Below are 72,089 nucleotides of genomic sequence, written 5' to 3'. Positions count from 1 at the left end.
TTTCAAGAGTTCCATTGCTCTCGGGGTGGTAGGCGGTAGTTTGAATTTTATTTATTTTCAATAGTTTGCACGTATTTTTGAATATCTCGCTCGTGAAATTCGTGCCTTGATCCGTTAATACGTAATCTGGCGTTCCGTATTCCAGTACAATTTTCGTGACAAATTCTTTGCTCATGGTATTTGCTTCCTGGTTCGGGATAGGTATCGCCTTACTGAATTTCGTAAGATGATCCTGAAAAGTGAGTAGGTACCGATTGTCATTTTTTGTTATTGTCAGTGGTCCTACAATGTCGAGCGCACATTTCTCGAAGGATCGGCTTGGCGTATCTGTGACGATAAGAGGTGCCTTTATTCTTTGAGAGAGTTTATTCTTTTGGCATAACTCGCATTTTCTTACGTACCGCTTTACATCGGCCGTTAATCCAGGCCAATTATGTTTGAGTCGTATTCTTTTTATCGTTCTTTCGATTCCTTGATGTCCTCCTGTAGGTGCATCATGATATTCATACAGAATTTGTTTTTTCTGTTCTTCTGTATATGCTGGTTCGCATTTGTTATTCTCTTCTTTATCATCTTCATTGGATGTATATGCGTGTTCGCCGTCTTCGTTTAGCGCGAGGACTTTATCAGTTGCTTCTGTAACGTGAGCATCCCGCTTCACGTTACGACTCAGCGCGTCGGCGTTCGCGTTCGCTCGACCAGCCTTATGAATGATTTCATAATCGTACTCTTCCAGTTTCAATCTCCATCGAATCAGTCTTGATCCGGGGTCGTTTACATTAAACAACCATATAAGGGGTTTATGATCGGTTACGATCTTAAACTTGGTCCCATATACATATGGTCGGAAATGTTTTACAGTCCACATTATTGCGAGTAATTCTTTCTCGGTGGTACTGTAATTCTGCTCTGCGCGATTTAGTATTCTGCTTGCGTAAGCAATGGGACGATCGTTGCCTATCGGTCCCTGTGACAATACCGCTCCGATTGCATAATCGGATGCGTCCGTGGTCACATTAAATTCTTTTGTGAAATCTGAATATTGGAGCACTGGTGCCGTCGTTAATTTTTCTTTTAGCGTATTGAAGGCTATTTGTTGTTCGGCGGTCCACGCGAATTTTTCTGTTTTCTTGGTTAGTTTGGTTAACGGTTTTGCGATTTTGGAAAATTCTTTAATGAATTTTCTATAATATCCGGCGAGGCCTATAAAGGACTGAACATCCTTAACCTTTTGTGGTTCCGGAAAATCTCTTATTGCTTGCAGCTTTGCTGGATCTGGTGATATTCCCTCTTCGGAAATCACATGTCCTAAATAATTGACTTCTTTGCGTAAAAATTCGCATTTGTCTGGCTGCAGCTTTAAATTCGCTTCTCGTAAGCGTTGCAGTACTTCCGTTAACCGTTTGTTATGATCTTCTAGACTCGAGCCGTATATCACTATGTCATCGAGATATACTAAGCATCTGAGTCCTTGTATTCCTATGAGTACTGAATTCATCAGTCTCTGGAACGTGGCTGGCGCGTTTTTTAATCCGAACGGCATTCGATTGTATTCGTAATGTCCGTACGGTGTTGAGAACGCTGTCTTTGGTTTATCGTGCTCAGCCATTGGTATCTGATGATACCCTGACGCTAAGTCTAACGTTGAAAAATATTTGGCGTTCCCCAATTGATCTAGTATTTCCTCTATGTTGGGTAGGGGAAATGAATCGCCAATGGTTAAATCGTTGAGCTTTCTGAAGTCGATTACAATTCGAAGCTTCGGTTTTCCGGCTGAGTCAGCTTTTTTGGGTACCACTAATAGTGGCGCGTTCCACTGACTCGTGCTAGCTCTGATAATGCCATTGTGTAGCATTTGTTTTATCTGCGTATTCACCTCTTCCTTATGCTTCGCAGGGAGGCGATACGGTCGTACGTTGACCGGCGATGTGTCGGCTTGTGTACGTATCTCATGTTTCACTGCTGTGGTGCATGTCAGTGATTCTCCACTTAGGTGGAATATGTCTTGATATTCTTCGCATATCCGTGTGAGAGCCTGTCTTTCTTCTGAGTTGAGGTGCCGGGTGCGTAGTGTTTGTCAGATTCGTTCGCTCCGCGGTTTATCTGTACATTCCGCTTCGTTGATAACAGCGTATATTTGATAATCGTTTTCATCGTGATCTTCTATGGTCACGTGCGGAGTACGTATTTCTATCGGCTTGTCGGTTGTATTTATTACGCTAATTGCGCATGCAAAATTTTTTGGTTCCACCAGACATCGGCCGATATATACCCCGGGTTTAGTTTCTTTTGCTTGGATCACTCCGGGTTGATTTCGGTTAGTGATGGCTCGGACGATAGTCTCACTGCGCGGCTGTAGAGTAATTTTGCCGCAGGGTCTTAGTTTAAATGTGACGCCGGCTATTTTTAATTGCTGTTGGTCGTAATTACAGACTACGCGGTGTTTTTTCATGAAGTCGAGTCCAAGTATTCCATCATACTCCATGGGAAAATCATCCTTGACAACGTACATAGTATGTTTTAATACTTGCTCGCCTAGTTTAATGTGGGCCTGCATGCTTCCAATTGTGTGCATTTTGTGACCAGTTATCCCTGCTAGGGTGATTTTTCCGGGGGAAATTTTTGTTTTCCCTTTTAAAGTTTTGACTTTTATGAGTGAGAGGGTCGCGCCCGAATCAAAAAGCATGTCAATCTCCCGTGATCGCGTTTCCTGTATCGGGAGCGTGATTTGGTCGAGGCCGCTGCTCGGCTGGGCGGCTCGGGTTACTTGCGCAACTTGATACGAGCGCGCGCACTTATCTTGCTTTCCAGCTGATCTTCTTTCTTCTTTGCTACTGGATTCGGAATCGGAGTTCTTTTTCTTTCGCGATTCAATTGTTTTTCGCGTATTATGATTTTTCATATTATTGTGTCGTGGTCCTTGGAGGCCATTTGACGTTTTATTGATAGTTTTGCCGTTTAGGTGCCAGCATTCATTCCGAGTGTGGCCGCGTTTCTTGCAGTGTTTGCAAAATTTGTCGACTGCATTGACGCGTGATTTCTCCGGTTGCGGTAACGCAAAGCGATTTGCATACCGGCTGCTTTGGCAATCTTTGCCATGGTGCCCCATTTTTCCACATTTGCGGCATTGTAATTTATTTTTGTAATTGTCTCCGCCAAGCGTGTTATATTTCGGCTTGGGTCGGTTAGCGGCCGTTTCTTTTATTCGCTCTTCCGCGCTAGCAGCGGCTATTGCTTCTTGCAGTGTCGCGTATCCGCGCGATCGGACTACGGCTTTTGTGTCGTCGTTAAGTCCGATTTGGTAATTTTCGAGTGCCTGTTGCTGCAAAATATCTAATATCGCGCGTTTGTTTTCAGTCGTGTAGTGTTGTCGACCCTCTATCATGGACTCGTACAGGTCCATTGTTAATTTATCCGCGCGGAGTCCGTATGTTCGCGCATTTTCTCCAGTTCTTTGTTTTAGCGTATTAAACTCGATTTGTAAATGCGTGGTGCTCTTTTTACTACCGTAACACGCTTCTAGCTCCTGTTTTAATTGCTCAAAATCTCGGACTTTTCGCGTTTGGAAATCCAGCATAGCACGACCTTTTAATTTGGTGCATAATATCGCACCTAATAGCGTCACTTCGTCGGCCGGGTCAATGTTTTCTACCGCGTAAGTCATTGCGCTTAAAAATTCTTGCAGTTTACTTGCATTCCCATCGAATTCTGGGATCATGCAACGCGCTTCCTTTAACGGTAGTGTCCCGCGGCCTCTTCGATGTCGAACGTCATCGTCGTGGTCTATAATGGTCGTATCTCTTCGGTTCGGTCGCGATGGGCGATAATCGTAGATGTGCTGCGTGTGCAGTTGTGTTTCTCGCACGGCGTCTATATCCGTTTGTAACTGACGGATTTCTTGAATTACGGCGCGTAGCGTGTCCCGGACTTCGTCGTCCCTTTCTCGCGCTACGTTGGGCTGTGCTGCCCTGGCGGCCGGTTTTTCGCGAAGTGTTTGATGTATTTCCTGAAGTTCTCTCTCCGCGTCAACCATAAATTGTTGCGCTTCCGTTTGTTGAGCGCCCGATGGCTGTGCTTGGTCATTGGCACTCATTGCGTATCGTTCGAGAATTTCGTCCGGGTTAAATATATCCGAATCGTACGAGGTTAGTGAGAATTCACCTCGTGAGGATACGCGACTCGGGGTCCGGCTAATGTATGGTCTCGTTCGTCTGATCTCGCGGTCTTGTCGTGTCGCGTATTCGAATAAGCTTAAATCGAGACTCGTGAAGGAAAATTCTCGCTCGCGTATCACGTACTCGGGTAGCTCGTTATTGCCTTCGGGGGAATATTCTAAGGCCCTACGAACGTTATCTCGTTCTTCGCGAAGGGCTTGGGCCGCTCGCCAGGCAGGATCTAATTCTAAATAATGTATTGACCGCGCCGCAGCTTTGCTGAATAGCCACGATTCGTTGCGTATAGGCGAGTTTCTATCGTCGGACATTCGCCTATGCTAATTACTTGCTAAGGTTGCTTTTCGATAACTAGGTTACCGGGGGCTTGCGTATTTCGGGGTTTTTTCGGACGCGCTTACTTATAATCTATTTCGCATTACAAGATTTGTCGGACTTACATTAACGCAGTATATCGTTGCATGTTGTCGTCCGTTGTTTCGCCGCTTGGCTGGTGAATCACGATGCGGTAGGTCGGTGTCTTCTCCGGTTACGCCGCTATCGTTGTTGCGCTGTCCGATGGCGGAGCTCTGGCTCGATGGCTGTCTTCCCTGCTGGATCTCGGGTCCGCAGATCAGCTGATCGGCTCGGCTGCGTGGTGCAGGATCCTTGGCGAGTTTAGTTCGCTCTGATCGGCTTCCGCTCTTTTTCTTTCTTAGCTGTTTTCTTCTCGACTCTGCGTCCGTTAGGGAGTACTTTCCTTGTAGGTTCTTCGACAGTGCATCCCACCGCTGCCACCAGATTTGTTGTGGCCCTTCTTAGATAAAGGGTCACAGGTAATAGGGATCGCCTGTCGATACTCCTCGGGTCGGGTCTTGGAGAAATTGTAGTCAGTTTTAACAATATATATATATATATATATTCTGTCTTGGTTACACTTGATAACACGTATATAATAACCCGTAATAAGTATGAGAGCGCCAGCGACATACGTTCGTCGCTGTATACGGTGTAGCAAAGCCCACTCGTTGTCTGTCCACCGGCGTATTTATACACCGGTTTTGGGCATATGACCGCGGAAGGTACTTTCGCGGTCACTGGCCTTTAGACAGTGTATGTGCTTAGCCAGCAATTGCTGGCTATGCGGATTCTACCCCAAAATCAGATGATTTTGGGTGTTGAGTCTTAGGCAACCGGGTGTATTTCCCGGTGCGACGCCCGGTATGTAGGCCGGGCGATGTCCGCGCGCGAGGTGTCATCTGACACCTACTATCGCTTGCGACAGGCCGTATGTGAGTGTGATGAACTCACAACAAAATATTATTACATAATATAATTTATTTACATGTGTATATGACTTACTTTTTTTACATGACTTATTCTTATTTTTAATTCTTAATTTTTCTTAACTATTTTAATTTTGTTCTCTATCTCTCTTTTCTCTCTCCTTATCTACTATTTCTTTCTGTTATCTATTCTTCTTTTATTTTAGTTTAACTTCAAATACAGTGTTTCTTCCTCTTTCTTTTATATAACTAAGAATAAAACATGACACAAAGTATTGACTTATGTCAAAATAATTATTTTTTCATTTAAAAAAGATTACAATTTTATATAATATACTACCTAATATTTCTCTTATTTTTTCCTTCTCTCTCTCTCTCTCTCTCTCTCTCTCTCTCTGTCTGTGTGTGTCTCTCTCTCTCTCTCTCTCTTCCCATTCTTTCTCTTTTATTTATTCTATCAATTCTCTTCTTGTGTTTCTTTTTTCTTTTTCTTTTTTGTTATCTCTAGTCAAATTTATCCTGAAAATATTCTTCATTTTCTCTATTAAAAAACATAAATTATATTGTATAATATTTAGGGGACAGCATTACTTGAGAGAGAGAGAGAGAGAGAGAGAGAGAGAGAGAGAGAGAGAGAGAGAGAGAGAGGGGGGGGGGGAGGGGGGGAGTGTAATACAACTGAAACCTCCCAGTGAACACATTTCATAGCGACAATATAACATGGAAGTTACATGTAATTTAATATTGTTATTCTTGTGATATGTAGGTGCTATATGACATGGAAATAACCTGTTACGTAATATTTGTTATACGCAAATGATATAGCTGTTACACATCGTTTTGGCGTTACAGTTATTTAACAAAAATTGTATAATCGTAACACGTTCGTATCAATGTTATTACGGAACGATGCGTCGTAGTTGACTCAGAAATCAGACAACATTATAACATCTTGAATGACAGATCTCTCTCTCTCCACGTGAGTATCACGACAGACGTGTTAATTAGGTGCTCCGCTTTCCACGCTTTTTTCTGCTGTTTTTTGCCCCTCGGAGCCCTCTTTTCTTGCAGATATCTTGTCAGGGGCCTTTTTGCTTGACTCAGCGTCACTCATCGTGAGTACCCCTTCTGTTTCCATCGTGATTTTTCCGTTTTTTCCTGCGATTTTGGATTCACGGATCGTGGACGGGATCTCTGTATCTGCTTGCCGGCCGTTAGTCTTCCCCCACTGCTCTCGCGCCTGCGCTGCCTGTACCTGGCGTGTGTACACCAACCTGCCTGACAATTCGGAGCCTGACGCGGCCGTGTCTTTATTTACATCATTGTAAGTTGGCCAAATCACATTTACCGTTGCGGTGCGCGATGACGTTTGCTTGTGGCATTTGCAAGCGATTTATTGCAGCCACCGCTGCTTGGAGATGCGAGCGCTTCCCGCAGCATCTTTTTCATCTCGAATGCTGTACTGCCCGTGATGCTTCGGGCGGCGACGGCGCCTCGACTCGTGCGGAGCTTTGGTGCCCAATCTGCAGGTCAAACAAGCTCGTGGGGCCTGCGCCGCCCGGCGACGCGACGACGGCCGGGGCGGGCGCCCGCGACGTCTCTCCTGCGGTCTCTGCCGCATCGGGGGACCTCCATTCGACACTCCTCGCTAAACTCATCAGTGTTGAATCTAAGATTTCCAACATCGAATCTACGCTGGCGGGTCTCTCCTCCATTGGAGCGCAGCTGTCGTCGCTGGAGCGGAGCATTCAGGGCTTTGCTTCTTCTCTCTCCGACCTCTCGGCTTGGACTGACGCTCTGGACATCAGAACTGATGACCTCTCGGCTACTGCGCTCAGGATCGAAGATCAGCAGTCCGCCCTTGCTGGGCGAGTGTGTGCGCTGGAGGCCGGTCGGGCCTCGCGGGGGGTGGGCGTCTTCGGGATTGCCGGCGGTGCTGACCTCGAGGCGCGGATTGAGGCTCTCGAGCGCGCCGAACTCAGTGCCGAGCTCATCCTTTTCGGCGTCCTGGAGCGCCCGGCAGAGGACCCTCGCGCCGTCGCTATCAGTATTGCGGCGGCCTTGGGGGTCGCCGTCTCCCCGGATGACGTCTTATCATGCAGACGCATTCCGGCGCGTGGGGATCGTCCTCCCCCTCTAATCGTCCAACTCTCTTCGCCTGTGATCCGGAACCGTTGGCTGGCTGGAAAGAGAGCCCGCGGAGTTCTCGAGGGTTCTGATGTCACTGCGTCGCTGGCTGGCTCCAGGATAGATGTGAATGAGAGGCTGCCTGCTGTGACCGGACGTGCTCTCGGTGAGGCGAGGCGTGCGGCTGCGGAGGGTCGACTTCATCGCGTTTGGGTTCGCAACGGTCACATATTTGTTAAGCGCAATTCCTCCGCATCTCCCATTAGGTTGCGCCACGGCGGCCACCTCGCTGAACTTATCGCGGACACCCCTCGGCCGCTCTCGATCGGGCCCGCTGTTTCTGCCGCTGAGCCCCCGCGTTCCTCGGTCCCTCGTCGATCCGTGAGTGCGGCGGGGCCTTCAACCGCCCCGAGCTGTGGCTCTGTTTCTGGCGCGATCACGGCGCGCCCTGCGGCCTCGTCGGGTGGACGAGCCGCCGGTCCCGGGGCGGTCCCCAGGTAGCCGTCCCGGCCGAGGGATTGATTCTCGGTCTCTCGTCGTGGTTCCTTTCGCCTCTGTCACGTAAACTGCCAGTCTCTCCTCCCCCACTTTGCTGAATTTGATGATTTCTTTTCCCGAAACTCTTTCGATATTATAGCCATGTCCGAAACATGGCTCAAACCGCACATCCCCGATTCTTTCGTCTCTCTCCACGGCTACAACCTAATTAGACATGATAGAGAGGGGAAGGGGGGGGAGGGATTGGCTGTTATGTGCGTGCTGAATTAAAAGTAAAAACTAAGGTTCTCGCCGCGTCTCCGAATCCATATTGCGCCCAGCCCGAATATCTCCTCTTAAGTTTATCTTTAGCGAGCGGGGGGTCTCTCTTGCTGGCACTCGTCTACCGCCCTTCTAAGGTGGGGCACCTCGACACTTTTTGGACTGATTTCGAGAGGCTACATCCTTCCTTTCCTTTCGCAGTCATCATTGGTGACTTTAATGTGGATCTTAACCGCCGCTCCTTCGAATCCGATATCTTCCTTGATCTCTGTACCTCCTCGCACCTTTATATTGTTCCCTTCTCTCCTACGCATCATACCTCATCCTCACATACACTGATCGATCATTGCCTCATCAGTGACCGTGCCCTTCTCTCGTCGCACTCTCAAGAACCGCTTCCGTTCCTTTCCGCTCACGACCTCATTGAGGTCACACTCGATCTCCACATTCATCGCATGCCTCTTCGCATTATCTCTGCGAGAGATTACTCACGCTTCAGCGTAGATGCCTTTTGCGACGTACTTGATTCACTCGATTGGTCTCTTGCTTATCGCGCCCCCTCCGTGGATGTGGGGGTCGAGTGTCTCACTGTGCACCTTACTGCCGCGCGTGATCTCCTAGCCCCCCTACGCTCCTTCCTTGCACGGAGACCTCCTGCTCCCTGGTTAAACTCTGCGATTCGTTCTCTTATGCGAAAAAGGGACGCCGCCAGAAGACTACACTCCAGGCACCCTTCACCGGCACACCGGGCTACCTTCGTTGCCTTACGCAACGAGGTCAGCCTTCGCATAGCCTCTGCCAGGAGCGACTGTCTGATGCGGCGTCTCAATGCCGCGGTAGGCCCATCGCGTCTCTGGGCGGAGCTTCGAGCGCTGGGTCTCGCAAGGCCCAAATCCTCTCCGGCGTTCTTGAACTTCTCCCCTGATTCCCTTAATACTTACTTTGCTTCCTCCTCTCACCACCCTCCTCCTCTTACCTCTCCTCCTAGTTCACCCTCCTTCCCTGCACCTTCTCTCTCCACCCCCCCTTCCTTTCCTGTCTTCGACTCCTCGGCTTTTTTCTTCTCACACATAACGCCTATCACTCTTCGCACCGCTCTCTTAACCCATTACTTCCCAAGCGGACATTTTATAGTCGATTGGTTTTCGGCTCAGAAAAGTGATGAGATCACATGAAAACTTAAAACAAAATATACTCTTCTACGTAAAAAGAGTTGCTCTTTCAGATTCCGGGGTCAAAATTTCAAAATTTTTTATTGGAAATTAAATATGGCGGCTTAAAGTTGATATAAATTTTTTCATCGACTATTGACTTTTTATAGTAGAAAATTTCGAAAAATTTTGTCCATGACTGTTGTAAACGATTGAAGTGACGGAGTTTGCCTCTTTAAAGTATAAACTATGATTATTAATTGATTTTTTTAAGTAGTTCAAGTAGTTCAAGATGGTGAATGCAGTATGGCGTCCAAATACATGGAAATCATATTTTATTACGATATATGTGTGTGAATAGTCATTTCTTACATTTTCGAGGTCGCTGAGTACGAATCTTTAGTCAATTACTCATTTTTCAAAATGGCGGATACAATATGCCATAAAAATCATACTTTATTAAAAACTATGCCTCCGAGTACTTATTTTATGTATTTGTGAGATCGCTGAGTTCGCAACAAAATCTAATTTTCGTGTATTCTGACGCCATATTGTATCCGCCATTTTGAAAAATGACTAATTGACCAAAGATTCGTACTCAGCGACCTCGAAAATGTGAGAAATGACTATTCAAACACATATATCGCAATAAAATATGATTTCCATGTATTTGGACGCCATACTGCATCCACCACCTTGAACTACTTGAACTACTTAAAAAAATCAATTAATAATCATAGTTTATATTTTAAAGAGGCAAACTCCGTCATTTCAATCGTTTACAACAGTCATGGACAAAATTTTTCGAAGTTTTCTACTATAAAAAATCAATAGTCGATGAAAAAATTTATATCAACTTTAAGCCGCCATATTTAATTTTCAATAAAAAATTTTGAAATTTTGACCCCGGAATCTGAAAGAGCAACTCTTTTTACGTAGAAGAGCATATTTTGTTTTAAGTTTTCATGTGATCTCATCACTTTTCTGAGCCAAAAACCAATCGACTATAAAATGTCCGCTTGGGAAGTAATGGGTTAAGGTGCTCCTCGAACGCTGCTGGTCCCGACGACATTAATCGCCAACTTGTCCTTGACAGCCTCCCCTTCACTTTTCCTATTATCCTAGATCTATTCAATCTCTCACTTAACTCCTCCACCTTTCCCTCTCCTTGGAAAAAATCGCACATTATTCCTCTCCCGAAGGTCAAGACTCCATCGTCCCCTGCTGATTTTCGTCCTATCTCCCTTCTTTGTTACCTGTCCAAAATCCTCGAGCGAATCGTATTCGACCAACTCTTTTCCTACCTCTTCTCCCATAATCTCCTCGACCCCATGCAGACAGGTTTTCGCAGTGGTAACAGCACGCAAACGGCACTCATCAGACTGACGGACGACATTAGGTCTGCTATCGACCGCAGATCGGTTACCCTGCTCATATTATTTGACTTCTCTAAAGCCTTCGATTCCGTCCGGCACGACCTCCTCTTGCAAAAGCTGCCCTCGTTCCACCTCTCATATGCAGTCTGGCGCTGGCTCAGGTCGTATCTTTCAGGCAGATACCAGTGCGTGCGCGGGCCGGATGGTCTCTCCTCACGGACCCCTCGTCTCCTCCGGAGTCCCTTAGGGCTCCGTCCTTGGCCCCCTTCTCTTCGCCATTTTTATTGACGACCTGCGGCACTCCATCTCCCATTGTCACCACATCCTTTATGCGGACGACCTGCAGCTCTATCTCCACTTTCCCCCGCGCGACCTTGAGATAGCTCTGGGACGGATTAGGGAGGATATCGCCGCCATTGAGGGGTGGTCTCAGCGTAGTGGACTGTATGCTCAATGCTGGGAAGACGAAGGCGCTCTTGTTGGGCAGCGCCCGTTTCGTGAATACCATACGCTCTAATAGCATTTTGCAGCTGTCATTGAATGGATCTCCCATAGAGTTCGTCGATAGTGCGACTAATCTTGGCATTCGTCTTTCCAGCACTCTTAACTGGTCGGAGCAAATCAGGGCCACCTCCAGCCGAGTTAACGGCGCCCTTTGGAGGCTAAAATATTACCGCAAAAGCCTCTCTCCGACCTTGCGTACTTACTTGGTGTCCTCTCTGATCTTCCCTCTTTTCGACTACTGTGCCTGCGTTTTTACTGACCTCACCGGTCAGCAGCGGCTCAGGCTGAAGCGCCTGATAAACGCCTGCGTGCGATTTATCTTCGGCCTCCGCTGGGACGAGCATGTCTCCGATAGTTATCGCGCTCTGGGGTGGCTGTCTGCGGACGATCGAAGAAGTTACCTAATGGGCTGCTTGCTTTTTTCCATCTTGCGATCGGGATGCCCTGATTACTTGGCGAATATGTTCTCGCCCCGAATCTCCTCTCGCGCTGCCTCACGGGCTTCGCCTCTTGATCTGGCTCTTCCTAACTGCCGCACAGCTACCTTCCAACAATCCTTCCAGTGCGTCGCCTCCTCCTTCTGGAACGCCCTTCCAATCTCCCTCAGGACATCTGAAACTTTAGCATCCTTCCGGGGGAAACTATTCGATCGTCTGCTGCGTGTGGACGCGCCGTGAAGCACAGTGTTGCGAATCGCATCGAGTACACGAATATTAAGTTTTATTCTTACCACCATCATTACTCGCATTATTTTTACTCTTTATTTTTACTACTCTTCATATGTTGCTTCACTTTTGTAATTATGCGCTATGCGTTATTTTGTTTGTTTGTTTATTTTCATATTTTTATTTTATTTGTACGTCGGTTTATGTTGTTTGTTTATATTGTTTTTTGTCATTACTTTACATTACTTTACTTTATACACCCACTTTCTGTACCCAATACTGTCTTTTACTACATTGTAATTCTACTGTACATACTAGTTCTTAGAGGGCTCGCCCTAGAACTATAATAAACGCTCAGTCAGTCAGTCAGTCAGTCTCTCTCTCTCTCTCTCTCTCTCTCTCCATTGCTGTAATTTTATGCACTTTTATGTCCTTGCGTATAGTCAGATGCGTCTACATCATGTCGATATGACAGAAATCCTAACCACGCAACTATCAACTTTAGTGCTTAATAACTTTTTTCCTAGTTGAGACCGACAATTTTTCCTTGCAGATTCGTGTTCTACGCACCGAAATACACAAATTTACAAAGTCATATGGAAATCGGAGGTAGGGGCGTTATACAACATATTTACCGATTTCAGAGACGACGCCTACCGTTCCCCCACTACCGCTCGCGACTTAGACGGCCGGGCCGCCGATCGCGCGCAATCGCCCGAGGCCTCGCGCTTGAGGCGCTAGCGCGCAATCGGCGGCTTGGTCGTCAAGATTGTGAGCGGTAGTGGGGGAACGGTAGGCGTCGCCTCTGAAATCTGCTCGAAAAGGGCAACTATCTCCGAGCACTGTTTTAGACTTTAGCCACTCAAAGCCTTTATTTCTTGTTTCCATTTACAAACACCCTCACGCTGTCTCACTCACACACACACTTACTCAGTCACTCGCGCTCGCTCGTTAAAACTACGTCACGTCGCTTGAATCGCTTGCGACGCTTCTCTCGGATTCGTGCACGTCGATCAAAATTTGTTTCGATACAAACTGTGGCCGTAACGCCCTCGGTCGCACGGTCGCCGCGTTCGCGGTCGCATAACATGATTTCGCGGATTTCTCCGTTCACGCCGTTGGCACGCTCGCTTAGACGCTCGTCGACGCGTATCACGATCTCGGAGCACGACGGATTTCTCGCGTCTCGAAAACTCGTGTCTTTTTAGCGAAAAGCAAATAACACGATTTAATAATCGCGGAGACCCCGGTCTTACACGTCCTACTCGTTGGAACGTTCGGAAGAGACTCCCGAGTCTTCTTCTTCTTCTTAAATTTCCCAGGTGGTTTTCCGACCCCAATAAGGGTCACAGTACTACGTTTTATTTAGGTCAATGACCTTTAACAGACTCTTGGGGAGTAGTTGAGTCTGTTATTTTCATAAAATATAATTTGATCCTTGATTTTGTTTTCTATGCACTTTTCTGAGATACCGATTGTAGTTTACGGTAAATTACCCTTAATCTTGGTGTAGTTCCGTTTATAAAACTCGACTTGTTGGATATGGATCTAAGTCTATATGTTTAATTTACAATCTGAAATAAATTTAATTATAATCTTAGCAACATTCCTGTTTATATTGTTTATAATGTAACTCAAAGAGAAAGGGGCCTGTAGGCCCGCAGCAAAAAGCAGGTCCATGAACTCAGATCTAACTAAATCATGCAAAGGACATGACCAGAAAACATGATTTAAGTCCTGAATATCCAAGCCGCACTTACAAGCAGGGGAGGTTGAGATTCCAATTTTAAAAAGAAAATTTTGTGTATAAGCATATCCGGTAATAATCTTATTAAGAGTCGTACCATCTTTCCTTTAAATTTACATCTTTTCTTTTTCAAAAAGTGAATATCAATGTTAGAAAGGGAAGACATGTAGTTAAGTCCCGTTCCCACATTGATCCTTAATAAAAATTCTTCGTTTATTTTTTTGTAAGACTCCGCGAGTGAAGATAGAACCTGTTTATAATTCAACTTGTTATTGGGAGCATTTGTCAAAAGTGCAGCCTCCTTAGCTGCAGTGTCAACCGTTTCATTGCCCTGGACATCCTTGTGTGCAGGGCACCACGTAAATCTTATAATCTTATTCAATGTGGAGGCCTGTAGAAGTTTAACCCTGATGTCTCTTACAAGGTTGCATAAGGGAAAAGGACGGAAATCACTAGTTTCCAGTGCATGCAGACAGCTAAGTGAGTCAGTGCATATATTTACATTATTGTACTTACTATGTAATACAAAGTTAATGGCCTTAATAATTGCAGTAGCCTCGGCCGCAAAAGAGCTAGTAAGATCTCTAAGTTTAAATTTTAAAGTTAGGCCCAAAGATGGAATCCAAAGCGCACAACCGACTTTGGGGGTGTTATTAATGGGGTTAGATTGAGAACCATCTGTGTAGATCCTTAATTCCTCTGGGGAACTAGAATTCAGACTTGATAGTCCTAGAAATGCCTGATTGGGATTTCCTGTCACTGCCAGTTTACCAGAATCTGTACCAATATTTGGTTTTACTTCATTTAAATTTAATGGATAAGAATTAGCAGGGTGGAAATTCCAAATATACAAAGAGTCCAAGAATCTATATACAATGTTAAATCTTCCAATAATAAACGGAATGTTCCTAGGTGCAATATTATATATTTGTATTAACCGATTCAAGTACTTTAATTTATTAATAATCTTAGATTTATTTAATTGAATGGACTTACAAATAAATTTGTCACATGTTTGCGTAATTCTTCTTTTAATGGAGGGCTGCCCGGAGAATTTCCAAGCCACTCTATTAGGGGTAAAGCGTGGAATCCCCATGGTTACTTTATAGGCAAGACCCAACATTCTTTCTATATATGAAAAATATGTACCTGCAGAGTTGACATACCAGAAGGAGCCCCATTCTAATTGTGTTCTAATAGAAGCATTCACAAAATTAATACATTGTACAGGATTTATTCCCCAGGAGGATCCCGCTATCCATTTAAGTATATTAATAAATTTAGTTGATTTATTTTTAATCGAAGTTAAATGTGACCTTCTAAGGTCAGCATCCAATGTAAGGCCTAGGTACTTCACCTGCCGTCTAATCTGAATTGGATTATTATTAAAGTAAACTATTTCCGGGAGAGATAATAATTTTTTCCTGTGAAAAATGATAAATTGAGTTTTGGGGATTGAAACTTTAATTAAACAAAATAGGGCTCAACACTGAGCCCTAAGGAAGACCTTTAAAAAGGGAGCGTTGACACAAAAATTGTCCAGATTCATAAAAGTTAACCATTCTAGGACTTAAAAAGTTTATAAAAAATTTTTTGTAACCATCTGGAATTCTCAACTTATTAATGCAATCAAATAAAGTTTGAGGGATAATGTTGTCATATGCCCCCTCTATGTCTAAAAAGAGAGCACCCAGCAATTCTCTTTTTATATAGGATTTATATATATTTATATTCAATAGGGATAGACAATCTTCACCTGATCTGCCCTTTCTAAAACCACACTGGGAAGGGAGAAGCAAGATTTCGAGTTCAATAAATCTATCAAATCTCTTAATAATCAGTTTTTCCAGAATTTTAAATGTGGATGAGGCCAGAGAAATTGGTCTGTAACCTTTGTTACCAGGTTTAGGTATTAGTGTAACATCATAAATCTTCCAAGATGTTGGGAATGAACCATCAACCATCATGGAATTAAAGGAAAGAAGCAAAACCTTCAACGCTGCTAATGGTAATCTCTTGAGTAACAAGTTATCTATAAGATCAGGACCAGCAGCAGATCCCGCTTTCGAAGCCTCGATTGCATCACAGAGTTCATACATTTGGAAGAGGTCATCGAACAAGGACACCGCATTAAGATGTTGAATGGCAGAAAAGGGGTAGTCACACCAAGGGGGGGCGACTTTGTCGATAGTTAAATCAATTTGTTGGACTCCCGAGTTTTCCACAAAGGAAATCCCACCTCGGTCAGTCTTTCCCCCGTTCTCGGTATCGCGCATGCTTACCACGCCCTCCGGTGAGAAGTAAGGATACCGTAATTACGGAAGTCCCGGAGCCATCCGAACCCTGGCCGTACTTTTGACCCTTCTCGGTGGAGTTCACGGTCTCGCGATATATTCAGATTTACGGGCTGACTCCGGTATTCCGTGGATGGTTCACAAATGTCGATTGCGCGTATTTTCGCACTCACGCTTAATAACGGCGGATCGATCGCGCGTTTGGAACGACGTTCCTGTCGGTTCCAACGCAAGCGTCGCGCGCGTTCCTGTAGACAGGAGAGGACTATGCGGGTCCATTTACAATAAAAATATCCCGCAATAAGACTGATAAAGCGTACCTATCTATGTTTATTTGTCTTACTACAAAGACGGTGCATTTCGAGTTTTCACCAGATTTAAATACAACATCATTTATCAATGCATTAAAAAGATTTATTGTTCGAAGAGGCAAATGTAAAATCTTGTATTCAGACAACGGTACCACCTTTATAGGAGCAAATAATCAGCTGAAGGAACTCAAAGACTGTTTATTAAGAGAGGCGATTCGGAGTCAAATTCAAGAATATTTTTCAGAACAGTTCATCGATTGGAAATTCATTCCGCCGTATTTCCCGCATATGGGAGGAATATGGGAAGCAGGTGTAAAATCTGCCAAGACTCATATGTGTAAAATTATTGGCACAATGCCGATGAGTCTCGAAAAACTATACACGGTATTAATTTCACTAGAAGCCTACCTCAACTCGAGACCGCTCACCCCATTGTTCAGTGACCCAGCTGATTTGCAGCCGTTAACGCCCGGCCATTTCCTAATAGGAGAGGCAATGATTGCAGTACCAGAACAGGTGTTGGACGTCTTCACTAATCGATTGACGCGTTATCAACTATTAAGTCAGCTGAAACAGCACTTCTGGAAACGATAATCGACGGAATACGTCTCTCAACTACAACAGAGGGGCAAATGGAAACGATTTATTAACGAAGACATAAGTCCAGGAAGCATGGTCATTTAAAAAAATGAGAACACACCTCCTAGGACATGGCCATTAGGACGGCTGGTTAAAGTATATCCTGGAACGGACGGAATTACACGAGTAGTCACAATCAAAACTAGTCGCGGATTATGTAAATGCTCAATAACTAAAGTATGTATTTTGCCGATAGAAACACCGGAATAATCTAAATAAGATATCGTTGTTTGTTACTTAAAACTTTATTATATTATATTTTGTTACGTTAGTTTATAAGAAAAACAATTACAGGTCACCTGAATAATTCATAAATCAATATGTTTTGTTACGTTACAATATATAAAGTTTTAGTTGAAAGATAGGTATCTTTCAAGGGAAGTAGAATGTTGCGTCCACTCTAAGTATATGTTTAATCATAGGAACGTACAGCGCCGCAGCGGATTTACCGCCATCTAGAGAAGGAGCCGGCTGGCCCAGTAGTAGTAGTAAGAATATGGCGAAGATAAGAGCTCTGCGTACCTGAGTGATGTACTCAAGATAAAAGTAATAATAGTTGATATCAAACGTGTTCACTACCTTTCGTACGTCAATACCTTGAACAAGGCTTTCTCTCATCTCACGCCTGAGCGGAATCCACCAAAACCGGCACAAAACACCCACCCTCCATTGTCCCCTCTTCTCTCCTCTAACTCTTTTATTTCTACCTCCCTTCCTAATTCTATTCTCATAATAAACCTTATGCAGTCCCTTCTTAATTCCCTACTCTCCCCTTCCACTCCTCTCCACACTGCGCTCCTTACCCTTTTCTTCCTGTTGGCCTCCTCTCTTTCCTTGATCCGCTTGCTGGTTCTCTCCGCTCGCTCTGCCTCCTCTTCTTCCATCCTCCTTTTTCCTGTCGGTCTTTCTTTTTCTGTTCTCCTCGGCTCCTGTCTCTTCCATCTGCTTGCTAATTCTTCCCTTCCCGATCCGCTGTCCTCTCTCTGCTCTCCGCCATCTTTTCTCCTTGTCTCTTTCTCATTCCAAACCATAGAAAATCGCAAATGTAAATATCGCTATTCTATTGCATTGTATTTTCGGCTTTAGATTTAAGATTATATTTTTAACTCTGAGTAAGGGTTATATTGTAAGTTAATATTTCTCGGTACAATTATACTGCATGTGGTATTAGAGCATGGTTCTACATTTTCTGCAATACTAGCAAAATTGACTTCGCAAATTGAGTGGCGAACAGAAGCTGAGTGAATCATTGTGGAGCTGTATTTTATTCAAAGTATATGGTAGTTCAATAAGTGTAACGGCAGTAAACTTTTATATCATGCAGAACTGCATACGTTTATTGTACATATTGTCTAGACTCAATTTGCGAGTCAAGCACAGCTTCTCATTTTTTGCGCTTTATTCTGTTTGTCTAACTTATCTGTAAAATTCCGTCTATATTGTGGTTTGAAAATTGTGCTTATTTTTGTCGACTATATTAAGCTAAGCATGTATCTCACTTTGCCCTAAAGCTAAGCTAGGGCTTAATAAACACATCAGCATCAGCATTCCGCTTCTCTATCCCACACAGAACATAATATGTATTACATATCTAATAGATATCCTTGACAGATATTAAGAATATCCATGAATATATAGGAAATATCCATTAGACACACTATAAATATCCAGATGTCTGCAATATGCAATCTAATAAATATCCATAGGATATGTAGATCAATATCCAGTCGACATCTATAGAATATCCAATGGATATCTACATAAATATCCACTAGATACTGCTATGGATGTCAATTGGATATTGATCTATATATCCCATGGATATTTACTAGATCTTATATTGCGGACATTTGGATATTTATAGCATGTCTAATGGATATTTTCTATATATTCATGGATATCTCTAATATCTGTCAAGGATATCCATTAGATATGTAATACATATTACGTTGTGTGTGGGAGGATGTCATAAAAATCATCAAAAGTGGGTGAAGGCCCGTCAAGCATGCTCTGAGAGGTCCTGTAGTTACCACAGAAACACCCTCGTCGCTGGGGAAGTCTAATTTTAGACTTGTTTTTTGCACTGCGAGTGATCCTTATATAGCGTGGTTGTTGCATCTTACTTCCGAGTTGCACGCCGCTTTATCGGCGACGCCGCGCACTACTCGGCTGGAGAGTGCGCGGCGACCAAATATCTAATGGATATCTTTAGTAGGTGTTTAGTGGACGTGGATATGTGGACAACACGTAAATATCTAACGGATATCCTTGGTAGCTATTTGGTGGACGTGAACATGTGGACAACGCGTGGATATCTAACAGATATCCTTGGTAGCTATTTGGTTGACGTGGATATATGGACAACGCGTGGATATCTAATAGATATCCTTGGTAGCTATTTGGTGGACGTGGATATGTGGATAACGCATGAATATCTAATAGATATCCTTGGTAGCTATTTGGTGGACGTGGATATGTGGACAACGCGTGAATATCTAATAGATATCCTTGGTAGCTGTTTGGTGGACGTGGATATGTGGACAACGCATGGATATCTAATGGATAGCTGTTTGGTGGACATAGATATGTAGATAATGTGTGCATATCCATTAGATATCCCTGCTAGTTATTCAGAAGATATAGATATTTAAGACATCTATTAGATGTCAACTAGTTATCCATAGTAGATATGGACATCATATAGATATGTAGATATTTATTAGATATCTATTAGATATTTTGTTCTGCGTGGGATACTTCTTCCTTCCACTCTGGCTATACCATCCTTCTCTATTTTCTTTCCGCAGGTCTGCTCCTCCTCTCTTTTTGTCCACTTCGTCTTCTTTACTCGTTCTCTGCTTACAGACTCCCCACTTCCCGCGCCTCCGCTCTCCCTTGACTCTCTGCTCTCCCCTCTCCTCTTCTTTCTCTCTCTCTTTCTCTCGCATTCCGAATCCTCCTCTTTTTGTCTCTCTCCCCTCACGCTGTTCTTCACTTATGTTCTCCGTTCTGACTAGTTCCTCTTTTTTTGCTTTCCTCTTGCCAGCCTTCTCTCTTCACCTTTAGCCCTCTTCATCTTCTCTCCTCTTTCCACTTCTGCTAGCTCCTCTCCTTCGGAGTTGCTGATCTCCCCTGACTTTCTGCTTTCCTCTTTATTCTCCTCTCTCTTATCCTGCTTTTTCTTTCTTTTCTTTTTCCTCTCATTACAGTTCTCCTCTGCTGCTGTCTTACTCTTTTTCCTTAACCTTTATCCCTCCTTGTTTTCCTTCTCGTTGACATCCTCTTTCTCTCCTTCTTCCCTTTTCACTACGTTCCACCAGTCGTCTACTTTCCTATTTATTTCCTTGTCTCTATTTCCCTTGTTTTCTCCTTCTTCTTTTTCCTCCCCCCTTTCACTTTTTCTCCGTTCCTCTCTTTTCTCGTCCGAATCTTCTTCCTTGTACCACTTTCTGCATATCTTGACGAGTTCCGCCACGCCTTCTTTAATTTCTCTTAGCTCCTCTTTATCCTCGCTAACTCTTCTCTCATCTCCTTGCTCATATCCTTTTCGTCTTCTTTCACCATCCTCGTATTTCTCTCGTTGTTTCCGTTCCTTTTACACGTTATCTTTTTCGCCACTATTACTGTACCTTTCAGCTATGCGATCCTTTTCGATTCCTGTCGTCCCGATACTTTATTATCGCTACTCTCCACAATTTATCTCTCTTCTTCCGCCAATCACTGCCCTCCTAGTCTTTATCGATATATCGATAATACCGCACCACATTCTCTTGGCCGCCCTCTCTTGGCTTCCATCACACATTTATCTGCCTCTCGTGCGCTTGCGTCGTTTCCACACCCGCCACCAACTCCATTCATCTTCTTTTCCTGAGCGCTTTCTTCGTACTCTAGCGCGCTCTCCATCTCCTCTTCTTTACTGTACTCTCCCTGTCACTCCATTTTCGCTTCGTCACCTCTATTTCACTCCAAATTTTTTTTTGTCGTACTTCTCTCTTTGTAGATTTTCCGTCTTCCCTTCATTTCCTCAGCAGCCTCTTCGCCTCCTCCCTCCGAATCACTGTGTCCCTCTCCTCCCCAATTCCTCACTACTCACGTTTTCTCTTTAGCTTCCAAAGCACACTTTCACACGTCCTCACTCACCAGCGCCATTTTTTTACCTTTAATATTGTCTCCACTGAAAATACTATAATAAGTCCTTTTTTAATAGATAATTATATTTTTAATATGTATTAAGTATATTTAATAAATATCAATTAAATGTGAAATTATTTCTCTCTACATATTTAAATTTAACGTGTTGGTCTTTTTTTCAGCTCGATCTTGCAAATATGCTTTGATGACTGTGAGTTTTTCTTTTTCTATCGCCAATCTTTCACGTTCATTATACTTCTTTTCTTGTCTTTTCAACTTTTCAGCCTTATTTTCTTTTTCCTTTTTTTGAAGATCAAATATGATTTTTTTTGTTTTTGTGTCATTTTCTGTCGTTTTTTAGCAGTACCAGTATTATTCATTAATTGCTCATTAATGTCACTATCTTCTTTCTCTTCTTCATAATTACTACAATTGTTTGCTATTTTTTTGCTTCTTTTATGTTTTATTTGTGATTGTTTACTGAGTGAGCTCAACGTTTGTGAAGATGAGTTAGATGGTCTTTCGCCTAGAAGTTCATCCATAACATCATAAAAAATAAATTTTGAAGGGGCTTTTCCAGTTTTTTTTTACCATGAACTTGATCTTTAGCTGATTTATAACTTCTCAGTAAATTAGTCCACTTGGAGTAGCATAACTTTTTATCAACATCATGTCCGTGGCTTATCATGTCATTGGCAATATTATCCCACATGTATTTACGCTGTTTTGGATGTGACTTCTCTTCTTCATGAATGCCGTAGCTTTCAATAAGCAAAAGAGTTTGTTCATACGTCCAATTGTACCAAGCATTTGAATACTTGTCATCATTATGATCTTCATCATTGTTGTCTATGGTTTCATTGTTTTCTTCAGTCAAACTATCTGTACAGGAGTCATCATGAGAAATCAAAGAGTTGTCACCACATTCAGAGGATGGTCCTGCCGTTGCCTCCTTATTAGTATTCTTTGTTGTCAATGTATATTTTAATACTTGTTCCGTTTGTTCTAAAGAATTAATTGCAGCTTTGGCTAGAATAAACGTATTTTCAGCAAACACGTAATCCAAAATGCAATCATACAAATAAAAAATTATCGTTGTAGCCTACTGATTTGAAGGTTGTTTTTGCATTGATAAACATACCTGTCTGTATCCTGGACAATGTCAAATTATCTGTACAGAAATCATCATACAAAATCAAAGAATTGTCCCCACATTCAGAGGATGGTCCTACCGTTGCCTCCTTAGTATTCTTTGTTGTCAATGTGTAGTTTGATACTTGTTCCGTTTGTACCAAACGATTAGCTGCAGCTTTTGCTTGAATAAACATATTTTCAGCAAATACGCGATCTAAAATGCAATCATACAAATAATAAATTATCATTGTAGCCCACTGATTTGAAGGTTATTTTTGCATTAATAAACATACCTGTCCGTATCTTAGATAAAATTTCAGGTGAAACCATTTTATAATTTTTTAAACATTCTGGATCATTAAACGTAACAGTATATTGTTGCATGTTACAAGACATCTCGAACTTTTCCTTATAGCCAAACCTCGTTACGTATAGTTGCATATAATTTGAAATAACTCAATAAAATCAGTTACATTGCGCAAAATCACAAAATCATTTTGTATTGGTTGGTGTTAGCCAACTACAATCTTTTTTCCAACGTTAGGTTAGTATCTAAGTGATTTTCATCCAAATGATTGAGGGTGCGAATGCGACTATTATCGACATCATGTTCTGTTTAAAATAGTTTTAAGCTTCTTTGTACAATTTTTTATCGTACCAATCTGGAAGATTATTGGATGTTACGTCGGTCACTTCCGGATCAATCACACTATTATCTTCCAGGAGTAATTTGAAATGTTCTTCTACTGTGTGCGTTTCAACTTCGTCGATATGTTGTTTCTTCATTTTTATTTTATATATACAAATAACGGAAGATTTCGTAGTGTTAAAAACACGCGTTATATAGAAATGTGCAGATTAGAGCACTTGTTAATAAAGCAAATAACATGATACTGAAAAGTCTGAAATGATACTTGTGAAGTATGTTTCACGGCATTCTCTTCAGACACTGCAAACAAATATATTGCGTTGTTTGCTTTCCCTTCTCTTGATTTTCTTAAATTGTAGCTGTTGTGAGCGTTTGCTCGATTCGGTAGTTCTTCCCGATAGTAGTTTGGGATTCGTCCTGCCTTAGGGGCGTTAGGACCCGAAGGGTGAAGGTTCGGCTCGTTGGTTGAATGATAAGAAACTTCTTACTTGGTTAATTCGTAGTCTTTATTCTTTCGCTTGTTGCTTACGGTCAGCTGTTGCGTAGCGGTATCAAGTGTCACTCGCGATAAGGCTCGTAGTACGCGACGTAACTCGGACGTTGTTAAATTCCTCTTCGCTCGGTCACGGCATGGTCGCGCTTATATACAATAGTTCCTGGCGCAATTTTGGGGGCCTGTGACCGGGCGTCGGTAGCTTCCGCGAGGCTAAGCGTTTCGACATCGGAACGCGGTAGCCTTGCGGTTCAATTGTGTAGCGTAGGGCCTTATTTCTAGAGCAATACGGAACTGCTTCCGAGCGGTTCCGTATCGTGATGTTGTAAGCTTGCGGAAACTGCTTGGGGACTTCCGTGAGCGCGCCGATTTTCTATGTGTCTTTCGAAAGAGGTGCTTTCGAAAGGTGACGCGTTTCACAATTGTAACTATGGCTGTAATTATAATGTATGTATAATAATATATATAGTTGTAAATAATTATGGCTATAGTTATAATAATATATAATTGTAACTCGGCTTACAACATAGCATATATAAAAGATACTTTGTTATAATGTAATTTAATGATACGCTTGCATATTATATATTATAATAAATAATATGAATTAAATTTACTTATCAATAAATTTATTGTTTCATGTTATGTATATATGACACAATTAAAACTATATAGCCATTAATAAAATTTTGTTTGCAGCAAAAAATAATTTAAGAATTATATTTTCATTTTAAGTTAATTTAATAATAATATTAATAATATTCAGCAATTAAAATCTAGAAAAATTAAACTTAATTTTATAGTACTAATAACAATACAAAACTTACAAAACTGTAAGCGAAAACATCGCACCCTCGTTTTCTTGTCTAACGGGGGAGGGATGTTGTAAGCCGAGTTACAACTATATATTATTATAACTATAGCCATAATTATTTACAACTATATATATTATTATACATACATTATAATTACAGCCATAGTTACAATTGTGAAACGCGTCACCTTTCGAAAGTCGTTGCAAGAAGCACCTCTTTCGAAAGACACATAGGAAATCAGCGCGGTCACGGAAATCCCCAAGCAGTTTCCGCAAGCTTACAACATCACGATACGGAACCGATCGGAAGCAGTTCCGTATCGCTCTAGAAATAAGGCCCTACGCTACACAATTGAACCGCAAGGCTACCGCGTTCCAATGTCGAAACGCTTAGCCCCGCGGAAGCTACCGACGCCCGGTCACAGACCCCCAAAATTGCGCCAGGAACCATTGTATATAAGCGCGACCATGCCGTGACCGAGCGGAGAGGAATTTAACAACGTCCGAGTTACGTCGCGTACTACGAGCCTTATCGCGAGTGACACTTGATACCGCTACGCAACAGCTGACCGTAAGCAACAAGCAAAGGAATAAAGACTACGAATTAACCAAGTAAGAAGTTTCTTATCATTCAACCAACGAGCCGAACCTTCACCCTTCGGGTCCTGACCCCCCTAAGGCAGGACGAATCCCAAACTACTATCGGGAAGAACTCCCGAATCGAGCAAACGCTCACAACAGCTACAATTTAAGAAAATCAAGAGAAGGGAAAGCGAACAACACAATATATTTGTTTTGCAGTGTCTGAAGAGAATGCCGTGAAACATACTTCACAAGTATCATTTCTGACTTTTCAGTATCAAGTTAGTTGCTTTATTAACAAGTGCTCTAATTTGCACATTTCTATATAACGCGTGTTTTTAACACTACGAAATCTTCCGTTATTTGTACATATAAAATAAAAATGAAGGAACAACATATCGACGAAGTTCAAACGCACACAGTAAAGGAACATTTCAAATTACTCCTGGAAGATAATAGTGCGATTGATCCGGAAGTGACCGACGTGACATCCAATAATCTTCCAGATTGGTACGATGAAAAATTGTACAAAGAAGCTTGAAACTATTTTAAACGAAACATGATGTCGATAATGTTGGCAAGTATAATAGGACTTATTATAGTATTTTCAGTGGAGACAATATTAGAGGTAAAAAGATGGGGCTGGTGAGTGAAGACGTGTGAAAGTGTGCTCCGGAAGGAAAAGAGAAAAAGTGAGTAGTGAGGAACTGGGGGAACGAGGGACACAGTGATTCGGAGGGAGGAGGCGAAGAGGCTGCTGAGGAAATGAAGGGAAGACGGAAGATCTACAAGGAGGGAAGTACGACGGGAAGAAATTCGGAGTGAAATAGAGGTGACGAAGCGAAAATGGAGTGACAGGGAGAGTACAGACGAGCATACCCTTCTGAAAGCCACCATTTGCACGAAATTTAAAGGAAAAGCCATGATGGACTTCTATATGCGCGACGTTTATAGCTTCGAACAGCTAAAAAGAGAGCTCGAAAACGAGTACCTTTCCAAACGAAGCACCGCACATCTGCAACAAGAGTTCAATTCACTAAAGCAGAAACCCGCGGAAAGCGCGCAGGAATTCGGACGGCGAGTGGACCTTTTTGCCATGGAACTATACGAGTCCATGGAAGAGGGCAAAAACCACACAATCGACCAACAGCGAGCCATTCTGGAGAATATCAAGGAACAGGCTCTGTACAATTACCAGATCGGTTTGCACGAAGACATCAAACTTCTGGTACGCGCCCAGCGATACAGGACGCTGCAGGACGCAATAGCCGGCGCAAGTGCCGAGGAAAAAGTAAGAGAGCCTAACCGAAATCGGAAGGAAGACCCTCGCACCGCCCCCAAGTACGCACGAAATACCCTGCGATGCGGGAAGCGCGGCAAGAATGGGCACGACGGGCGGGAATGCCGCAGCAACCGATACGTTAACCGGTTCGAGTTACCGCGACCGGAGGGACGGCCTCGCGTAAACACAGTAGAACTATACTGTGACCATTGCAAAAAGGCAGGCCACACAAAAGGAGTGTTGGTCCCTTCACAAAAATTTAAACGTCGTTGCATATCACCAGGTTTAAGTTTGTGTGTTGTTTGAATGGATGCAAACCCAGCGAATGTTTAATTATTTTACGCACCGTAACATGACGCATATTTCAATCTGTGGCAATTGCTCTTGTGCTTGTATGAGGATTTGCCTCAAGAGCTTGTTGAACAGCTTCAATTGCCTTTTGGTTTCTTTGTGGAACATGGATCGGTTTGCTTGACTTATAAAATTGCCCATTTGTTTCTAGCCGTTGGTGAAGGCGATGAAAAAAGCCGTGGTCTGGGTGTCGTCTGTCCGGAAACCTTTGGGTGTAAAGTGCAGCTGTTTGCATTTGATTTTTTCGACACTCGCCATAAATAAGAATCATGTCCGTTAATCCTTTAAACAAATAATGACTTCGTTCCGGTTCCATTATGATATATCTTAAATTTTAACGCGTTTTAACCTCCGTGACTCACGCCAATGTCTGTCAAACAAAAAACGATCGGGAGGCTACGACACGAGAAGCGCAAGAAGTGCAGGGAGAAAAATAATCGAATAAACAACATATAGCGTCTGTTAAAATTCAAATGCAGTTAACGAACATGATCCTTATCTATATCGAATAGAAAAAATCAAACATAGTGACAGCATTTTGCGCTCCAAAATTTTCGAGTGACTTCCAGACTACGGTTTCTCTTATTATCTCGGTGAAAGACTTTCTTTTATGAAAACAAGTGGATAATCTTTTGAATCCAGCAGGCCTAATCATATTCTACAAAAGAAGCAAGACTTATTTGAAACAACCAGGAAACCACCAAGGCATAGCAAAGCAGGTTGTCATCTAAGAACAAAACTGTAAGCGAAAACATCGCACCCTCGTTTTCTTGTCTAACGGGGGAGGGATATTGTAAGCCGAGTTACAACTATATATTATTATAACTATAGCCATAATTATTTACAACTATATATATTATTATACATACATTATAATTACAGCCATAGTTACAATTGTGAAACGCGTCACCTTTCGAAAGTCGTTGCGAGAAGCACCTCTTTCGAAAGACACATAGGAAATCGGCGCGCTCACGGAAATCCCCAAGCAGTTTCCGCAAGCTTACAACATCACGATACAGAACCGCTCGGAAGCAGTTCCGTATCGCTCTAGAAATAAGGCCCTACGCTACACAATTGAACCGCAAGGCTACCGCGTTCCAATGTCGAAACGCTTAGCCCCGCGGAAGCTACCGACGCCCGGTCACAGGCCCCCAAAATTGCGCCAGGAACCATTGTATATAAGCGCGACCATGCCGTGACCGAGCGGAGAGGAATTTAACAACGTCCGAGTTACGTCGCGTACTACGAGCCTTTTCGCGAGTGACACTTGATACCGCTACGCAACAGCTGACCGTAAGCAACAAGCGAAGGAATAAAGACTACGAATTAACCAAGTAAGAAGTTTCTTATCATTCAACCAACGAGCCGAACCTTCACCCTTCGGGTCCTGACCCCCCTAAGGCAGGACGAATCCCAAACTACTATCGGGAAGAACTCCCGAATCGAGCAAACGCTCACAACAGCTACAATTTAAGAAAATCAAGAGAAGGGAAAGCGAACAACACAATATATTTGTTTTGCAGTGTCTGAAGAGAATGCCGTGAAACATACTTCACAAGTATCATTTCTGACTTTTCAGTATCAAGTTAGTTGCTTTATTAACAAGTGCTCTAATTTGCACATTTCTATATAACGCGTGTTTTTAACACTACGAAATCTTCCGTTATTTGTACATATAAAATAAAAATGAAGGAACAACATATCGACGAAGTTCAAACGCACACAGTAAAGGAACATTTCAAATTACTCCTGGAAGATAATAGTGCGATTGATCCGGAAGTGACCGACGTGACATCCAATAATCTTCCAGATTGGTACGATGAAAAATTGTACAAAGAAGCTCGAAACTATTTTAAACGAAACATGATGTCGATAATGTTGGCAAGTATAATAGGACTTATTATAGTATTTTCAGTGGAGACAATATTAGAGGTAAAAAGATGGGGCTGGTGAGTGAAGACGTGTGAAAGTGTGCTCCGGAAGGAAAAGAGAAAAAGTGAGTAGTGAGGAACTGGGGGAACGAGGAACACAGTGATTCGGAGGGAGGAGGCAAAGAGGCTGCTGAGGAAATGAAGGGAAGACGGAAGATCTACAAGGAGGGAAGTACGACGGGAAGAAATTCGGAGTGAAATAGAGGTGACGAAGCGAAAATGGAGTGACAGGGAGAGTACAGACGAGCATACCCTTCTGAAAGCCACCATTTGCACGAAATTTAAAGGAAAAGCCATGATGGACTTCTATATGCGCGACGTTTATAGCTTTGAACAGCTAAAAAGAGAGCTCGAAAACGAGTACCTTTCCAAACGAAGCACCGCACATCTGCAACAAGAGTTCAATTCACTAAAGCAGAAACCCGCGGAAAGCGCGCAGGAATTCGGACGGCGAGTGGACCTTTTTGCCATGGAACTATACGAGTCCATGGAAGAGGGCAAAAACCACACAATCGACCAACAGCGAGCCATTCTGGAGAATATCAAGGAACAGGCTCTGTACAATTACCAGATCGGTTTGCACGAAGACATCAAACTTCTGGTACGCGCCCAGCGATACAGGACGCTGCAGGACGCAATAGCCGGCGCAAGTGCCGAGGAAAAAGTAAGAGAGCCTAACCGAAATCGGAAGGAAGACCCTCGCACCGCCCCCAAGTACGCACGAAATACCCTGCGATGCGGGAAGCGCGGCAAGAATGGGCACGACGGGCGGGAATGCCGCAGCAACCGATACGTTAACCGGTTCGAGTTACCGCGACCGGAGGGACGGCCTCGCGTAAACACAGTAGAACTATACTGTGACCATTGCAAAAAGGCAGGCCACACAAAAGGAGTATTGGTCCCTTCACAAAAATTTAAACGTCGTTGCATATCACCAGGTTTAAGTTTGTGTGTTGTTTGAATGGATGCAAACCCAGCGAATGTTTAATTATTTTACGCACCGTAACATGACGCATATTTCAATCTGTGGCAATTGCTCTTGTGCTTGTATGAGGATTTGCCTCAAGAGCTTGTTGAACAGCTTCAATTGCCTTTTGGTTTCTTTGTGGAACATGGATCGGTTTGCTTGACTTATAAAATTGCCCATTTGTTTCTAGCCGTTGGTGAAGGCGATGAAAAAAGCCGTGGTCTGGGTGTCGTCTGTCCGGAAACCTTTGGGTGTAAAGTGCAGCTGTTTGCATTTGATTTTTTCGACACTCGCCATAAATAAGAATCATGTCCGTTAATCCTTTAAACAAATAATGACTTCGTTCCGGTTCCATTATGATATATCTTAAATTTTAACGCGTTTTAACCTCCGTGACTCACGCCAATGTCTGTCAAACAAAAAACGATCGGAAGGCTACGACACGAGAAGCGCAAGAAGTGCAGGGAGAAAAATAATCGAATAAACAACATATAGCGTCTGTTAAAATTCAAATGCAGTTAACGAACATGATCCTTATCTATATCGAATAGAAAAAATCAAACATAGTGACAGCATTTTGCGCTCCAAAATTTTCGAGTGACTTCCAGACTACGGTTTCTCTTATTATCTCGGTGAAAGACTTTCTTTTATGAAAACAAGTGGATAATCTTTTGAATCCAGCAGGCCTAATCATATTCTACAAAAGAAGCAAGACTTATTTGAAACAACCAGGAAACCACCAAGGCATAGCAAAGCAGGTTGTCATCTAAGAACAAAACTGTAAGCGAAAACATCGCACCCTCGTTTTCTTGTCTAACGGGGGAGGGATATTGTAAGCCGAGTTACAACTATATATTATTATAACTATAGCCATAATTATTTACAACTATATATATTATTATACATACATTATAATTACAGCCATAGTTACAATTGTGAAACGCGTCACCTTTCGAAAGTCGTTGCGAGAAGCACCTCTTTCGAAAGACACATAGGAAATCGGCGCGCTCACGGAAATCCCCAAGCAGTTTCCGCAAGCTTACAACATCACGATACGGAACCGCTCGGAAGCAGTTCCGTATCGCTCTAGAAATAAGGCCCTACGCTACACAATTGAACCGCAAGGCTACCGCGTTCCAATGTCGAAACGCTTAGCCCCGCGGAAGCTACCGACGCCCGGTCACAGGCCCCCAAAATTGCGCCAGGAACCATTGTATATAAGCGCGACCATGCCGTGACCGAGCGGAGAGGAATTTAACAACGTCCGAGTTACGTCGCGTACTACGAGCCTTTTCGCGAGTGACACTTGATACCGCTACGCAACAGCTGACCGTAAGCAACAAGCGAAGGAATAAAGACTACGAATTAACCAAGTAAGAAGTTTCTTATCATTCAACCAACGAGCCGAACCTTCACCCTTCGGGTCCTGACCCCCCTAAGGCAGGACGAATCCCAAACTACTATCGGGAAGAACTCCCGAATCGAGCAAACGCTCACAACAGCTACAATTTAAGAAAATCAAGAGAAGGGAAAGCGAACAACACAATATATTTGTTTTGCAGTGTCTGAAGAGAATGCCGTGAAACATACTTCACAAGTATCATTTCTGACTTTTCAGTATCAAGTTAGTTGCTTTATTAACAAGTGCTCTAATTTGCAGATTTCTATATAACGCGTGTTTTTAACACTACGAAATCTTCCGTTATTTGTATATATAAAATAAAAATGAAGGAACAACATATCGACGAAGTTCAAACGCACACAGTAAAGGAACATTTCAAATTACTCCTGGAAGATAATAGTGCGATTGATCCGGAAGTGACCGACGTGACATCCAATAATCTTCCAGATTGGTACGATGAAAAATTGTACAAAGAAGCTCGAAACTATTTTAAACGAAACATGATGTCGATAATGTTGGCAAGTATAATAGGACTTATTATAGTATTTTCAGTGGAGACAATATTAGAGGTAAAAAGATGGGGCTGGTGAGTGAAGACGTGTGAAAGTGTGCTCCGGAAGGAAAAGAGAAAAAGTGAGTAGTGAGGAACTGGGGGAACGAGGAACACAGTGATTCGGAGGGAGGAGGCAAAGAGGCTGCTGAGGAAATGAAGGGAAGACGGAAGATCTACAAGGAGGGAAGTACGACGGGAAGAAATTCGGAGTGAAATAGAGGTGACGAAGCGAAAATGGAGTGACAGGGAGAGTACAGACGAGCATACCCTTCTGAAAGCCACCATTTGCACGAAATTTAAAGGAAAAGCCATGATGGACTTCTATATGCGCGACGTTTATAGCTTTGAACAGCTAAAAAGAGAGCTCGAAAACGAGTACCTTTCCAAACGAAGCACCGCACATCTGCAACAAGAGTTCAATTCACTAAAGCAGAAACCCGCGGAAAGCGCGCAGGAATTCGGACGGCGAGTGGACCTTTTTGCCATGGAACTATACGAGTCCATGGAAGAGGGCAAAAACCACACAATCGACCAACAGCGAGCCATTCTGGAGAATATCAAGGAACAGGCTCTGTACAATTACCAGATCGGTTTGCACGAAGACATCAAACTTCTGGTACGCGCCCAGCGATACAGGACGCTGCAGGACGCAATAGCCGGCGCAAGTGCCGAGGAAAAAGTAAGAGAGCCTAACCGAAATCGGAAGGAAGACCCTCGCACCGCCCCCAAGTACGCACGAAATACCCTGCGATGCGGGAAGCGCGGCAAGAATGGGCACGACGGGCGGGAATGCCGCAGCAACCGATACGTTAACCGGTTCGAGTTACCGCGACCGGAGGGACGGCCTCGCGTAAACACAGTAGAACTATACTGTGACCATTGCAAAAAGGCAGGCCACACAAAAGGAGTGTTGGTCCCTTCACAAAAATTTAAACGTCGTTGCATATCACCAGGTTTAAGTTTGTGTGTTGTTTGAATGGATGCAAACCCAGCGAATGTTTAATTATTTTACGCACCGTAACATGACGCATATTTCAATCTGTGGCAATTGCTCTTGTGCTTGTATGAGGATTTGCCTCAAGAGCTTGTTGAACAGCTTCAATTGCCTTTTGGTTTCTTTGTGGAACATGGATCGGTTTGCTTGACTTATAAAATTGCCCATTTGTTTCTAGCCGTTGGTGAAGGCGATGAAAAAAGCCGTGGTCTGGGTGTCGTCTGTCCGGAAACCTTTGGGTGTAAAGTGCAGCTGTTTGCATTTGATTTTTTCGACACTCGCCATAAATAAGAATCATGTCCGTTAATCCTTTAAACAAATAATGACTTCGTTCCGGTTCCATTATGATATATCTTAAATTTTAACGCGTTTTAACCTCCGTGACTCACGCCAATGTCTGTCAAACAAAAAACGATCGGGAGGCTACGACACGAGAAGCGCAAGAAGTGCAGGGAGAAAAATAATCGAATAAACAACATATAGCGTCTGTTAAAATTCAAATGCAGTTAACGAACATGATCCTTATCTATATCGAATAGAAAAAATCAAACATAGTGACAGCATTTTGCGCTCCAAAATTTTCGAGTGACTTCCAGACTACGGTTTCTCTTATTATCTCGGTGAAAGACTTTCTTTTATGAAAACAAGTGGATAATCTTTTGAATCCAGCAGGCCTAATCATATTCTACAAAAGAAGCAAGACTTATTTGAAACAACCAGGAAACCACCAAGGCATAGCAAAGCAGGTTGTCATCTAAGAACAAAACTGTAAGCGAAAACATCGCACCCTCGTTTTCTTGTCTAACGGGGGAGGGATATTGTAAGCCGAGTTACAACTATATATTATTATAACTATAGCCATAATTATTTACAACTATATATATTATTATACATACATTATAATTACAGCCATAGTTACAATTGTGAAACGCGTCACCTTTCGAAAGTCGTTGCGAGAAGCACCTCTTTCGAAAGACACATAGGAAATCGGCGCGCTCATGGAAACCGCTTGGAAACAGTTCCGTATCGCTCTAGAAATAAGGCCTTACGCTACTTAATTGAACCGTGAAACCGATCCCAGGGAATCCGCAGCACCAAGCACCGAGCACATCCAAGTCAAAGGACAAATGGGGCTCAACAAGATATACAGCAACTAAGACGGAGGCCAGAAGCATTGATGGGCAAACAGTGCTCAGCATAAGGTTGCAGAGGAACCAGTAATCGGACGAGAAGAGGGCCGAAAAGCAGCAATAATGCATGCAACCGCTCGTACTGGCGCGCGCGTCCATAATACCTAAAGATTAAACTTGTTTCATAGTGTTTATTAAGAGTATAGTTGTTTATTATAAATTGACGTAGTACCGCGAGCACATGGTGCGATTCGTTTAGTTCTCAAGCAAATCGCAAGTACACGTTTTAAGTTTAGTATCAATCACATAGGTTAAGGTAGCGATTAAGTTTTAATAATAAGAACTCACTGATTAAGGTATTAGTACGTATGACTAGTCTGTTTGAGATCAAGTTAATAATGTATAAGCTGCAGCGGCAGCTCGAAGAGTACCATTTTATGTTAATAACCATAATTCTTTAAGATTAAATATTACCGTTCTGTTATCTTATGTTTATTCTATGTATTTTATTATACCTTAGGAAAGTTTATTGTTCACAACAGATATTACCTTTTTGTGTACCTAGAATATGAAAAAATCATAAAAGACGCTTTAGTACGTTTTGCGATAGAAATTAGGTATTACACTCGGTGCAATAAAACTGCACTTTTGAGTGCAAAACCAAAAGGGCCCGGGAAAGCAGCGCCAACACCGAAGGGGCAATCCTCATCGCACTCTGCCATCCCACACTGCACTTTAACGGGATTGGTCGCACCAAGATGGTGGGGGGGAGGGAAGCCCAACAGTACCCGCAGGACAGCACCGACGCGCGAATCGTCATTGGACGAGCGAGTAGGAGTGGGGCGTATGCGCCGTTCCCGCGCGAGCGAATCCGACGCCACGCGATTGGTGAGTGCGACAGGAGTTGGGGGAATGTCCCCACGCCGTATATAAGCGTCCCGCGAGAGCTCTCGGGAGCTTTCGCGCGAAAACAACGATAGTATAAACATCGTGCGCGAGGAGTTCCGTGTACGGACACGTAAAACCGTTTGCAACGCGTTACATGCGTAATTGTGATAACGCGTATTTGTGCGTGAAGGATACAGGGAAGCCTATTCCCCTGTCACAAATTCTTTGCGTTGACACGAGTGTGAATAAGCGCCGCAGACGGGTGTGTGTTAAATATATAGAACCATCGTATCTGTGAATAAACCGTTTTGTTATTGTTGGAAAACATTAAGGCGCATTCATTTACCTGTGCTTCTCTCGTGCGATCCCATCCTCACGGTGAGCCTGAAGTCCTGAAAAGAAAAAACACCTCGATAAAAAATGCGACCGCTGGTATAACATAACCTCAAAAATCATACTTACCCGGCGAAGTTCGTGTGTGGTGATCCAGCGACGGCGGCAATCCTGAGCGACGGCAGCAGCACCTGAAACAGGAAACAAAGAGGATTAGTGGTGTAGTTCGACGCATGCGGCCCACACAGCACACTTTATCTTAGGGATGTCTCTGGGATGTCAATTTGGGATATCGCAATATCGTCGGATATCCGTGGACCATCTGCGATATCCAAGGGATATCCAAGGGATGCACAAATGTCCACCGATTTGACATCCTGTAGATATCTCAAACGATATCCAGAGAATGTCCAAGGGATATCCTAAGATATCGTAATATACCCTAGTGAAAAAATTTGTCAGAATTAAAAAATTTTTTTTCAGAATTTTTGATAAATATTCCGATTTTTTATATGAATTGAAACGTTCTTCGGAAAAACTTTAAAAATGAAAAATTTTGATTAATTTAGAAAATTTTTAAATATTTCTAAGTATTTTTGAGAGTTTCTAAGAATTAAAAAAACTTGAACAAGAAATAAAAAATTCTAATTATTTTTACTAATCTATTTATTTTCTAATTATTTTATAATCTTATAAGAGGAAGAAGACTATAACAACATGTTTCAGCCAAGCCACAGTCGTACCCGTTAAAGCATGTTTAATCTCTATATTTGAAAAAACAGTCACCTATCCAAGTGTCAACCATCGCCGACGTTGCTTGACTTCGAAGACCGTATGCATCCTAACGCTACGTGATAATCCATGAACACTTTTTGTCTATGCATACATATTTGTTATAGATCATTACAATAGATGTTATAAGAAGGATGAAATATGTATAGTTAACTTATATTTTTATGAATAAATATGAAGTTTTAGTTTTTTATTTATTTTTTTTATGCGTGCAAAATAGCATGTGGAATAACTTATTAAAAAGTTTGTTTTCGCTCTGTTTGTATAAAATTAAAAAAATTTTTTAATATAATTTTTTATAATTTTTTAGTATTATTAATATATACCACATTATTTTGATAAGTGTACTTTCTTTATGTTCTGTTTTAATTTACGTTTCTTAGAGATTTAATTAACGCTTTTGTCACTCTTTTATTACATTATAATTCATTTTTCCTTTACACTTGATTTACGCTCTATTAATTGTAGAGATAAAAGATATGATGGGATATATAGCAAGCTCACGTCATTTTGACGTCCCAAAATGGTCATTTACTGACTATTCTTGACGTCACGAAATGACACCCTTATGACGTTAAAATGACGGTCGAATGTCACAAATTCCTGACGTCATGAAATATACCGTATTTTGATGTCATAGAATGACGTGAACAATATGTTGTCAAAAAGATTTCTAAAAGATATCCTGTTTCTGAAAATGATAACATAAAGAGACTTCTAAAAGATAACATATAATGTCAGAATGTTAACCAATGCGTCGTTTTTTGAGAACAGAAAGATATTATGAAACTAATATCTAAAAGATTTTTTAAATCGGATATCTAAAATGCAACTAGAGATAAAAAAATAAAATAAAAATTTCATTTTTTTTATCATTCTTATCAACAGTACGTACTAAATTTGGGACAAATTTTTATTAATTAATTGAATTTAAATTATATTATTTTATTTTATTCTTACTTGCCGCTGGTGGGTTTTGAACCCGGGACCTTAGGATTACAAACCTTGTACTCTATCTGCTACGCCAGTTTGAATCATCGATATGGGTACTTGTTATTGTCTACATATACCTATATGTTATAAACTGTCGCAATTATATTATTTTTTATAAAAGCAATTAAATTTTGCAAAACATATTAAAAATAAATAGCATTAACTTATTTACTTATTAATTTTATTGTTAAATTTAACTTTTTCCATAACCTTTATAATTTGATGGAAATTGCAATCTATTTAGCATTAAGATTTTGAAGCGTTCAAATAGTTAATTTGACCATTTTGAAATTATTTCCAAGATATCTAAATGTTTTCTTAAAAAAGTTTTCTTAAAGTTGAATATAATATGCTTATATAATATGCTCATGCCTTACGCCTTAAATCTCATTGTATCCCAGATAACACAGTGAATTCCTAAAGTATTCTTCAAGTTTTTTTCTTTCCTGAATTGTAATTCTTTAGAAATTCATAGAAGAATACTATAAGAATGACTGAGAAAGTTACATGCACCAAAGTTCGAATTCTTGAGAACTTCTTCAAGTATTCATACGGTTTTCAGCAGATGTATACTTTATGAATTCAAGGGGAGTAGTGTTTATAATAGATAAAGAATTGCAAAATAATCAAAAAATACACCAACTAACAAACATTACACCAATATTATAATTTGTCACTCAACAAAATACATGCACTATATATACATGTTGTATACAATAATAATACTGTTGAATGGTAAATTATAATATAGACGTAACGTTATTGTGGGTGTACTTCCGAATAGGTCAGACCCCCGATTTATTTGAAACTTCGTATTCTTATGTATTTTGACTTGTTGATTACGAATATAATAGTGAAAATTGGCGCAAATTTGATTTTCATGGCGAAAACCATGAAAAAACCATAAAAATGGTTTTTTTCATTTATTTCTGTAAATAATGAGAATTTTGAAAAATACTTGAAATAAAAGTTGTAGATCTCATCGAAATACACATTTTTTGTTCTATTAATTTTTGCCGTAAAGACAATAGTTTTTGAGAAAAACGACGTTAAATGTTCAAAACCTCATATAACTCATCTAACACAATTCGAGTTTTATTAGTTAATTTTATTTGTTAATACTGGAAGAGTTAATACTGGACGTCCACTCTTGTATTGTACTACATGGGTTTGTGACTTTCCACGCGTAGCGAGGTCCATCCACACTCCCCCCTGCTTATAGAGCGAAACAACGTCCACGCTTAGCGAGGTCCACCCACATCCCCCCCCCTGCTTACAGAGCGAAACAACGTCCACGCTTAGCGAGGTCCACCCATACCCCCCCCTGCTTACAGAGCGAACAACGTCCACGCTTAGCGAGGTCCACCCCCCCCCCCTGCTTACAGAGCGAAACAACGTCCACGCTTAGCGAGGTCCACCCCCCCCCCTGCTTACAGAGCGAAACAACGTCCACGCTTGTACTGTACCACATGGGTTTGCGACTTTTGGGAGGATTTGTAACCATCCCTACTCCGACTAACTCCCACTTTCAGCCATCTGAGGCCCCTACCCGGAGCAGCGGCAAAGCCCCCGCGGAGGGGGGGGGGGCGACTACTTCTACCTAGTAACATTCCGCCACCTGTGGGTGAGAGTATAAAAATAAATTAGGAGTAGTCGGCCTCTTTCTCTTTTCAAGGCCATCTTTAGCTTAGTGAGCTTTTTTTAGCTCTAAAAAATTTGCGCCAATTTTCACTATCATATTCGTAATCAGCGAGTCAAAATACATAAGAATACGAAATTTCAAATAAATCGGGGGTCCGACCTATTCGGAAGTTTATCCGCTTTTTTTTTTCGGTGGTAAACATATCAAGTTTTGAGCCGAACAAAGAGCATTTGCGGCACGTGCTGATTTTCTTATTCAATCAGAAGAAAAAAGCAGCGGAAGCACATCGAATACTTGTGGAAACATACGGTGCACAAACTCTATCTGTCGACATTTGCGAACGATGGTTTAAACGATTCAGAAGTGGTGATTTTGATGTCAGTGACAAAGAACGTGAAAATCGACCGAAAAAGTTTAAAGACACCGAATTGCAAGCATTATTAGATGAGGACGCTACGCAAACTCAAGAAATATTGGCAGAGCAATTAAATGTTTCTCGTGTAGCCATTTCCAAGCGCTTGAAAGCCATGCAAAAGATCCAGAAAGTTGGAAAATGGGTGTCACACGAGCTGAATGAGCGTCAAATGGAAAACCGCAAAGTGACATGTGAAATGCTTCGGAGACACGAAAGAAAATCATTTCTTCATCGAATGATGAAAAATGGATTTATTTTGAGAATCCAAAACGCAAAAAATTATGGCTATCACCTGGAAAAGCGAGTGAGTCCCAGATGCGCACAGTAATAAACGGACACAGCAGGCTGAGTGAAACGGACACAGATCAAATGCGCACAGACCAAATGCGCACGGACCAGATGCACACGGACCAAATGCGCACGGACCAAATGCGTACAGTCGCAAACCTATGTGGTGCAGAGAATGCTTTGCACACACACACAAACACACACAGACACACACACACACACACACACGCGCGCGCGCACACACAAGGGGTGCAAGGGGGTTTTGCCCCCTCCCTTCTCGCACCCACCCCGTCGGTAGAGGTGCCCGAAAAGTCGCAACCCATGTGGTAAGTTTGTAGGTTACTGTGTCCGTTTGGTCTGTGCGTATTTGGTCCGTGCGCATTTGGTCCGTGTGCATCTGATCCGTGCGCATTTGGTCCGTGCGCATTTGGTTTGTGCGCATTTGGTCTGTGTCCGTTTCATTCAGCCTGTTGTGTCCGTTTATTGATGTGCGCATCTGGGACGCTCCCAAATTTACTCTTGAGCGAAAAATTCTAATCGCGATATCTCCGCTCGTAAGTCATACAGCGGAAAAATAAAAACACTTTTATTATATAAATCGGATGTAAGCTATCCATTAAGTCTATTTAGAAATCAATCAATTCAGTCGTTATTGAGATCCGATAATTACGGTCTTCTCCCAAACGACGTCTCGAGTAAAAGAAGCACGGTGGTGCCTCGCTGCGCGTACACTTGGCGCGAGGCACTACCGTGCCTCTTGATAGCATAGTTATAAAAGTGTGTTTGCTGGGTTACATATTATTGAAAATAATTACAAAATATAGCTGTACAATATTATCTACAGCCAAATTGAAAATTTAGTACAATATTTAATGAAAAAATGAAAATTAAGGATTGCCTCGAATAAAATAGATTTTGTTTCATGCAGCAAGACACAGCGATAAGACAATAGCCAAAAGAGAACCCCCAAAAAAAACGAAAGAATCCGATGAAAGATTCGCCAACGTACCTGTCGAGTTCTTTGGGCTTGGTGGATGGTCTGGATCGCGCTGAAACTTAGAATCGTCGCACCGCCGCGTTAATAATAATCACACTCAACAAGTCAGCACCGCTCGAGTACATCGGCACCATCAGACTTGTTCTACCGGAACAGCGGCAGCAGATATGTATAGCGCGTCACGAAATGGCGCTGCCAAAAGCTTTCCTGCGTAATTTTAATATAATATCAATATAATAGATCTGTATTGCGCAATACGAATATTGTATGAAATATTATATAATATCAATATAACTTCAATATAAAATCCGTTATATAAGTGTTATGTTACTATTATTTCAATATTGCGAGTAAATAACAAAAAAAAAATTAATATTGTTCGTTACTCAGCTCGGGCTCGCCTTCGTGAGCCTTGGAGTCCTTTCGCGAGGAACGTAGAGCGAACTGTATGAAACTTACACAATTGGTACGCAAAGAAAGCACTTTATTACGTTAATCACAGCGCATCAGCCGTAAGCGTGCAAGCGCACATGCAATTGAATTACTGGGGCTCGATTCTTGAAGTCATTCGCAAGAGAAACGTATACGCAAATACTCGCTCTAACAGAAAGTTGTAAGTTTATTGGTTAATAGCCATACGATAGCCAATAAATTTCCAACTTTTCTGTAAGATCAGAATTTGCGAATACGTTTCTCTTGCGAATGAATTCAAGAATAGAGCCCCTGACACGTAACAGAGATTAAGCGATCGAAGTAACTGCCGGAGTGCCGTACAGTTATTCGGTGTCAACTCGACTTACTCGTAGCAAGCGCGTACGTGAAGTAGTCATGCTCGCGTTTCCTGCTTCTCGCGGTAGCCGAAAATTCTCCCCCCTCTACCCGGCTCGCAGCTCGCCAGGTTGTTGGAGAAGGCAACGCAGCCGGAGGAGAGGAGAGGGGAATCACGGATGTATAAACGTGAACAAATATATTGTTATATTGTACTGGGATAACAATCTAGATTGCATTAACATGATTGTAAGGTAACATCTGTTATCTCACATGTTACTTCTGTGCAATGTTGCGTCTATATTCTGTGTTTGTTGGGAACGTACAATTTTAAGGCAAATAGTAGAAAAAGAAAATATTTTTAGAGTCAAAAATATGAAAAAATAATTAAAAATATTTTTTTCCATTTTTAGATTAAAATAAACAATTTCAAAAAAATTAAAAAAATTAAAAAAAAACGTCGCAGTGAGAAATGAGTCATCAATTTGATGTCGATCGACGTCGAAGTCATCGATATTTCATCGAATCGAAATAGCGCTCGAAATGACACTGCATTTCGATGAGTTTTTTAATATAAGAGTTTCTAAAGATACACATTATTTACAATAAATATTTGGTATTAGGACGTTAAATAAGTAGTTTGACATTTTTTTCTAAGACATCGAAATTTCATCAATTCGTTATCGATTCGATGCTATTTTGATTAACTATTTATATGTAAGTTTCCGCTAACTTTTTGATAAAATTTCGATCGTGTCGATCATATATCGATGATCTGTCGATAAAATTACCAGATAGCACAGAACGTCCTCAGGATCATCCTAAATATGTCCCGGGATGTCCTGGGATCTTGTCAGGATATAATAGTTGTATTATTGTAAATATTTTATATAAATGTTTTATGTATAAATTTGACTTTTAAAGTAAGTTTAGAATGTTAGATTGTATAATAGTATTAATATAAATTAAAATTCTACTTATGTCTTGAGGACATCCTTGGGATGTCCTGAGGATATATGTATTCTAGCTGAAAACGTTATTTTTAAAATATTGTATAAAGAGTTTCATTAGTTACAAAATGTCTGAAGAAAAACTTAAATATAATGACTGTATAAATACCAGACATTTTAGATAGCACAAAATGTTCTAAGAATATGATATTCTGAGAGTCCTCAGGACATTCTAAGACAGTCCTCAGGATATTCTAAAACAATCCTCAGGACATTCTGAGACAGTCCTTAGGACGTCCAAAGAGAGTCCTCAGGACATCCTACAAAAGTCCTCAGGACATCCTAAAATAGTATTTAGGAACTTCTTGGACGTATAGTAATTTTTGAAAAAAACGGGTAAATTAATATAGCAAGTGAGAAATTTTTGAATATCGTACGTATTTCTAGAATGTATTGCAAAATAAAATGTGTAAAAATGTTGACTTCAAAGTCAGATTGAATGTCTACACTTATTGAAACAATATGGCATATTAACAATACTAAAAAATTATAAAAGATAACATTAAATGATTTGTTTATTTTATTTTATACAAACGGCGCAAAAACAGTTTTTTTAATAAGTTATTCCATATGCTATTTCGCGCGCATATGTAAACATGATTTTTAAAAACTGTAAAACTTTATATTTATTTATAAAAATATAAGTTAACTATATATGTTTCATCCTTCTGACAACATCTATTGTAATGATCTATAACAAATATGTATGCATAAACAAGAAGTACTCGTGGATCATCACGAAGCGTTAGGATGCGTATGGTCTTCGAAGTCAAGCAACGTTAGCGATGGTTGATACTTGAATGGGTGACCGTTTTCTCGGGTACAGAGATTAAACATGCTTTAACAGGTACAACTGTCGCTGAAACATGTATAGTCTTCTTCCTCTTACAAAATTATCGTAGAAATAATTTAAACTTTTAATTTTTTGTTAAAGTTTTTTTTCAATTTTCAAAAACTGTTAAAATACTTAGAAATATTTAAAAATTTTTTAAATTAATTGGAATTTTTTATTTTAAAAATTTTTTTGAGAAACGTTTTAATTCTTATAAAAAATCGATACATTTATCAAAAATCCTAAAAAAAAATTTTAAAAATCTGACAAAAAGTGGTCATTGTTTCCTATTCCTGAGGATGTCCTAAGGAAATCCTATGGTATCCTCAGGTTGTCCGATGGACTGTCCTCAGGATGTCCTGAGGACGTCCCGGGATAAAATCAGGACGTCCTCAGGATATCCACGAAGTCCGTCCTGGACGTTCTGAGCACGTCTTAAGGATGTCCGTGTGCTATCTGGGTTTTGATAACTTGTCGATAAAATTTTGATTATGTCGATCCCATTTCGAAAATTTGTCGATAAAATTTTGATGATTTGTCGATAAAATTTCGACTATTTCAATGACATTTCGATAAAATACTGGTATTTATATGACCAAATACAAGCTTTGCAACGAAACACTGAAAATACAGGTTAATTTTACACGAAATAACAATACAGAAGATTAAGGCCCAATTCCACAACTCACGGTTGCTTTAACCGACCGATTATTCTATTGGAATTGACCAATCGTATTTGTCGTTAAGCAAAATTAACAAATGCGATTGGTCAATTCCAATAGAATAACCGGCCGGTTAATTTAACCGTGAGTTGTAGAACTAAGGCACTATAAAAGTGAGTATTCTCACGTCCGCCATTTTTCTTCTAACTAGCATGAAAAATTAGGTATGTTTTGTATATATATACGTCAATAATCTTTGAAAACACCAAACTTTATGTGACAATGAAACAAAGACACGATATTTATGATTTTGAGACTGTAAAGGTTATTGCGATGTATTGTATATGTAAAACATTATGCTAGTTACTTGCCAGTTTGAAGAAAAATGGCGGACGTGAGAATACCTACTTTTCTAGTGCTCTAGTGGAACCGGGCCTAAGTTTAATATATTTCTTTTATATTACATCTTAAGAGGATGCTAAACTGCCCATCAAACTTGATTGAGGTCGATAATGCAGAGTCATTATTTATCCTTGTTCATGAAAAAATTTGCTTTAAAATACAAGTTATATAGCTTATACTTACAAATAAATAGTGTCTCGCAGTTTGGAATAGAAGGAATAAGACTATATTTGTCAAATTACGTTTACAAGCCGTAAAAAAACATATTTATGTAATCAAAAATTTTATTCATCTAAGCGCTTTTATTTTTTAAATATCTTTTTTGTACGGCTTGTAATCGTAATTTGACGACTATAATCTTATTCCTCAATCTGTTCCGAACCCGGGAACACCATTCATTTGTACGTATAAGCTACATAACTTGTATTTTGAAGCAAATATTTTTATGAACAAATAAACTTTAAAAAATTTTTTGCATTTTTGATCCTTTTAGATTGACTATCATCCATATTTTTTCTTTTCGGGGTTTTCTTAACTATGCTTATACGAGATTCACCAATACTATTCTGTTTCTTTATTGTATCTATTAGCTCATCGTCATCCAACTCTATTTCTTTTTCGCTAATATTAACAATTTTTATTTTCGGCTTCTTTTGTAGTGATTCTGTAACATTATAATTGTCACCTAGTTTAGACTGTACTACATCTTTTAATTTATCTATTTCTTCTCCGGTCTTACATTCTAGAATTACTGTTCCTTCTCTTCCTTTTCGTACCTTTGTTATCCCCATTGGCATATTCTTAATATCAACTTTTTCTTTTATTATTTTTTTAGTGGTCTCACTTTCTTGCTGAGTCTTCGGTTTGATGATTATGTTTTCCTTCTTTTTCTTTATTGCCTCACTGTAACTGCCGCGCACACTTTCCGCTGACGCCTGCATTCCTCCTCGTATTATTTTTTGTAGGTCTTCCATTTCTTGTTTAATAGCTTTTATTTCCTCTTGCACTGTTTCCTTAATCAGCATTTTTATTTCTCGTTTGCATGCCATTTCATCTTTCATCTCTCTCATAGTTCTTACTAGTCAATCAATTTTCGTATCCATGCCCACGTTGACTCCTATCGCTCTGCTTCGCCACTTCCCGTCGATCCCGTAGAACTTAGTCTTTCTCTTCCGCTTCCCGTCTGTATTGGTGTTTTTTTCACATCTATATCTTCTACTGTGAACTTCTCATATGGGCCAGGACAAGACACATATTCTCGATTTCTGTCATGACTTACATGTCACAACCTGACTTTTTATTTCCTTCTTACATGCGGCACATCTATATTCCGCATATTCATCGACCATATTAGTAGGTATCGGCTGATGCCGATCCTATCGATACGGGCGTCCACTCACGTACGTAGCTTTAATTAATATACACGTCACTATAAATGTCTACCTGTCGCGACATGTATGACCCGCATGGAAAATATACTGATTTTCCGCATAGATCCACGCACTCTTGCTAGAAAACTTTGGTCCTATTTGGTCCTTACGCGTATTCTTACAGCCACGACACCTTTTTATAATTTTCTTTTACTTTTTAATCACTTTAAATTAACTGCATTTGCGGAGCGATCTTTGACACGTCCATCACGGTAGAGAGACTGGGAGGGAGGGAGAGAGGAGAGAGAGAGAGAGAGAGAGAGAGGGAGGGAGAGAGGGGGAGAGAGAGAGAGAGAGAGAGAGAGAGAGAGAGAGAGAGAGAGATTTATTGATTGATTGATCTTTTATTAGCTTTCTCAGCTATTTTCAATACATATATATACAATTTTATGCTACATCATTAAAAACAAATTCTTTTAGCATTCGTTCAAACATTTCTAAACGATTACAATGTTTAACTTTGTGTGGTAATGCGTTGTACATTAACACACCCTCATAAAATAAACTTTTTTGCGCGCTTCTTGTTTTTCGGAATTCAATAACAATATCCCCTGTCTGCCTAATTTCGCGTTCTCCCTCTACTATTCTAAGTCTATTACTAAATTGCTCCGGCATCATATTATTTAAGATCTTAAAAATAAATATGCACATATTGTAATACAGCCTTTGTCTTATGGTCATAAATTGCAACGCTTGGTGCATACATTTAACTTTGGTACGTTTGTCACATTGCAATATGACTCTCATAGCTCTATTTTGCGCTATTTGGAGCCTACTTAACTGTGTATCCCCCATATCTATTAGCAGCGTTGCACAATACTCAAAGTGAGGTGCTATAATTGTCTTGTATATCGTACATCTAGTGTAAGCCGAGATAAAGTTCCCTATTCTATTTAAAAAACTTATTTTCTTCCCTATTTTCTTTAGCATGTAATCACAGTGACCGCTGAATCTAAGTCTATCATCAATAATTATGCCCAAGTACTTTATTATTTCTACGCGCTCAATCTCATTTCCATCCAAACATCTCACAATAGTATTGCCTCTCAATTCTTTCCTTATACCTCTAACTAACATATATTTTGTTTTCCCCGCATTCATCTTCAGTTTATTAATATTCATCCATTCCTCTACTACGTTAAATGCAATATTCAATTTCCTCTCTATCTCCGCACTACTCTCACCTGTTACATATATTAACGTATCGTCCGCAAACATTTTTATATTACACACATCCGAGCAAACGTTAACAATATCATTCATATATATTATAAACAACAATGGGCCCAATACCGAACCCTGTGGCACTCCGTATTCCGTAGTCATTATTTTAGACCGTCTATCATTAAATTGAACTTGTTGCATTCTATCTTTTAAGTACGACCTAAACCATTCTAGAACTGTTCCTGTAATACCATACTGGTATAATTTCTCTAATAATCTTCCTCTATCAATTGTCTCGAAAGCCCGTTTAAGATCTACAAAAATAACTCCTACTATTTGTCTCTCACTAATAATCAATTTCCATTCATCTATAACTGTTTGAATTGCTGTTTCACACGAGTAATTTTTCCTAAAGCCCGACTGATGTTCCGTTATAATATTATTACTTTCTAGGTAGACCTCAATTTGCTTTTTAACTATTATCTCTAATACTTTTTCATATATTGGTAATATATTAATAGGCCTATAATCACTTGCCCTCTTAGGTTTCTCTACTTTTGGTATTGGAATTATCGTGGATGTTTTCCACTCTTTCAAGAAACAATCCTCACTCAATGACTTATTTATTATATCACAATATTCCTCTTCTATGACACAAAATACCGTTTTTAATATATCGCTAGTTATTCCTTCTTCTGTACCTTTCTTTTTTGGTAATTCCCTAATGATTTTTCTTACTTGTTCTGTCGTAATTGATTCAAATTTTTCTAGCTCTCCCATCTTTTCAATACAATAAATAGTTCTCTTATTTGTGCTCGTTGTATAATTCTTATCTATAGATTTTATTATGTCTTTAATACTTTGTATATAATATAAGTTAAATTTATCAGCTATATCACACTCTATATTATTGTCTAATATTTCAAAATCTATTTTTCCTACAACTTTCGCGCCTATTGGTCCTCCTCTAATAATTTCTTTTAATGATTTCCACATAGTTGTGGGATTGTTACTATTATGATCAATCATGTTTTCATAATATTCTTTTTTCTTTGTTCTAATTAAACTAACTACTGCATTTCTTTCTATTTTAAATTGTTGCCAGTTTTGTTCCGTGCTATCGTACAGTGCTTTTCTATAAGCCTCATCTCTTCTAGTCGCTAGCTCTTCTATTTCCTTTGAATACCATTTTTTTCCCTTCCCATATTTTCGGTATTTTAAAAATTTTCTTAGGTGCTGAGATGTCTAGCGCATCTACATTACTATTAATTAAATTCTTTGCCTTTACATTAATATCTAACTCATTAATATCTAAATTATATCTTTTTTCTAAATTACTCTCCACTAGCTTAATAAACTCATGCGCATTATATCTACTATAATCCCTGCCACTGAATTCTTTATATTTATTTACAGTCTTGTTCGTATTTATCACGACTTTTATCCACGCATGATCCGTTATCTTAGGTTCGTACTTGACTTCTACATTTATATCTTTATTCGCAAAAACTAGATCTATAATTGTTTTACTATTTTCGGTAACTCTCGTTGGTTTATCCACATATTGCTTCATACCTAGACTTTGCATAGTCGTTAGTAGTTTATTTGTATAATAAGAGTTTGTCATACAATCTATATTAAAGTCTCCTCTACAGAGAGAGAGAGAGAGAGAGAGAAGAAGAGGAGAGAGAGAAGGGGACGGGAGAAGGGAGAGGGGAGATCGGTGAGAGTGCTCGGAGAGATCTGACGGCTTAGGGAGTGTTCGGGCAGTTTTGGCGCTTTTTCGGGAGGGCGGGGAGGGAGGGGGAGTCGTTGGATTCTTTCTTGTCCTGTCTGGTTCTCGTTACCTGTTAATGATTCTCCGTTTTTGGGAATCTTTCGTTGTCCATAGGCTCCTCTCCAACTCTCTCTCCTCTACTCTCCGTACTCTCCTCTCGGAGCTCTCGCTCTCTCTCTCGCAACTCTCGGAACTTCTCTCGCATACCCATCATCCTCTCAGTGGAGGGACGAGGGTGGGTCGAGACTTTTTATTGAGGAAGGGTAAAGACCCCGATCCGCCCACAAAAAAGTTCTACCAGACAACATATGTGATTGCGGGTTGCCGACTACATAAAATACTCAATACAATAATATTTGCTATTAATGCAAGTACAATGTTGATACTGCAATAGCATGTTATTATTGTATTGAGTATATCTGTAGTTGGCAGCCCGCAATAACATCTTATTAAATATATTACATTTTTTTTCAGTGCATGGTTGATAGAATTTTCTAAAGAGCAATAAGATTTGAAGTTTTTATAATAGTTGCTGTAGGTTAGGAGCTATCGTCTCTTTTGAGTTATTTGGCTTTACTTTTTATTAAAAAATTATGAGAATAAAAATAAAATTAAAATAATTAAAGTTTTACATTATTGTAATAAATATTATTTATAGTATATTTTACGTTCCAGTCCATAGATTATTAATAAACCATGGTAGATTTCTCATTTTAAGTGTTAAAAAATTTCAATATTAAAAAATTTTGTACAATATATATGTAATATTATGTATTTATTGATATTATAAAATTCATTCGACAATATAATTTATTCTTATTAACAGAATATTTTATTGTTTATAAAAAAAAGGATTTTTACACGAATTTTATAATATTACTAATTGATATACATAATACTATACTGTAAGCCCCAATAAGAGGATACGGCCATAAGCTCCCGAGTTAGGGAGCGCCTGCGCGATACGGCGCTAGCGATAGCGGCCTAAGGCCTCAAGCGGTTGGTTTGAGGAACGCAGGTGCTGCCACCGGGAGACCCCCGGCGGCAGGAAGCAGTAGGAGTTGAGTGAGTGAGGGGAACGAATGTGCGTCAAGCGGAAGGAAGAGAGCTGGGGATACGAATCCCATGGACACACGCGTCGATCGTGTTCGTCACGTTGTTAAAGAGTGTTCGGAAATATATATATTGGTGCTAAAGAAGTGCAGTGATTATATTAATCTTTCCCTGCCAGAATCCTGTCCTCAGCTTTTCACGCCCCTTTTCTTACGTCTACTCTCTCCATAATAACCAGACTCGATTATTTCCGCCCTAAGCTATTTCGAGTGTGGGAGGAATTTTGTCTCATAATACAATAATTTAAATATTAAAAATTGTTAACAGTTTCATTGAGAAATGCATTATGATTCACTGATAATCTACGCAGCAATAATAAATATATGAATATATAGTAATCTTAATAATATGCACACTGAGAGAAAAAAATGTTGGATTCAAATAAATATTTCTTTGAATAGTACTAAAAACATATTTTATAGAAAATCAATAATATTTATTTAAAACAAGTAATACTTTCTATAATTTAAAAAATATTACTTGTTTGAAATAAATATTATTAATTTTCTATAAAATAATGTTTTTAGTACTATTAAGAGAAATATTTATTTGAATCCAGTTTTTTTTTCTCAGTGCATGATTCAAAGTATATAGGTTAGATTCAGAGAATCCGAAGGGTTTTACGAGGCTTTATTAAGGTTCTCTTTAGAACTTACAAGTGGCATTTTGTGCGTTTTCTGCTATTTAGAGGTGTTAAATAGGATTAAAGTTTACATATAAATTTAAACTTATATTGATTCTCTAGAATTTGAGAGATGTGAGAAAATTCAGGTCGAAAGTAGATCTAAAATTTTGACTCGGATTTCGTTATATAAACCTGCATTTTCTATGTTTCGTTACAAATACTATTTTATGGAAAAATCCTCAAAATTTTGTCGAAAATTCATCGAAATTTTATCGACAGGTCATCGAAATGTAATCGACATCATCGAAATTTTATCGAAAAGTCGTCGAAATTTTATCGACAGGCCATCGAAATTTGATCAAAAAGTCAACGAAATTTAATCGAAAAGTCATCGACAATCATCGAAAAAGTCATCGAAATCGTGACCATAATCGAATCGAAATCGATGAGTATTTCGATCAGTTTTCGATGAACAATTTCGACGTCAAATCGACGTCGAATCAATGACTCATTTGTCACTGGGGTAGTATATTGAAATAAATAATTTTCTGTACAAATAATAAAATTTAAAAAATTCTCATAATAGTGTTAAAATGGCAAAAGGTACCAAAAAAGTAATTTTTTGCAAGTTGGAACTTGATCCACCACTTTTAAAAATTTGAAAAAAATATGTGAAATGAGCATTTCTGAGATACGCATTCTGTATGTAGATTCGTGCCTGCAACAAACTGCATTTAGAAGTTACAGTGTTTTAAAATTTAAACACATTTTTTAAGGTTAGAGTTGGTGATCCTAGAATATAACCAAAATTCACGGAAAAACTATTAGTTATACCCTATGCACAACAAATTTTGTTCAGAATTTTCAAATTTAAAGTTTTTGAGAAAAAAAGAATTTAAAAAAATTGGTTTCTGGAAAGTGTGAGAAGGGGGAAGAATAAAGGGAGGCTAATCAATATCACAAAAATTTTTTTTAGCATCACTACCCAGCAAACATGATAACGTATCAAAGACGTAGAAAATACGTATTTTTGTGACCAATGATGTCGAATGACCTAAGATATACGTTTTTATTATGTGATTTTAAATACGTCTTAATAACGTCTTAAACGTCACGTCTATTTGTCGTTTTATACATGTCATTTGTGACGTAATTTATACAATGGTATTTTAATGTAATATATTTGTAATTAATAGACGTTTGATATCAAGAGACATCTCTTTTTTATATATATTATTGGTTATGTATTTATTTTTTCATACATTAAAACCGTCAACACTCCGTGCGCACGCGCTTTAGAAAACCAGCACAATTTTACGACGCGCGACCGGCGCGACGCGCAATATCCAATGAGAATTGTTTATTCGAAGAACAGAGCTCGAATTGGATATCGCGCATCGCGCATTGCAAAATTGCGCTCGGAGTCTTTTATAGGTTATAATAATTATTAATCATACAGGGCAGTGTGTATTTTGTGTGTTTGAAAAAGTTAAAGTAAGTAATTTTTACTGTATTATGTGTACTTATATGCCCCAAAAGACATTAATACGTTTTTTGTACTGCATTAAAAGCATGGCTTCCCAAATAGCACTGGATATTCCAAGGACGTCCATTTTAAGTCCAATTCAGGTCCACATGTCCATGGACATAAAATGGACATTTATAAGATGTCCATTATTTGAATTAAAATGTTCTATTCAGAACGTCTTATGCTGGATATCTGATTTATGTCCGCACTTGCATCTTACTTTTATATAATTTATCTTAATTTTTATTATATAATCTAAAAAAAATATTGTAAATTATATATATATTATTTACATAGTTCTAATTAACATTAATTTATAAATAATAATAAATTACATTGTTTTTATTTTTCAAAAGGTTTATATTAATTGTTCTACTTTTAGATATAATATGAAATAATATAAAATAATACTTATTATTTTTTTATTTATTATTAACACTCAATTATTGGTATTTTTTAAAATGTTTGTTATAATACATTATTGTTTCTTTTTCGTTTTTTATCGTTTTGTTTTTTTTTCGTTTCTTTTTCTTTTTTATTATCGTTTCTTTTTCTTTCTTTTTCTTTTTTTGTTTTTTTTTCCCCGTTTCTTTTTCCGACCAAAAGAGGGACATAGCAATTGGTCTGGGTCAAGCGCTGTCTCTGTCTAACCAGTAGCATAATGGGCGCTAGACAAAAAAAGAAATTGATCCGGACCATGTCTCCTCTTTGTCTTTCTGCGGGACACTTTTCAAGAGCTTGTTACAGGAAATGCACAGTCCATGCTTTATGTCGATAATTTTTACAAAATGTGGATTAACCCACTATTGCTGCAAGCCCTTTAATTGAAAAAGGCCCAAAAGAAATAATCAAATCATAATAGGTTCAAAATTTGGTTTATTTCGGACTTTCTATGAATGTCCGAAATTGTGACAAACGTATATCCCATGGACGTCCATTAAAGGACTTTCTATGAACGTACAAAGTTGTGCCAAACGTATATCCTATGGACGTCCATCGAATATCCGACGGACCTTATTTGGACTCTTAATGGACGTCCAAATGTCCAGAAGCGGATATCCATTGGACATACAATGGATGTCCTTGTGCTATCTGGGCTTTATCGGCGTAGAGTTTGCAAGCAAAGATTTGGCAAATGATAAGACCGAAGTAGGGATTGTAAGCGTTCGCTGGTTTACTCCTGAAAAAAAAGAAGTTTATTGGCCACCTGTAAAATCACAAGCAGGTATGAAAAATTGTTGAAACAAGGAGCGATGCCAACTGATGAATGGTCATTATGTCAAATAACAAAAAGTTATTTTGAGACTGGTAAGTAAAGTAACTTAACCTAATTTAACGTAACAATGCATGATACCACCCAGATAGCACACGGACGTCCTTAGAACGTCCTCAGGACGTCCAGGACGGACTTTGTGGATATCCTGAGGACGTCCTGATTTTATCCCGGGACGTCTTCAGGACATCCTGAGGAATAGCAAACGAGCGCCACTTTTTAGTCCTCAGGACATCCTGAGGACAGTCCATCGGACATCCTGAGGACAGTCCATCGGATGTTCTGAGGATACCATAGGATTTCCTCAGGACATCCTCAGGAATAGCAAACAATGACCACTTTTTGTCAGATTAAAAAAATTTTTTTTTTAGGATTTTTGATAAATGTATCGATTTTTTATAAGAATTGAAACGTTTCTCAAAAAAATTTAAAAAATAAAAAATTCCAATTAATTTAGAAAATTTTTTAAATATTTCTAAGTATTTTTAACAGTTTTTGAGAATTGAAAAAAAACTTTAACAAAAAATTAAAAGTTTAAATTATCTGTACGATAATTTTGTAAGAGGAAGAAGAGACTATACATGTTTCAGCGACAGTTGTACCTGTTAAAGCATGTTTAATCTCTGTACCCGAGAAAACGGTCACCCATCCAAGTATCAACCATCGCCGACGATGCTTGACTTCGAAGACCATACGCTTCCTAACGCTTCGTGATGATCCATGAGTATTTCTTGTTTATGCATACATATTTGTTATAGATCATTACAGTAGATGTTGTCAGAAGGATAAAACATATATAGTTAACTTATATTTTTATAAATAAATATAAAGTTTTAAAGTTTTTTAAAATCATTTTTACATATGCGCGCGAAATAGCATGTGGAATAACTTATTTAAAAAACTTTTGCGCTGTTTGTATAAAATAAAATAAAAAAATTATTTAATGTCATCTTTTATAATTTTTTAGTATTGCTAATATGCCATATTGTTTCAATAAATGTAGACATTCAATCTGACTTTGAAGTCAACATTTTTACACATTTGATTTTGCAATACATTCTAGAAATACGTACGATATTCAAAGATTTCTCACTTGCTATATTAATTTACCTGTCTTTTTCAAAAATTACTATACGTCCAGGATGTCCCTGAATACTATTTTAGGATGTCCTGAGGACTTTCGTAGGATGTCCTGAGGACTCTCTTAGGACGTCCTAAGGACTGTCTTGGGATGTCCTGAGAATTGTTTTAGAATGTCCTGAGGATTGTTTTAGGATGTCTTGAGGACTTTCAGAATATCATATTCTTAGAACATTCTGGGCTATCTAAAATGTTTGGTATTTATACAGTCATTATATTTAGTTTATTTTCAGACATTTTGTAGCTAATGAAACTCTTTATACAATATTTTAAAAATAACGTTTTCAGCTAGAATACATATATCCTCAGGACATCCCAAGGATGTCCTCAAAACATGAGTAAAATTTCAATTTATATTAATACTATTACAGAATTTAACATTCTAAACTTACTTTAAAAGTCAAATTTATACATAAAATATTTACAATAATACAACTATTATATCCTGACAAGATCCCAGGACATCCCGGGACATATTAAGGATGATCCTGAGGACGTCCTGTGCTATCTGGGCAGCTATTATTTATTTATACTGTAATAACTTGTACTTTTCATATAAATCTTTTAAAAGTAAATTGGAAAATCAAATATTAATTTTAATTTGTTTTAAATATATATTTCTACACTAAGTAAAAAGTAATTGATTTAACAAGATATTCTTAATATAATAATATTTGCTGTTAATGCAAGTATAACTTGATTGAATTATGATGTTGATATTGCAATAGCATATATTATTGTATTGAATATATTTTTTGTTGGCAGCTCCGCAACGTAACATTTTGTTGAATCAATTACTTTTTTCTTGGTGCATATATTTATTGTATGATGTATATATTAATTAATTTCATACATATAAATTTATCAATATATTTTAAATATAAATATGAATTTACACACATAAATTTGTACTTTGTCTGTAGATGATTTTAAAAAAGCTCAAAAGAAATTAAAACTGTGTCAGTATTTATCAGATGTAGCGTCAGAATCAGAACAATCAATTTCAAATGTTACTAATAAAAGACAGCGAAATAAGCCATTAAAGTATATAACCAGCGACTCATCGGGTGAAGAAAATATACCAGTATTATCTAAACTGAAAGCTCCTCCTAGACTAGATAAAAGTTTTCCAATCTGTGTTGAAGGTCCATCCATTATAGAAGGTAATAGTACTATTATTTTGTATTATTTTAGTTCAAGTATTTTCTATATATGTATTATTTTCACAACATTTAACGATTTTAGATAAAGTACTAAATGCGAGTACAGCAAAAACAGATGATATACTTGTAACAACGAATCATCTTGTACAACCAACTCGTAAACATACATTGACAGAAAAAAATTTTCTGTCTGCTACGAATACTGAAAATGTGGAATCACAAATAGACAACAGAACTCTACGTGATATTTATGCGACGCTTGCATTTCTAAAACGACAGAATGCAGATATCTACAATCAAAATGATCAAATATTGCAAATTATAAAGGAGACTAACAACTCTATTGTAACAACATCTAAATCAAATGAAAAATTACAATTGCCTTGTACTCTACCAATGACAACATTAGAAGATATTATAAAGTTGGAAGAATATCTTGAAAAAGAAGAAAATATTTTTAATCTGGTAAATTTGTGTGTAAAAAATAAAAAATAATTTATATTAAATAAACATTTGTTTTGTTATTTTTGAAATTTTTTAGGGATCTTATTTGTCAACAATGGAAGCCGTGGAGATATAACATCGATAACGAACAAAATACTTTGTCGTCTTCTTTCGGATACAATAGCATCATCTTACAGCTTCTTTGGAAAGCGAAACAATAAAAAGTCTTTTGCAAATTTGAAGCTTAATAATGTAGTGATAACGTCTGTTCAAAAAGCTCTACCCAATACTACACAACACGAAGTAGAAGACAGCATAAAAATATGGCTAAAACATGCTCCGCAACGCTTTTCTATTAAAGCAAATAAGAGTAAGTAAAAGTTTTTTTATACATTACAAAGTAATAACTATTTATTCGTAACTGTAGAGAAAACTGCCACTAATTTTACCAAAGACAATTAGTATTAAGTTTTATTAACTATTATTTTATTATTACGCATATTTTTTTTTCTTTTGTAATAAAATACAAATTGCAATAATATGGCTGCTATAAGAAAAAGAAAAATGAAACTGTTTGTAGGAAAACGTCAATTTTATCGTAGAGTTACTAAAGATATTGTAGACTCAAGGCATTCAATATTTACTTTTTTAAACAAAGAAAGATGTCATAATATCGAATTATCCAATTCACCTGTAAACATATTATCGAATGAAGACAATTCTTGTTTTGAAAACAATATTGATTTGGAAGTTTTAAATGAAATATTAATTTCTAACAATCAAACTATAAATGAAAATTCTATGATAAATATTAAATCTACTAAAATACTTTCTGAAAACATTTGTAGTGAAACAAATACAACTAAAAAATTAACATTTTATAACGAGACAAAAAGCTCTATCGTAGATTGCTTAAGAAGTTGGGCTACATCAAATCCAAGTATACCACAATGCTCTCTTACATCTTTGCTTCATTCATTACGTTGTTTCCATCCTAAATTGCTTCTTGATGCAAGGACACTTTTAAAATCTTCGTCACATTTCCATATTCAAGAATTAGAAACAGGACGATTTATTTATTTTGGTATTGCGAATTCCATAATAAGGCTTGGTTCGCAACTTTTAGATTATAATAGCATAAAGTTAACGTTTAATATTGATGGATTGCCCTTGTTTAAAAGTTGCAATACACAATTGTGGCCAATTTTGGCTTTAATTCAGAATTCAAAAACCGAGAAACCATTTCCAATTGGAATCTTTTGCGGGACATCAAAACCTCGGCCATTGTCAAAATTTTTACATGATTTTGTAAACGAATTATTATCATTATTAAAGAATGGTCTTCTAATTTTTGAAAGACATTACACTATTTTAGTACATGCATTTGTATGCGATGCGCCAGCTCGTGCATTTTTAAAATGTATTAAATTGCATCAAGGATATTCATGTTGTGAAAAATGTACTGAACCAGGAGAATACGTCAACGGCAGAGTTATATTGCGAAATATTGATATGCCATTACGAACAGACGAATCGTTTTGTTTCCAAGATGACGAGGATCATCACACTGGTATTTCTCCGTTATTAAAATTAAATATCGGACTTGTTACTTTATTTCCTATTGATTACATGCACAATGTATGTTTAGGTGTAACTCGAAAGTTATTAAATTCCTGGATTCATGGCAATTGCAAAGTTCGATTATCATCTTACTCAGTTAAATGTTTGTCAGACAAAATAACTTCTTTAAGGAATTACATCCCTAGCGAAATTAATCGAAAACCACGATCTTTATCCAAATTAGCTCGTTTTAAAGCAACGGAATTTAGAACTTTCCTTCTATACATAGGTCCAGCTATTCTCAAAGAAATTATAGATCTTTCCATTTACGAACACTTTATGCTCTTACATTCGGCTATAGTTATTTTATGTTCTGATAGACATTTAGAAACATTAGGATATCAAATGGCTTCTGTACTTTTAAAAACATTTGTTCAACATAGTGAACATATATACAATGCAGAATTTCTTATTTACAACGTCCATTGCTTAATTCATTTACCTGAAGATGTAGCGAGATTTGGAAAACTTGACAATTTTGCAGTTTTTACTTTTGAAAATTATTTAGGATATTTGCATCGTCTCGTTAAGAGTACAAAAGATCCATTAATCCAGGTTTGTAACAAATTAGAACAAATTAATTTGTTTTCAGAACAAAATGAAACAAATTCTTTATTCAAATTTGATTGTTTCACATGTTTAATAGAGCATTGTCTGGGTCCAACAATTTCAACAACGTTATCCTACAAACAGTTTAAAAAAGTGTATTGTAATGATTTTATTTTAACTATTTTTAATTACTCAAAAGCAAACTGTTACTGTATGATTGGCACTCACGTTATAGAAATACATAATATCTTAAAAAGTGATGATTCAGTCCTTATAATAGGCAAAAAGTTTTTCAGATATGAATCTCTTTATAGTTATCCTTTTGATTCTAAAATATTAAAAATTTTTGTTATTAACAAATTATCTGACAACTTGGAATGTTGGAAACTATCAGATGTAGAATTAAAATGTTTTGTTTATCCTTTTCAAAATAAATATGTATCGTATCCACTCTTACACACAATATATGAATAATATGTTATAAAGAGAGATATATATATAATATGTGTAACAAATATTAATATAATAAAACAAAATATGTATCTGTCATGTTTGTAAGAGTTTATAATTATTTTGTATAAACATTGTTTATCTTGCTATTAATAATAAAAATAATAAATATATCAAACTATTTTGTTCTAAAGCAACTTATACAATTTACTGTACATACCAGCGTATTATACGCAAGTACTGTATTTTATCCTGCAACGTATATTATACGTCAATATAACGTAATAATGACGTCTTTTTTGGGTATAAAAGTGACGTTTTTAAGACAAAGTAAAATAACGTCTTTGGGATGTGACATTTCAACGTCATTTATTTGTCTTAATGACGTTTTTTCTTGGTCATTAATGACGTAACTCATGACGTAAACAGTACGACTTTTCAACGTCACCATGTTTGCTGGGTAATACATTTTTTAAGTTATTTTCCAATTTCAAGACTAGTGGCATTTCACCTATCTTAGTGGAAGGGAGGGGGGGACCTTTTTAGAGAAAAAATCTCCGAACAAGACATACTTAAATATTTGTTGATTTTCTATAACATATAATTAATATGTCTATAATTTACAAAATCGCACTATCCGTTTAATAAATAACAAACGGGTATTTTCTAATCGGAACTTTTCGATTGGTTATTTTTCATCGGTTTTTTTCCGATTAAAGGAATCGGTAATATCCTTTCGTTACTTTTTAAGTACTTCGTTACTTTTTTTCTGAGTGCATATTTCATTTAATAATTTGACTACGTCGTACTCATTATGAATATTATTTCGCTACAAGCAGTTTACATATTAATCATATTGTTCTTTTTGTATAGATATCGAACCGCGTTGTATATCTATTGAACTATTATCAAACCGCATCGTACAGATAAAGAACCGTTATCAAACTGCTTCATATAACTGCCGAACCATGGTCGAACCGCTATCGAACCATATCATAGAGCTATCGAACCACTATTGAATCATTATCAAACCGCATTGTACACTCAGAGAAAAATTTCCAGTCTTTTTCCGATAAAAAGGATCGGATCGTCCATTGCAAAAGTAAAAGATTACATTGAACGGATAAAAATTCCGTTCGCAGTTTATTGGAAATATTATCAGAAATATATTGATCGCAATATCCGAAAAAAATACCTGTTTGTTACTTTTTCAACAAATAATCCGATCATGTGCATTTAAAATTATCCATTCAAATTATTCTGATAAAATCGGATTTTTCCTGTCACTTTTTGACAGGATTTTATAGCTGTACACTGTAGTCCTATTTTTCCATTTGCATCCCTAGTAGCACAGTGGATGAGCAATACATTGGTCAACGTTGGCTACACTGAGAGAAATAGTTTGGTGAATAAAACTAGACTTGTTTTATGACAAGTATAAGTGTAGTAAATTTATATGCGATACATGGTTTACACATCCAATAGTTTGGTTATAATGTCTCAACTCATCTAATAATCGATACCGAGACATTTAGTTATAGGCAGTTTGGTACACTAAAAAAAATTGCTTGGTGACTGAAACTAGACTTGTTTTATGATAAGTAGTGTAGTAAATTTATATGCGATACGTGGTTTACACATCCAATAGTTTGATCATAGTGTCTAGACGCATCTAATGATTGTACCGAGAAATTTAGTCAGTAAGCAGTTTGGTAATTTTCTCTAGACGTGTGGTATCAGTAACGCGACAGTCAGTTATCTCTCGCTGAGACGCTTTGTTTTTTCATGTACGCGTATAAATCGAAGCTGTAGAAAATGGATAGTGAAACTAAAAAATATTTACAAGAATGGAATTTTGTTCAATATATCGATGTATTTCGAGGTAGGTATGTGCAGATTATATAAAGTAAGTATATACACAAAGATCACGAGATCGTAGTATATGTTTCTGTCATTTTTGCAAAAGATTGTGGTAAATAACCTCTATTTTTAATAGAATGTAACTCACTTTTTTAAAAATATTAGTTCTACACATTGACTATCACGCAAAATATGTTAGCTCATAATGAATAGTATAAACTAATCCAGTGTGAAATGAATAATAAGAAACTGTATCCTTTCGATGCAATCGATATCGAATATTAGAAGTTCATTCAATATCTATTAAATTATTTTTCACTGGGAAGTCTAGTAAGGTTATTAAGAGTAATAAAATTTTATTATTGTAATTCATATAATTATGGCTTTTTTTAGAGCAGGAGATTGATTTTGAGGCGTTTCTTTGTATAAATGACACGTTACTTCAATCGATTATACCCACTGTTGGACAACGTGCAAAATTTTTTAAAAAATTAGACAACTTAAGAAAAAAGTTAAACGGACTCCAGGTTTGTAATTGTTTGATTATATGAAATCAATATTGAAACAATGTCTAGTAGCCGATGTATTATTTGTTATTTTTAATAATTTTTCCCATTTTATATCTTAATATTATTAAGCACACAAATATTAAGTATATACTTTTGCTATAAGTGCATAATCTTTCTATTCAGGAGTTATCATCGAGCATTGAACATGTAAAAGAATTAGTTCTAGAAGAAAATAATTCTTGTTCGATTTTGGAGCCCAATATTTCAGAAATTCCGCCATTAGAAGAAAACGAAGTCATAGATATAAAAGCTATTTATATTGAAAACATATCTTATAATTTAGATAACAATAATATAACATTAGATGCAATAGTCAATGAGGAAACATCCAAGGAACATAATTTGTGTGACAAAATTGTTTGTTCCAGTGAGCCTCCTTCTAAGAAAAACAAAAAACAAAATGTAAAAAAAATTGCTAGATGATTTTGCTTTTTTTAAATAAAAAAAATTTATTTTTTTTTATTTTGTGTTTCAAATAAATAGGCGGTTGAGGCTGTATTGAATATACCTGGACGAGAAATCTTTGCTTTACAAATCAAAGAAAATTATAAAGCAAATACTGCTGAAAAAAAACTTATAGGACTTTCTCGAAATTTTAGCAATAAATTGTGCTTTTTTTTGATTAATGATGAGCTGAATGGCAATGCTTCTAACACGTAAGTACATTAATGTTAAAAATAAGTTTTTTATCCATTTAAACATTTTTATACTAATACATTTTGTATTTTCCTAATAAAATTTTTTATGCATGAACGTTGTAAATTAGACATTTTTACTAAAATGAATAAGTGAAGATTAATTTATTCTTCAATTTGATTTGAAATTCTTTATTTCTATTAATAGATATTTGCTGTAAACCTTTCACCTCCCAAACTAGGTTAAAAAATTAATGTTACTATTGATATTATTAATTATCTAAAGTTTTTTCTCTATTAGGATTTCAACTTCCCGTTTTCTACAATTAGCAGAAGACATTGTTGAATATTTTCCTGCCGAAACAAAGGTTCATTATATTTTTACACATCTAAATTTACACAATATGTAGAAATTATAATTTGTTTGCGGATTTTAGGAAGTATACTATATTCCATATAAGGCAATTAAAATTAGTAAGAAGAATGTTAAAAAAATTGCCCCAAAAGGAAAACTTTATAATCAATACACAAATTTAATGAAAGAATTGTTGAAAGGAGGGCTACGAGAAAGCTGCAAAACTAGCAGTAATTCTATTTCTACATTAGATGGTAGTTACATTTTTAACGATTAGAAGTTTTAATCTTAGCTTAAAATTTTAATTCTTAAATACTGTCTTAAATACAAACCATATATATTGTATATATATATATATATACATATTCTATTTTATGTTCATTGTTGTTATATTTTAGAAGTTTTCTTAGATGATGCGAATCAAGCTTCTTTAAAGTGGCTCGCGAAAAGAGTAGAGTTATGTAACAAAGTTCCTCTTGAGTGGAAAGCCACACATCAATTGCGCATGCATAGTTTGCAAAACAGTTCAAATGAAGAAAAGCATCAAAAAATTAAAGGCAATAAAGAAAATCCTTTGAAAAACAGCATTGTTTCTTATTTTATGGAATTTCCTTTTCTTAAACAACCAGGAGGTCTTGCTTTGGTAAATATTTATTATAATATTTCCTTTTTTATTACTTTCTGTTTGTATAATAATTTACCACTCTGTTACAGCTTGAGCTAGATTTTGATACTCTCTACCCGAGCAAAACAAAATCACTTTTTACTGAGTGGGAATTTTTCTCTCATCGTTTAAGATCTATCGCTAGAGTAGAAGAGAACAAGTGTAATTTCAAAATTTTTTATCTTTTTTGGAATGAATGATTTTTCTACAATAGATGATGCAATCTTCTGAATAAGTAAAATGTCAATTATTTTAACGATAACATTCTGTTTATTTTAGCTCTTAGTGATGCTGAGATATTTATGCTCTTGAGCTCTGTATTTAATGCCATTGGTTATAACAGTGTTCGTGTAACTAAAAAATGGAGAGCAAACAGACAAGAAATGTTGCACAGTTTTATCTGTCATGTAAAGGTCAGCAAATCAAATTAATTTTCTTTAGTAATTTTTTTTAATTTTACAATCTGCTTTTAAAAAAAGTTAATAATTTTATAAAGCACTGTCATTTGATCCATTAAATTTTTTAAATGCAATAATTTGTTTATTGTTGCACGGCATAAAAAAACAAAAATATAAATAAAAGAACTTAATTTTTTTCTACGTATAAAAAAGTTTCTTATGTTCTAAGGAAATTTTGTATCTTATTTTTTTATAACTATTAATAATTGTGCTTTTAGCAGTAACTAAATAAAATGAAATAAAAAGATAGTTTTCTTAATTATTGTATTTATGTATTATTAATAATATATTAATGTTTCGAAAATTCACTTTTTTTTTCTTTATTATTTGTTCAGACCACTGATGCTATAGAAGGTGAAGTAAATGCTATTGAAGCCAAGGCTGCAACAGAAAAAATAACTGTGCAACCATTTGTGATTCTTGTTGGAGACGATCTGCATCACATTACAGACTCGTATGTACATATTGCTGGAATACGCTTTCGAGTTAGCTCACCCAAAGACGCAGTGGATTCTATATTCAAAGCTTTTCATGCACTTCATACATCATATCCCATTCAATCAGAATGTTTTTGGCTACTTATTCAGAAAGTGATTTATAAGTTTAACACGAAGTGGGATAACAATATTCCTTCTGTACAAGTTTTAATTTCTAAATTTTTAAATTAATTTTTGCATACAGTAAGAAGTGCTTACAATGCCTAAGTGTCCTGATTGTACTTTATCTGTTCCGACTGTTAACAGTTTAAAATTACATCTAAATTTGTGTCATGTTAGTCGAGGCTTAGTGTATACATGCAAAGAGGAATTTTGTAATAGAATAATGAATGGTTGGGGAGAATTTAGGAGGCATTTAGTGAAAAAACATAATTTTAGTTGTGCTACAATTATATCAAAAGGGGGAAAAACCATTCAATATCCAACAAATTCTAACTTAAATATAATAAATGATATAGTAAATGATTGTCAATATAATACTGTGGAAGATAACACAAATAATCTATGTACCTCAGTAGAGAATATCGAAGAACAATTTTTATTTTATGCTCTTTCCATTGTTAGTCAGTTTTATGCAGATCCTACTTTAGCTAGATCACATGTACAATATTTGATTCTTATTCTTAAGAATTATACTGAACGTATTGTTAACGCAATAAAACCAGTTTTATTGCAACTTTGCAGTGACAAGGAGGTTCAGACAAATAAAGATCTACATGTTAATAAAATACTTTTCATGTTGCAAGCAATGCTTAAACCTTGGAATTCAACTTTGTCCACTGAATTCAAACGATTAAAAATTTTGCAAGCTTCAGGAAACTTTATTAAAGCAGATGATTATATTGTTGGAGATAGATTAGATGATATCCTATATTTGGGACGCGTAATACAAGAAAGAGTTTCTGTGAAAGCTAAACATGTTCCTATGCGAGAGATTCTCCGAAAGTTTTTCTCATTACCAAATGTCCTTCAATCTGTTCTCACTTACATGAGTGAACTTGAACAAGAGTCAAGACATGGTATTATTTCAAATTTTATTCAGGGTGCGCTTTGGAAAAAAAAATTACAAAATTTTTCAGACAAAACTGTTTTTCCACTATTTATTTACTTTGATGACTTCGAAGTAAATAATCCACTCGGTTCTCACGCAGGCATTCAGAAATTAGGTGCTGTGTATTTCAGTTTACCGTGCTTACCTTCTCAATATAAATCTAGTGTAGAAAATATTTTTTTGACTCTACTCTTTCATGCTAGTGACAGAACAAACATTCATAATGGAAATTACAATGTCTTTAAAATTTTAGTTAATGAACTAAACTTCCTTCAAGAGGAAGGAATAACAGTTGAATTTGATAAACAAAAAAAGAAAATTTATTTTACTATTGGACTTTTTTTAGGAGACAATTTAGGTCTCAACAGTGCCCTTGGTTTCTCTGAGAGTTTTAGAGCTCATTACTTCTGCAGATTTTGCACAATGAAGCGTACAGATACCTATCATGCATGTTCAATTAATGCAAACCTGCTCAGGAATTTGAATGATTATAATAAATATGTTTGTAAAGGAGCTAAATTGACAGGTGTAAAGGAAGAATCAGTTTGGAATGAACTAAAATATTTTCATGTTCTTCTTAATTTTGCAGTAGACATGATGCACGATTTATTGGAGGGCGTTTGTAAATATGATATGGTAAACATTCTATATCATTTTGTGTTCAGAGTTAAAATTTTTTTAGTTAACGATCTCAATAATAAAATAAAATCTTTTAATTATCATATTAACGGCTTTTCAAACAAGCTTCCTCTTTTTATTGAAGAAGATCTTCGCAAAAAAAAGATACTAATGTCAGCAAGTGAAATGCTAACATTAGTAATAATCTTTCCCATGCTGGTTTGTGATTTTTTTATTCCATCATCTAATGATGAAGTGTGGACATTATTCTTAACTCTAAGAGAAATTGTAGTATTTGTTACTACGAAAACCTTTCAAATTGAATGTATCCAAACTTTGGATGCTATAATAAAGAAACATAATTCTTTGTATGTTAAATTATTTGGTGAACTAAAACCAAAGTTTCACTTACTTCTTCATTATAAATTAGTAACTGAGATGTCTGGGCCTCCTAGTCATTTATCTGTTATGCGATTTGAGTCAAAGCATAAAGAACTTAAAAAAAGTGCCAATGCAACATGTTCACGACTTAACATTACACATACTCTCTGTATGAAAGAACAATTAAGAATAAGTAATCGCTTCATGAGTCAAAAGGGATTGGAAGATACAGTTACATACGGAACAAGAGAATATACCCAGACAGCACCAGATATCGTACGAATATTATACTCTCATACGTAATGTACTGTGATCATACCGAATATACGTAAAACATTCATATAACGTCTCAGTAGAATGTCATTTTGATATATCCTCAAGATAAACTTAGAATATAGCGACTGAACTTCGCAACTCCTACTGAATATACTGAGATTATATCTAATATACTCAAAACATCCGTAAAATATCCTATGATATATCTCATGTACATCTATCACATATTTCCAAAATATCCGCGTAATATCGAAAGTGAATCATGTTAACGCTATCTATGATCTGTAACGTTACGCATTTTCGTCTGCCGTGTGATGCAGACACGTGGTGAAGTGTAGGGTGTGAACGTGCGAACACGAACTCACGGACAACGTGGTTTTCTCAGGAATTACGTCCAGATAACTCTGGTATGTACATAAGATATAATATAGTAACGTAAACTATAATAATATATATATATTGTATATATACATATATTATTTAGGTTATAACCTACAATTATCTGAGCATAATTTCCCAAAGCACCCCAGCGTATTCAACAGATATTACGCTTCATTTTTTGCGATAGCTTCCTGATGTGCGAAATGATTAATTCCTCTTCTTATTTCTTCTTGCTAATTCTGTATGTTTAATTCCTTGTTCCTTATTCCTCTCATTATGCATGAGCCCATATAATGTGAACATACTGTAGACATATTGTGAATATACTGAAGATATACTTTAGACATACGTATAACATTCTTAAGATATATTCGGTATATTCTCATAAACTGCCAGCGAAATTCTATGGGATAAGGCAACGCGGACATAGTACGTTATGAGTATATACTGTTACGTGCCTAGACACGATAAAAATTCTCTTCTTTAAAATATTTCTATCTAATCACTCTGTACAAACTATGTCTTAAAACTATCCCGATGTGTCATACCAGATCCTTACTTATTGATAACCTTTTCTATCTACGGTCTTTTTAAACTTAATATTTGTCTGTTTCCTCGTCCTGTAAACATCCTGCATCCCACCTAAACTATTCTTTATGACATAGATATCAATTATCAAATTCTCTCCTTTTTAAGAAATCAACCAATAGCTATTTCCGCCTTACGAGCACTTCCTATGATTGGACGATGCTAACTTATTCCGACTTTAATATAAGGATCCCTCTCGATGATTAGAGTCAGTCTCTGTACTAAACCACTAGAAGTTAGACGAAAGTCTGTAAAACGTTAGAATAAAATACTTTAAAATACCAGTGCGATCTATCTCTCACATTACGTGCATCTCACACGTAACAATTGGTGGCAGCGGTTAACCAGTTGTCCTGAAGAAAGGCCTCCATCAGCATTTTGTTTTATTGCTTATGCAAGCATAAAAGTTCGAGGAAGGCGCAAAGTAAGGACACACGAAAACACAAAGGATTAAGTCGAGAAAACCTCACAAATACTGTGGTAGAAGACGATCCTTAACAATTGGCTATAATCTGCATAATTCGACAATTTGGTCTCACCGATAAAACCTCCTGGCGGACTACGGCCCAGCATCCGAGGAAAAAGGCAGAGGAGCTAAAACGTCGGAGCAGCACAAAAGCCGAAAAGTGGGAGGAAAAGCACGAGGTATCCAGCATCTTCTTCTTGAGACGACGGCGACGAGACTCCGTGGACAGCTAGCACGTAAAAAGGCTCATCAAATCATCGGACAACATCCTGGACCAACATCAAAACACCATGCGAACAATGTTTATTGTACTACTACTGTAAGTCTTTATGAATTACCGAAGTCCTAGCGTACACTATAATTCAGATAGTTCGAGCGAAAGTAGTTTAGTAGACAATTTCGAATCCGATCACACATCTTTAACATTAACCATGAATAACGAAGCGTCGGCACCAATAAATCTTCATGGCGAAAGTCACTTAGATAGGGACCAACAAAGTCGAAGATCCTCGATTTCGACAGGTAATAGTTATTTTTCTGTTCGCCATAGTTTAAATCTCTTGCCAATCTTTAATGGTAAAAATATTCCGGTTCACCAATTTACATCCGATTGTAGAGGAGTTCTAGAATTAGTAGAGCCAGAAGAAAGATTATTTTTTTTTAGGGCGATCCTTCAAACAAAATTAACGGGCGATGCCGCGTTAGTTAGATCCGTATATACTATAACAAATCTTGAAGAATTATGTGAGGCATTAATAAAAGAATTTGGAAATTACTTAACGTTTGAACATTGGGAATTAGAAATAAATAATCTTAGACAAAACAGAGATGAATCTATTGAAAAATACGTCACTAAAGTTAGGAAATTAAATTCAGATATGATTATCGCAATATCTAATTACCCTGACCAGGCAGCAAGAGCGGGATTAAGAGTTTTCGCAACCAATAAATTAATAGACCACTTTTTAGGCGGGTTACATAGAAGCGTCGGACAACATCTTCTAGCACAAAAATTTAACACTTTAGAAGACGCAATAGAAGGGACTATAAGATTTATTAAAAACACACAATATCATGCAGAGAGATTTAGAGTGGATAATTTTAATAAACCAGGCTATGTAACTTGTAATTATTGCAAAAAAATAGGCCATTCCGAAAGTGAATGTAGAAAAAAGACTTTTTATACACAAAATAAAAACACAGGTCAAAATTTTCAATACAATAATCATCATAATGGACGTGATTCTGTGCAAAATTTCGATAGTTCGAAAAATAAATTTAATGATAATACTCAAGCTAATAGATATCAAGCAAATAACGGACAAAATTATAATTATCGTTATAATTCAAATAATTCATCAAACAACTATCGTCAAAACAATAGCCAACCTAATTTAAACTATCAAGGCCAAGCGAAGAGCGCGCAACGCCAAGGCCAATCATCCAGTCGCGCAAATCCGATTCACCTGATAGAACCAGCGTCCGAACATACACAATCCGAACAAGTTCTCGAAATGTCATTTCCATCCCCTTCAACGAACTTAGAAATCCAACAGACAGATTCTTGTTAGACACGGGAGCTGATATAAATATCATAAAAGCAAACGCTTTACTCCGTGATACTTTAGTATATCAAGACAGAAAGGTAGAAATACAGGGCATTACGGAAGAAAAACAACAAACGCTTGGAACCGCGTATTTAAATTCAGAAAATGGCACTCACGAATTTCATGTAGTATCAAGTAATTTTCCACTAAAGGAACAAGGCATAATAGGCTCAACCTTCTTACGCCTCGAAAACGCGAAAATAGATTTCGAAAAACAAAAAGTTACAATCCGGAATAATAAAGTATACTCGTTGGAATATAGTAATTTAATAACTGTGCCAGCTAGAAGCATGTATCCGTGTGTAATTAAAACTAAGCAAAGTAATATCGATAACGGACTGATAAATCGACAGGAAATAACACAGGGCGTCTTTCTTTTAGATAGCGTTGTGAAAGTAAACAACGGTAACGTACATACATATTTAGTCAATACGACAGAAAACGAAATAAATATCGAGACACCTTTAATTGATGTGGAGCCAGTGTTAATCGACACGAGCCCGAAGGACAGCTCTACATACATAATAAATTCGGTGATCTCAAGTAATTTAACGGATAGATTAAAAATATTAAAAGAAAACCTACGATTAAATCATTTGAATAAGGAAGAAGAATCTTCTATATTACCTATTATTGAAAATTATAATGATGTATTCCATTTGCCGGGAGATAAATTAAAAGGAACAAATAGAATTACGCATTCTATCCCTACTACAGACAATGTTCCTATAATTGTTAAACAATACAGATACCCCCCTGTTCACAAGGAGGAAATTAAACAACAAATTAACAAACTACTCGAACAAGATATAATTCAACCTTCTATTTCACCGTTTAATTCGCCATTATGGGTAGTACCAAAAAAGCCTGATGCAGACGGTAATAAACGATGGAGATTAGTAATAGACTTTAGGAAATTAAATGATAAAACAGTGGGAGATGCATACCCATTGCCTAACATAACAGACATTTTGGATCAATTAGGAAAAGCTAGATATTTTTCATGCTTCGATTTAGCTTCAGGTTTTCACCAAATTCCGATGAATCCACGGGATGCAATAAAAACGGCTTTTAGTACACCTAACGGTCATTATGAATATAAAAAAATGCCTTTTGGACTAAAAAATGCCCCCGCGACGTTTCAACGTTTGATGGATAATGTTTTAACGGGCTTACAAGGAAATGTTTGTTTTGTTTATCTAGACGATATTGTCATATATGCACAGTCTTTAGAAGAACATAAATTAAAACTCAATCAACTTTTTCAACGCTTAAGAGAAGCAGGCCTTAGTCTTCAACCGGATAAGTGTGAATTTTTCAAAAAAGAATTGATTTACCTAGGCCATGTAATTTCGGACAAAGGAGTAAAACCTAACCCAGAAAAAGTGAGAGCAGTAAAAGAATATCCTGTCCCAAAGAACCATAAAGAACTTAAGCAATTTCTCGGACTTGTAGGGTATTATCGACGTTTTATTAAGGATTTTAGTTCAATCACTCAACCATTTACGTCACTTCTGAGGAAAAACATTCCATTTAAATGGGAAATGCGACAACAAATAAACTTTGAAAAAATCAAGCAATTACTATTAAGCGAACCTATTCTACAATATCCAGATTTTAATAAAGAATTTATACTAACTACGGACGCGAGCGACGAAGGAATCGGTGCGGTTTTATCACAAGGAAAAATAGGAAATGATCTTCCAATCGCGTACGCTTCTCGAACACTAAATAAAGCGGAACGTAATTATGACACCACGGAAAAAGAACTCTTAGCTATAATATGGGCAACAAAACATTTTCGACCATACCTATATGGAAAAAAATTTAAAATAGTTACTGATCACAAACCATTAATTTGGCTCTTTAATGTTAAAGACCCATCATCTCGTTTAATGCGATGGCGATTAAAATTAGAGGAATACAATTACGAAGTTTTATATAAAGAGGGAAAGCAAAACACTAATGCAGATGCTCTTTCTAGAATACCACAAATATCAATTTTACAAGCCACAGCTTCAACTAGCAGTAGTAAAAATCCTAGTTACAGTTTATTTTTGCAGCATGCTTTAAATGATGAATTATGGAAAACAGACAATATAATTCCACAAATTTCAGGCAAAGTACGAGGACTATTAGTAACAGAAACAAATTCTTCTCCAAAAATTAAAATTAAATTATCAGAAATAGACGGAAATAAAGTAGAAAATATAACACTTACGCCAGGAAATATTAACGTAATAAAAAAGAAACGCTCAACTGAAATAAATCTTATTACGCGAGAAAATAATCAAATACCCATAAATTTAGAAACAATATTTAACTGTTTAATTAAATTAAAAGAATATGTTATTTCGCACAATCAAAGAATAATATCAATAGCACCTATAGGAAATATCACTAATAAATCAAAAATAACTCAAATGATTAAATATTTATTCAAGGAAACGCCAATACAAGTATTTTTACTCGAATCCACACCTAAGGAAATTATTGATCCAAAAATGAAACAGGACATTCTCAAGGAATTACATAGTTCAAAAATCGGCGGTCATAAAGGTATCACAAAAACTTTAAAGCGAATACAACAATATTATTCATGGGACGGCATGAAACAAGATGTTAAGAATTATGTAAGAACCTGTCACGATTGCCAAAAACGAAAATTAGTTCGTGAAAAAACGAAAGCTCCTATGTTAATTACCGATACGCCGAGCGAAGCTTTTCAAAAAGTTGCAATAGACATTGTAGGACCTCTACCAGAAACGGAAAACGGAAATAAATATATATTAACTACGCAAGATCAATTAACGAAGTTTTGCACGGCATATCCATTATCAGATACAAGTAGCGTAACAATAGCCGATATAATTATCAATAAATTTATTTACACTTTTGGTTCACCCGCAGAACTGCTCTCTGATCAAGGTAGTAACATATCTGGAGAATTAATGAAAGAAGTTGCTAGAATTTTTCAAATAAAACAAATTAAAACTAGCGTTTATCATCCACAATCAAACGGATCTTTGGAACGCTCACATCATGTACTAGCTGAATATTTAAAGCCTTTTATTAATCAACAACAGAATAATTGGGATTCATCTCTGGACGCCGCAATGTTCTCATATAATACTTCATATCATGAGGGAACAAAAATATCTCCTTACGAGTTAATATTCGGTCGAAAACCGCGATTACCTTCAGCATTTGTCGAACCTCGGCAGGGAGTTACACATAGAGAATTTCTCGAAGATTTAATTAATAGATTATCTTATTTAAAGAAAAATGCGAAGGAAAATCTTCAGAAAGCTAAGGAATCTTCTAAACAATATTACGATAAACGTGTAAAACCTTTGATATTAGATCCGGGAGAATATGTTTATGTATTGCATGAAACAATTAGAACAGGTAGCAAAAAATTAACGGATCAATATGAAGGTCCATTCGAAGTAATACGTCGGATAAACGATGTCAATTATGAGATTAAAAGAGGCAGGCGTAATCAAATTTTACACATTAACAAGTTAAAACGCGCATATTTTCCGTTACAGGATGATTCGGATGACTAATACAGAACTGGTAGAAACTTTCGTTAACCAACCACTTGAACGATTGGCTGGGATATATTTTGAAAATTTGGCGGACCTACACATTTTTAGGGACCATTGGAAATTTATAAATTATGTTAATCTTACACCGTTAGAAGAAAAAGAAAAAGTATTAAAATTTTATTTAAATAAAATTGATCTCTTATGTTATAGTAAGTACGGATACGATATAACATGCTCAGGATTGCAAGAATTAGAACGCTTACAGCGGGGATTGGCAAGCCTAAAGGCTGATAGGGAAACCATTAACGATTTAATAGGTCGATCTAATAACATAAAAGACGAACATAGATGGAAACGGGGCGTTTTTGATTTTGTTGGTCAAATAGCGAAAATTCTTTTTGGTACATTAGA

At 37.6% G+C, this 72,089-nt stretch overlaps 4 protein-coding genes across 5 annotated transcripts; 3 read left to right on the top strand and 1 right to left on the bottom strand.

Moving 5' to 3' along the window:
- Positions 1–16,040: 16,040 nt before the first annotated feature.
- On the top strand, positions 16,041–17,536 carry LOC105840900. The gene is made up of 3 exons (XM_012687984.1): positions 16,041–16,059; positions 16,514–16,933; positions 17,433–17,536. The coding sequence occupies exons 1-3, from the start codon at positions 16,041–16,043 to the stop codon at positions 17,534–17,536; spliced, it is 543 nt and encodes a 180-aa protein (XP_012543438.1).
- Positions 17,537–21,464: 3,928 nt separating this feature from the next.
- Positions 21,465–23,876, bottom strand: LOC105828634. The gene is made up of 2 exons (XM_012667088.2): positions 22,283–23,876; positions 21,465–22,170 (listed from the first exon to the last, which is right to left on the bottom strand). The coding sequence occupies exons 1-2, from the start codon at positions 22,521–22,523 to the stop codon at positions 21,668–21,670; spliced, it is 744 nt and encodes a 247-aa protein (XP_012522542.2). The 5' UTR covers positions 22,524–23,876; the 3' UTR covers positions 21,465–21,667.
- A 28,459-nt stretch (positions 23,877–52,335) lies between these two features.
- On the top strand, positions 52,336–55,997 carry LOC118645276. Its single transcript, XM_036286040.1, has 3 exons — positions 52,336–52,390; positions 54,419–54,658; positions 54,741–55,997. The coding sequence occupies exons 1-3, from the start codon at positions 52,336–52,338 to the stop codon at positions 55,151–55,153; spliced, it is 708 nt and encodes a 235-aa protein (XP_036141933.1). The 3' UTR covers positions 55,154–55,997.
- A 2,300-nt stretch (positions 55,998–58,297) lies between these two features.
- Positions 58,298–64,124, top strand: LOC118645222. Of its 2 annotated transcripts, none has more exons than XM_036285872.1 (10): positions 58,298–59,603; positions 59,980–60,108; positions 60,274–60,552; positions 60,634–60,806; positions 61,087–61,153; positions 61,223–61,394; positions 61,539–61,783; positions 61,855–61,966; positions 62,084–62,217; positions 62,598–64,124. In XM_036285872.1, exons 1-10 carry the CDS (start codon positions 59,592–59,594, stop codon positions 62,928–62,930), a joined length of 1,656 nt encoding a protein of 551 aa, XP_036141765.1. In that variant the 5' UTR covers positions 58,298–59,591; the 3' UTR covers positions 62,931–64,124. The 2 variants fall into 2 exon arrangements, with proteins under 2 accessions (XP_036141765.1, XP_036141764.1); XM_036285871.1 differs by having other exon boundaries at positions 58,299–59,603; positions 59,975–60,108.
- The last annotated feature ends 7,965 nt before the right edge of the window (positions 64,125–72,089 follow it).

Source organism: Monomorium pharaonis, chromosome 4, assembly GCF_013373865.1.
Source record: "Monomorium pharaonis isolate MP-MQ-018 chromosome 4, ASM1337386v2, whole genome shotgun sequence".
Classification (NCBI taxonomy): domain Eukaryota; kingdom Metazoa; phylum Arthropoda; class Insecta; order Hymenoptera; family Formicidae; genus Monomorium; species Monomorium pharaonis.
Note: the sequence above shows the minus strand (reverse complement) of the source record. Positions and strands in the feature narration are given on the sequence as shown.

Excerpts from the sequence above, each read along its gene's own strand:
- LOC105840900 (XM_012687984.1), top strand. Across the intron at positions 16,934-17,432 it reads GACGCGTTATCAACTATTAA|GAACGTACAGCGCCGCAGCG; the intron begins GTCAGCTGAAAC and ends GTTTAATCATAG.
- LOC105828634 (XM_012667088.2), bottom strand. The coding sequence starts at position 22,523 with ATGATAATTTATTATTTGTATGATTGCATTTTAGATCGCGTATTTGCT. Across the intron at positions 22,171-22,282 it reads ATTGTCCAGGATACAGACAG|CCAAAGCTGCAATTAATTCT; the intron begins GTATGTTTATCA and ends CGTTTATTCTAG.
- LOC118645276 (XM_036286040.1), top strand. The coding sequence starts at position 52,336 with ATGCCAACTGATGAATGGTCATTATGTCAAATAACAAAAAGTTATTTT. Across the intron at positions 52,391-54,418 it reads AAAAAGTTATTTTGAGACTG|ATGATTTTAAAAAAGCTCAA; the intron begins GTAAGTAAAGTA and ends CTTTGTCTGTAG. Across the intron at positions 54,659-54,740 it reads AGGTCCATCCATTATAGAAG|ATAAAGTACTAAATGCGAGT; the intron begins GTAATAGTACTA and ends TAACGATTTTAG.
- LOC118645222 (XM_036285871.1), top strand. The coding sequence starts at position 59,537 with ATGGATAGTGAAACTAAAAAATATTTACAAGAATGGAATTTTGTTCAA. Across the intron at positions 60,109-60,273 it reads AAAAGTTAAACGGACTCCAG|GAGTTATCATCGAGCATTGA; the intron begins GTTTGTAATTGT and ends CTTTCTATTCAG. Across the intron at positions 61,154-61,222 it reads ATTTTCCTGCCGAAACAAAG|GAAGTATACTATATTCCATA; the intron begins GTTCATTATATT and ends TGCGGATTTTAG.